At 40.7% G+C, this 72089-nt stretch overlaps 1 protein-coding gene across 1 annotated transcript; it reads right to left on the bottom strand.

Annotated features, from left to right (window-relative positions):
• Positions 1 to 31595: 31595 nt before the first annotated feature.
• ZPLD1 (zona pellucida like domain containing 1) lies at positions 31596 to 58133 on the bottom strand. Its single transcript, XM_075727572.1, has 10 exons — positions 58028 to 58133; positions 51403 to 51623; positions 48084 to 48265; positions 47348 to 47420; positions 44072 to 44169; positions 39943 to 40023; positions 38382 to 38553; positions 36874 to 36982; positions 33763 to 33792; positions 31596 to 31771 (listed from the first exon to the last, which is right to left on the bottom strand). The coding sequence occupies exons 1-10, from the start codon at positions 58131 to 58133 to the stop codon at positions 31596 to 31598; spliced, it is 1248 nt and encodes a 415-aa protein (XP_075583687.1).
• Between the last annotated feature and the right edge of the window lie 13956 nt (positions 58134 to 72089).

The raw sequence follows: 72089 nt of genomic DNA, 5'->3' as shown, positions 1-72089 counted from the left end.
ACAAGGCCTGTGGCACAACAGAAGAACTTTACCTCCAAGTATCCCTGGAAAGATTAAGCAAAACAACCTTCGCACATGGACAAGCCCTAAATAAGGAACACCTCTTCAGGAAGATGCCAGGCTACAATATCGGCATGCAACTAAGGAAGGTGGTAATCCTGCTCATCTAACTGTGCAATTAGGATAATGTCACTTTCTATTTCCACTTTATAAAATACTTTGAGATCCTCAGATGAAAGCTCTGTACCAGTGTGAAGCATTTATACCTTCAGCAATGAAGCAGATGGCATGTAGTACGCTTGTTTGTCTGTGAACCTTGTAGTCATCACTGTTATAATTAGTTAAGAGTCATCTCCTGTTCTGCTGCAAGCTCTGCTGTTTGACACCTTTTGGTAGGGGCTGGCATTTCCACAGGAGCATCTGTATCTTGGTGGCATATATTTGCACTGCTTCCATCACTGTCATAGCTGTGTAACTACATTGTAAGAGTATTGTGCCTATATGGTTGAAACACAATGCAACAAAGGTGTACATCAACTAATGAAGTCTGAAGAAGACTTTGAGAGGCCATCCTGTCCATTGCTCTGCACTGAGCAGGATCAAGTACTCATAAGCATTTCCTGACCAGTTAATCTAACCTGTTTTAAAGGCTTTCAGTGACAGAAGCCCACGTCTTCCTCAAGAAGTGTTATTTTGTACTAAATATGAGTTTTTCTAATATCAAATCTCAATTTCCCTTCGTGAAATACATGCCCATTATTTCTGCAGTCTTCTTTCATAAAGAAATTTTTGCATTCAAGGCTCTTACTCTTCGCAGCTATCTTTGTATACTTGAAGATTATTGTATCAGGTACATTTCATTCTTTTTCACTTCACTGAGATATACACAAAGCTCTATATACCTCTCAGCTCCCTCCATCTTTCTGCTGCAAGCCCATGGCTGAATAAAAGGAACTGTAAAATAAAAATTTAAAAAAAAAAAAAATCAGGCACAGGACCTATCTTTCAAAGTAATTGCTGTTCAACAGACCAAGGCTGGAAAACAAGCATAAATGTGTACTAATTATATCAGCCCCAAGTTGTATTTTGGGTTTGTTCACATGAATGGGATTTACTGTGCTTCTGCCTTTGCCAATAGGAACAAAGAACCTTGAACCAGACATGGATATATCTAGCTAAATAAAAGTAAATATATTACTGATACTGACCGTGTGACAACCCACAAATAAGCACAAAGAGAAAATTTGAAACAAATTTGAGTAACTTGTGTAATCATCAAATGCAAGGACAAGGAAGAGGGTCAGCTGCACTTCCGTCACAGCACAATGCATCCATGGAAACGCTTAGGACTCTTTTTGCATCTTAGAGGACCCATACCCTGTAATTAACTTCTAAATTATGGAAATTTTATACATCTAAGTACTTCTTAGTACTTCTTCATGGGTTGCAATAAAGACAGCTTATTAGGACAGAAAAGGAAGGGAAAAGAATAATAATAATAATAATATACAACATAAGTGGTGCACAATGCGTTTGCCCACCACCTGCTGACTGATACCCAGCCAGTTCCTGAGCAGCAATTGCAGCCTCCCAGCCAACTCCCCATGACAATAAGTCATTCACAGGAACATTACCTGTATTTGTAATTCAAATTTTCCATTGGAAATTATTACGTTTCTCCTAGAAGAAAAGAAGCAATACCTAAGACAAAAGAGAAGTGGCAGGACTTTGCTTTGCTCTGTGTTTTACTGGTTAATAATTCCTACAGAGGAAGCTAATTGCTGGGCTGATTCAGGCAATAAGTCTGTTATGCCCAATATCTTGTCTCTGACAGGTACCAGCAACAGGTGCTTCAAACTCTCATAGATAGTCACACAGTAATGTTCCCACGGAGTATGTTTCTTCCAAAACCAAGCACTTAAGATTGGTTAATGTCTTGAAGCAGAAGGGCTCAGGTTTTGGGGTTTTTTTAACTTTATTTTTTTACTTTATCCCAGCTAGTGCAGCGGCATTCACCTGAGTGGAATCCTCTCTAGTCAAATTCAATACCTCAGTAATAGCATCCAGGAGTGAGTTTCACAGGTTAAAAAGAGGAAGTGAAAAAAAAAAAAATTATGTATTTTCATATAAATTTTCATAATTTCCTCCTTCACTTTACCAAGTTACCTTCACCTCTGAAATAACAATAAAGGGTAAAAAGAAAGGTCCAAATTATCCCTTTAAATACTTGCTTACTTTATATACTTTTATTTTTCATTACAAACCATTTGGTCAAGTCCTAAAATTTTCAACAGAATTTGAAAATGTCTCTGTGCCTGAGACAATTTCCTCTGTGTTTCTTTACAATTCTTTGATGTCTTTTCAGCAGTGAAAGGACCAGGAGTGAACATAGTAACAGAAGGAAAGCATTTGTGTCATTACTTTCCGCATTGTTATCTACTGCTTTCCTAAAATATTTTACTTCTTAAATCCAAACCTGTATAAAGAGCTACCCTTGGTATCTTGTGGGTAATTTCCTTAAATGATTTAACTAAGCATCAAGATCTCAGGAAGTTCTCTAATCTATCTTCTAGCCAAGCATGGATCAACTTAACGAAAATCATTCCTTATTTGACTTATTTATTCTTAAAATCTTTAGGAAACAGAATTTAATAAGGTCTATGGATAAACAACTCCAGCACTTAACTGTTGGAAAGTTTGTCTCAATGCTTAGACTAAATTTCCCTTGCTGTAATTTAAACACATCACGATTTGCCCTGTTCATACGTCATTACATATCTGTAGTGCAAACAACTCCTCCTAAAATAGATTGTTTTATGCACCCTTGCCCCAAGTGTTTTGGCCACTGAGTGGTTTCAAATGACCATTAAAAGCACAGTGATCAGTAGAGAGTGATTTTTGCCCACACAGGTGCAGTGTCCACGAGCACAGCACTGGAAGCAATATGATGGCTGCAGAGTTAAATATGCACCATGACATGACCTCCATCCAAGTGCAACTCTGCGCATCAGATCCATTTTCCAAGACAATCTCCTGAGACCCACACCCTCTGGACGCTGTATTTGTGAGGGCCAAACCCAGGATCTTCATTACTATTCAGTGGAAAGCCAAACTCAGTCATTGACCTGAACAGTGAAAGAGATACAAAATTCACGTTACATCTCTGTCCTCATCTGTGACCAAGTACATCCTGCCTGCCTGGATTGTTCTCAACATATACAGCCTATCTAATGCAAAGAGCAGAATTGTTGGGGCAAAAAATAATCTCAGCTTAAGGCAAAAATAATTCATTCAGGATGATGTCAAAAAGACTCATTTCTATTTTAAGTTTTCTACCTCTTCAACTCCTCCTTATTTTTTTAAATGAATGGATCAAAGTGTCAAAAAAGAAGTTGCTTCGGCTTAGGAAAAGATAGCATCTTCTTTCAAGAAACAACATGTTCCTTAGAGACTATCAGAAGAAAGTACTTTGGCTTTCTCAGAACATTTTGTTCAGAAATAAAAAGAATTGACAAAATGGTCATAAAAAACGTAGAAGATCCTTTGCCACCAAACATATTCAGACGCAGCATTTGGCAGAAAACGTGTCATGCGAAAGAAGTCTGCCAAGCTTCCACGTTGTGGCTCAGACTACCTGCTCATGCTAAAGAGGAGTGACACTGCTTTTCAAGACCTAGGTCACCATGCAGTAAGACGAACAGACCATGAAGAAATAAAGTCACTTACCAGCCACAGACACCATTGTTCTGGAGTTTTTTGGTTACTCCATGTAGACATCCTGTGGTCTAGATGATATTTCCATGTTGATCTTTCAACCCTGTGCAGTCAACTTGGCCTTACACCAGCTCTCCATGCTTTAGAGTCATCTTTGTCCCCTGTGTGGAGTAGGTATTTCCCCTAAGAAGTTTTAGACCATTGCCCATAGCAAAGCAAGGGCTGATGGTTAACCAAATGCAACAGTGTTTCAAAGTGTGCTGTGTTATTATTATTTATGTATGTACATATACTTATGGGTTATTGGTAAGTTTATGGGAGCGATCAGCACAGACCAGAACAGGAAAAAACATGAGACTAGGCTGTTCTCTGGGAAACTCTGATAGTCTTTAGGAGAAAGCAATTATATTACACATAATATTGTTAACTTTTCAACATATTCCAAACAGAAGTAAGACACTGTCAAACACCTGATAAGGCCTTAACAATTACAAAGCTCCTTAAATATTGATGTGAAATGAATGGGTCATTTTATTTTTTGGTTTAGCAATCTTTTACCTTTTATTACTTTGAGAGTACTCAAATATGGAAACGGGAGCAGGATGTACTATTATATGGGTAAGCTGCCAGAAAGACTGATATTAAGAATAAATTGAAGTCCAAATCTCATACACAAATTATTATTAACACTAATTTACACATATTACAAAGCAGCTTCTTTGCATGTATGACATTGCCTTTTGCACCCAAACATGACTTTAATTAAGATCTAACTTATTCATGACTATAATTCAGATCTAACTGCTAGTTTAGTCAAATGAGTGTAATTAGTCCCAGAGGGCATATCTAAGAGAACTAGATTTTCCTTTTCTTGTCTACATTTAGGCAAACACAATAGATGCTGGAAGATCAGTCTGAGAAACTAGAAATGTAAAGAGCTTTACAAAGCTGGGGGCGGGGGGGGGTGGAATTCTAAACAAAACCACTGTTAAAAGCGACTTTCATACAGGCTCATTTAATTTAATTTATTCTTGCAGACTACGCAATAGGAGTGAAACAATGGAAATGATTAACCAATGTAAAGCTGATAAACTTTTCATAACAATTTCCTTGGTTTTTTAAGAAATAGAACCGTATAAGTTTGTTTAGCCCATCCTTATATGACTTTAAAAGGGATTAATTAAGGTGGGTATTCATTTTTGTTCCTGTCCTGCAGAGACTACAAAAAACCCAGTCTCCTGTATAAGTTGACACTGGCATAGCCAAGTCAGAAGAAAGTCCTACCAAATACCCTGTATTTAGCAAGTATTCATTATCCTGGTGTCCCCATCCATAGCATACTCTGCCCAGAAGGCAAAATAATGAAGACAAATCAGTCCATATGATTTGTTCTTTCTTTTAGTATATCATCCAACCCCTACAGCTGCTTTGCTTTTCACCCAACTCCTCCCCCCCTCACTTCATAGCACCTTTGCCCCTTATCCACAAGGCACTAACTGCACCCTCCCCTGCCAAACCGCTCCTCATCCAGTCCCTCCGTCCTGAAGAGAATCTAATGGAAACTGGTTTTGCAGCAGGGACCACCTCGTTTCCCAGCTGCTCCATTCTCGAAACAGATCCTAAGGTAGATTGCAAGGAATTGCTCCTCACACCCAGCTTAAATCTTCATGTGCTCTGCCATGACACTGTGCATTGTAACCCACCAATTCAGAAGACCACACTTTTGTTGTTGTACCCTTAAACTGTCCTCTGGATTGGTCACCGGTTATATCTGAACTGCAAGGTGAAGTGAGCTTTGGTTACTCCATGTAGACATCCTGTGGTCTAGATGATATTTCCATGTTGATCTTTCAACCCTGTGTAGTCAACTGGCCTTACACCAGCTCCCCATGCTTTAGAGTCATCTTTATCCCCTCTGTGGAGTAGATAATTCCCTAAGAAGCTTTAGGCCATCATCCAAAGCAAAGCAAGGGCTGATGGTTACTCAAATGCAACAGTGTTTTAAAGTGTGCTGTGTTATTATTTACATATGTACATATACACCATTTATGTACATGCATTTACACATAAGGATGTGAGCTTCCACAGTGAATCCTGGGGACTGGTGCTTTTCTGACTTTCACAGCTGACTTTTAACCTAGCTCTAGCGGGGACTCAACAAGGTGCTTGAGATCTCCATGCTGCGCTTGAGAAAAGTCAAACTCAAGAGACCTGGTGGCAAAGACAATCACCTGCTCCCCCCAACTCACTCTCTGGTCTAGCCAGAGGACTGAGAGCTAAGGCACTGAATATTTTGTTGGTCTTACCAGAGATAAAGCAACTTCTTAGTGCACGCACTACCATGTGCAGTCGACCAACTTTGGTCTTCAGAGTGATGTAGCCCTGGGCATCTCTATGTAGATAACAGCAATTACTTTTCTTTTATATTCAGTGCAGAAGAAGCTTCACATTTCCCAACAATAAATCCACCAACTCAGTTCCCAAAGTTCAATGACAGACAAGCACTGCTTTTTAGAAACATGCATGTGTTCTTAATACTCCTTTGAAGTAAATAGGGCTTGGTACGTGCCTAGTTTCAAGCATATGGTAACTGCCTTCCTAAAGTAAGAATTCTCTTAGTATCTGTAATTGCAACTTGTTTTGAAATTATTCCCAGAGAGAAGAAAAAGAAAAACAAATATAGTCAATTTCACAAGGAAAGAGGAAAGTTGAACTCATGTGAACGAGGGCAGCTAGTGCATGAGGCTCATAATGCCTTTATGGGAGGCATTATTAAATGGCTGTTATATGAACTTGGATGGCTTTTGAACAAAAGTTAGAGAGGTTCTTTTTAAATTGTGTTTCAGGATACATACATAGCAAAAAAAATGAAGACCTTTTAGCCAATGTTTTGGAGTGAACTCAATTAACCAGGTGATAAAAATCAGGGTTTGATTCTGCTCTCAGCATGCTTTTCCACCTATGTGCTTCCATCTTTTTCACTAATTTTCACCTTTGTATGCAAAAAGACAATCAAACTCTCAAGAGACTAATCATTTCTTTAATTGTTTGCCATTTGTCAAAAGGTCTCTGTTAAGAATAAGCGTGACAGGCATGCAGTCAGTCATGAACACAAGACAGTTATTTTGATCTCAATCCCAACCCAGAGAAGAGCATTCAGATTTTAACAGGGAGATGTAAGGCTTGCTTAATTTCCAGAGGCATTTCTGAATTTTTACTTCCCACACAACCCTACCAAGAAAAGACAATGGCACTTTAGGAGGAGGTAACTGGATTGTGCTTACTAAATTGCTTTTGACTCAGTAAGGTTTTAAGGTGATGTACTGCCTCAAATGACAGACGTGGGTTTTTTCTAAGAAATATACTGAACAAAGCATATATGAGGTTCTTCACAGTAATTGACCCTACACAGAGCTAAAGAAAAGCTAAATCTGAAATAGGACTGAGAGGCTGAGAGATCAAAAATGCCATTTACATTTTCACTTGCAACAAGTTCGAGACAAAGCTGTACTCTACACATCCTTTATCAAGGGTTGTACGACGGGCGTAATGCTTAGCAGACACTTATGTACATAGAAATAGCAGTATACTGCTTGATATGCAAACTTGAACAGCTTGTACGTGCTGCATAATGAAAGACAATGGAGACTAAAAAAATCTGGGAAGAAATAAAAACCTATTAGATTATCTATTTCATCCACTTACCACTATAAGATTTCCCTCTATAATAATTTCATATCATTTATTCCAGTCTAGTTTAAAAATGCCTGGGGGGAAGAAGCTTCCCCTGGGATATTATTCACAGCTTGATAGATCTCAGTATGAGGAAGCATTTCCTAATACACACACTCATGTTTCCCTTTAAAATTTCATCCCATTACTCCTGGGCACCCACCCTAAATCAATATTTCTTTTCCTTCCGTTATTTGTCACCTTCAAGTTTCAGCAACCCACTCCTCCTGCTCCCATTTAACAAGCCCTTAAGACGCAGCAGTTTTAATCTCTTCTAGTAGCGTAAATCGACTCCTCTTAATACCTCCGTTACTTCTGCCTTTCCCCCCAAATTGTTCGTAACCCTTAGCCGAGTGTAGGGTCCCTTCTGCAGGGCGAGGAGGGGGTCTGGGGAGCCCCAGCTCTGCATTCCCCTGCTGCAGCCCTGCTTCCCAGCCAGGGCCATCTCCGGCTGGGGTCAGGGCTCTTCACCTTGCAAATGTATTCCCCTTCTTTGCATAATGTGCAAACGCAAGGGTATAAATGCATATGTAAATCCGTCACTGCAGATTTATTTTTAAAATGGATATATAGGCCACGTGGCGATTCAGGCAGTTAAAGAACAGTACAATGAGGAATTAAAGCCACTTTTTCTTCCTATGCGTTTTGCTTAAAGGCTGGCAGGTGGCAGTGCATCCTTAGGAATGAGCTATGAAACCGTGGCCACTGCAATTGCTATGTATCGTTTGTTGGAGGTGGGGGGTGTCCCTTTTTCTTTCCTCCTTCTTCTTTCTTTTCACGTTTCTTCCTTTTGATATGTTTTTCTTTCCTTACGTTTTCCTACCTAATCTCAAAGAATTTTTTCCACATTCCTTCAGTCATTTATGGAAAACAATTTAAAAAAACATGTTTCAGCTCCTGGCTGCATGCATTCAGGTATAATGATATTTTTGGTTTATTCTTAAAGATGGTCTCTCCTCATAGCCATTTGAAAAAGTTAACCTGCAAGGTTAGTAACACCAAAATGAATCAAGCTATTTTGGCCAAAAGCTGAAAGGAGAAGGAAATCTGAATTAACAATCTTGCTGATGCAAAGGAGATCGGCCAGCTAGCTCAGTCTGCCATGGAAATATGCATTGTTGGTCTTTGATAAAAGAGTAGAAACTTATCTGGTTTCTGCAGGAAGCCCGGTTGAGCTGAATACACTGCGGGAGAGGAGAAAAACAATGCTGATACTATTTGTGTGTTTTCTCACCTCAGGCAGGGAGGGCAGTCTCTTTCTCAAGTAAAGTAGACATCTTCTTATGGAGGATGGCGGGGCAACCCGGCAGCATCTCCTGAAGCAGAGGACATTCCTGTGCACTGCAGGCTCCGAGGAACCTTTCCAGCTTTGTTCCTGGGCCCCAGCGCTGCGTGGTGGGGTAAGGAAGAGCTTGTCAGACTGCCAGCTGAAAGGCCCATTACGGGTAGGGCTGTAGAGCCAGGGCACTCTTGCTGCTGATGGAGGAAGCCAGTGGGATCGTGCCTGAATGGGAAGGTGCCAGAAGCAAGCGAGACACAAACAGGACAAGAAATGGCACACGACCACATGGCAAGAGCAGAGGGATGTCCAGATGGAGAGGTGAGACGAGAAGAGGAGCCCGCAGCCCTGGGGAAGAACCCACCCCCTCCTCCACTGGATGCTGAGCCCGTGGACAGACAAGCCGGCACAGCACACGACTGCTTGAGGCAGCAGCGTGGTGGGAAGGGAGAAGGCAGGACAGCACTGCTCCTCTGCTGCAGGCAGTCTCTCCCCATCTCTCACCCATACAGCCTTGTGCTGAATGAGTCCCATGGGTGACTCTTGCCCCTGACACCACAGGAGCAAAACACCTGGTTTTTCAGGCATGCCGCTGCCTCTGGCCTAGCCCTGACCATCCGCCTTTCCAGACACAGCTTTTTCCTCCTCATACTCAGGGCAGGAGGGGAGGCTGGCTTCAGGAGCAGAGAGAACCCACATTGACTCCCAGTCAGAGTCAACCCTCCCAAAGCTGCTGAGATCCCACCAGCCCTGTGGACCTCTTCTCCCCTTGCTCCCAGCAAACTCCAACAAAGCAAACTGTTGTCGCACTGTCAGTCTGTGACCAAATCCTCCCAGCCTTCTAGGGAGCTCCCCTGCTCCCCACCCTGCCCCACAGCCTTCCCCAGCTCTCCTCTCACCCCAGAGCCCACAGGCAGCACCGCCTGCCGCACTGCTCCCAGCCCACCGCTGCCAAGCTGAGCTCTGCCCACCCTGCCAAAATGCCTTCAGCCTCCTCTGGCTGCAAAAATGACTCGGGTCATTTATTTCTTTTTAGGATTATTAGCTCATTGCTGTTTCCTCTTGGTTATGGCTGTGAAAGACCCTTAGCCTTCAACTTCTCCATCTTTGCACTGTGATCCAGGCTCACATTTCAGTGTTTTAAGTTAAGTTATAAACCATTATCTTATTCCCTGGTTCTTCATTATGGTCCCAATCCAAAAATCAATGAAGGCTTTCCTCTGGCTGCAGTGCCTTCTGGATCAGACTCACAGCCCCAGCACAGCAGCATCTGGCACATTGCTCGGTGGTTTGAGCGAGCTGTTGTCCAAAGCGAGTTAGGAAGAAAATTGCCGATAACGTTTGAGGGCAGGGGCAGAGCATTATGGAAGAGATCAGCAGTGGGAATTTAAAAAGCGCCAAGAAGTAGAAAGCAACAGCTCCCTGAAGTGGTTCAGACATCCCTTGCAAGGAGATTTAAATGTGGATAGCATGGCTAAAAATATGTCCAGCTTGGTTGAATAAGAACACAGGCAACAGATCAGGTAAGAACAGAGGGAGAACTGGAGTGAAATTTAGGACTAACCGCCAAGAAAACAAATCCCCAGACAGACCATTGCTTAGCTTCTGGAATACACTCCAACAGAAATGAATGCCAAGCTATCAATTGGTATATTTAAATGCAGATTTGGCGAAGCACCAATAAATACCCTATTGGGAACAATTCTACAGTGACAAGGCTATAGATGCTCTTACAAAGACTTTTTTCGGCACTAGACTTTGTGATTTTTAGGATACTAAATAGAAAAATGACAATCCTTCCCTCCTATGAGATAAAAACCAAAGGAACCATGCCAAATTACTGTACCATATATGCAAATATCTGAATGCAAATTATGTTGTTATCCTTGTCTATACTCCCAAGGAGCCATAGCATCTTTTAAGCTCTTTCTTCTTCACATACAGTGGATGTAGCCATCCGTGACAAATTTGTGTTTTCTTTTCTGAGAAATAATATACTGTATTCCTCAGTGACAGAAGCGAATGGCGCTGCCATTTACAAAATTTAAATGTTTACACCCAGAGGGCAATTAAGTCAGTTTTATATGATAATGTTATAAATGAAATGCTAATAAGTACTGTAAATGGCCATGTAATCACATCCCGTCATTTGCCAATTATTAGGGGGGGGCGGGGGGAAGAGCCGAAAGCCAGCTGTAGAGCTAAAGATGATGTACTACTTTAAATGAGCAAATGCAGGTACTGTGTAATGCGCAGCCCTGACAGTGGCATTTTATAGCAGGAATTCAATTTTCTAAGCAATGTCTGATTTCACCTTCTATTATCATGTCAGTAGTGATAATAATTTGCTCTGACACAGGCATTTTCTTACAAGGATCACCAAGGGATTTATAAAGCTGAAAGCTAGGGTTTCAAAGGAACTGGAGGGCATACTTGCCTCAGCAGCTGCACAGTGCTCAGGGGTGGCTTTGCCTGGGCTCCAAGGCTGTGGTACAACGCTGGGCTCTGGAAACTGTTTAGATGCTTTGTTGTACAACTGTGTCTGAGTGAGAAGTCCTTAAGCAGAAGTTATTTGCTATGCCCCTGTGCCTAACTGGTTTCTGGACCGTCCCTCTTTCTACCACCTCAAGGGGCAACTTTAGCCAGCTCTCAATAGCTGTAGCGACTTACCTTCAGCAAGGGCTCAGACTCTTAAGTTTCAGGGGACTTCAGTAAAGTTTTTCTGAATGTCGTAGATTTAGGTTGTGAACTGCTTTGCAGATGAAACCTTCTGAAACAAACTGGACTCTGGCCACAGAAGACCCACCTCATGAAAAAAAGTATGAACCGCACACTGAACTGTGGGGAACTACTGTTGACCCCATTACACACATAGGTAAACAAAAAGCAAAGCTCATATCTGACGACTTCTCCAAATCAAGCCTTCTCCCAAAGAGTCAGGCAGGGCCCTGAATCACTTTGGCTAGCATCGGTCAGTTGCCACAAAAGCTGCTCATCAATCTGGTGACCAAAGTTCAGAATTTCACTTGGTCTGGGACACTTTCCCAGACAATGTTCGGGGGGCACTGGGGAGGGAAGTTGTTGGGTTACTGAGATGAGAAAAATGTAATCAAGATTCACCAAGCTAACAATTAAATGGCTATATCTCACCATATCACCATTACAGCATGAGGTCTTAAGCAGAACAGAAGGCACTTTGTCTCAGTCCTAGGGTCCACCTGTGTGAAGGCACTGTTTGCCAAAGCCAGCACAGTTTGTGCAAAGCAGCCAGCAGAGAGGGGAGGAAAATCCTTCCACACTGGTGCAGGATGGTGTGGTTCCACAATAGCAGCAGACACCCATTTTGCACCAAAAATGCAGATTCAGGTGCCTCAGTGCCAACCTGTCTTTTTTGCTAGTACAGCTAAGTAATTGTCTTTGCTCATAATGGGAACTGGGTCAGGCACTTTAAGGCTGTAATACCTTCTTCAAGCCATGAAAAGCCACATCAGATATCAGAATGCATAAAATTTGAAAATAATACCTCTGACATTCATTCTTTCAGCCTTTGAGCCCTTAGGGATCACATTTTCAAAATCCTCTCCACCACTGAAAAAGATCAGGAAATTTCTAAACAAAGCCCAAGAATCTCACCTAGTCATACAACTCCAGAAAATGAGACTTTTTTTTACCGTAACAAGAATCAACGGACATATAGCAACACAGCGCTGGCAAAACTGTCCATAGGTAAAGACTAGAGTGAACAGGGAGCCTCATGGTCAGAGCTGCACCAGAATACAGCAAGTGAAATAGGAATTACAACACTGTCCCAAGAACTGCACCAATTTTATATACTCACACTATTTCACAAGTTAAAGGCCTTCAGATACTCAAGACAGTTTTGTATCTGAGAACCTAGGACAGGATAACAAAACTGACAATACTATCATGTTATATTTCTCAGGCTGAACTAAACTATAGTACCTCTGACGGGGCTTTGCTAAGTCAGACCCTAAATTTTCTACATCCTCTTCCTTTATGGGTATTGATCATGAGCACTGGCCAGAAGACTGCAATAAACATGCATAATAAACAAATATAGCTACTGTACAGGAGAAAATTACTTGACATTGATGGTAATTACCAGGCAATTTCCATGCTTGTATTTGGTTTGAATCAAGACCATGAAACTTTTTTTTGTTCCTATTGTGATAGATGAAGCATGACAGACAAAGCAAGTCAAGAGCTTCACCTTTGACTCGGTGTAAAAAGAGACAAAAGTTCTACAATTCACTGTGCAAAGTATGTTGTTATGTCTTCTACAACTCGGCAACTTTGGGGGAAAAAGTAGCAAAGATTTGAAAAAAACACAGAAGTTACAAATCACGTCAGAGGAGTTCACCTGCCCACTAACACCCAGTGAGTGAGGCATCGGTACACACTGGTGACGAAGACTCACCTATTTTAGCAGTGATGTAATCAGATTTGCAGCACTTGAAGTCTGGATGAGAACAAAAATGGTCAGCAGTCCTGTGGCAACCCAACCTAAACTCTGAGGTTGGTTTTGACCTTCACTGCCCCCATGAGTGGGGCAAAGCGTAGGGGGAAAATGTTTAAAATTCACCTTTGCATTTTTCACACACTCACACAGGCACCCTGGGCACAGCTGAAGGCTATGCTCAGTGTCTCGATTACACTGACAGGCAGTGGTTTGAGTGCACATTTGATCTTTGGGTTTTGCCTCCCAATGAATAAAGGGAAATACTTCTCTTCAGTGGACTCCGTACATGCCCTTGCTTACCAGTACTACATGAACCAAATACATGAAAACTACCAGTAGGACTACATGCAAAGCATTAGGGTTTTCCTTTTTCCTTTCAGTCCTGCTCAGCTTTGTCACCTTCTCTCATCACCATATAGAGTAACACGACCATCCAAATGAAAAAACAGGAAGCTCAGACAAATATTTGAAAGACCAGAACCACATTTACCACCTGACTGTACATGACCAAGCCTGCCAACATGACCAACCAATACGCTCAATATGCTCTCCACTGGCACATTTTGTTTACCTTCATGGCCTAAACTCTGACTATATTTGCAATGAAGAGCACACTCCACCATGTGCAGCGAAGACTTCTTTAGCAGAGCCCTCTTGGCTGGAAAGGATAGGGGTTTTGGAAGGTACCATCTTGGTGCTTTCCCTCAAAGCAACTACCAGAAAACAGCAAGTGTGCTGAGGAAAGGAGCAGCAGGCCACATCCATATCCCCCACCTTAGCTCGGAAAAACGTGCTGACAGCCAGGAGTTCATGGCTGCAGTTTCTGCTGGAGGACTGCCTGTAGCGGACACGGTAGGGTAAGACACAGGACAAGGAGCTGCGGTGTTTGATCTACTGCGTGTAAAGCACTCTGAAGGTGAAAGCCGTGAACAAGAAATGGGAAATAGCAGTGGCAAAGCTTCCCCCGCACAACATTTGCTCACTTCACACTCAGCAACAGCTTTTTAAATCCTTCCTCCCACTGGAAAGGCAGCTCCATACAGAGGAATTAAAAAAAAAAAAATATTCACTAGCATTTCTTGTATGGTGTTTAATACCCACGTTACTCTGTCAGTACGTGTACTTGTTTTCTACTTGAAAGCTTTCCAATTTCATCCTGCATGAAACACTAGTAAAGTTACAGAAGGAAGCAAATCCCAATGAGTTTACCTGAGCTGTGCATATTAAGAAAAAAAAAAAAAAAACCACCACATTAAACAGGGAAGCCAAAAAAGCAGCAGGGATATCAAACAACAGATTTTCTTAAGCAACAGAAAACAAACGGGAGGAAATTTCAAACAGGTGAAAGGGCTGGTACGTATGGATTTGAACAGCTAAGAAGAGTGGTTTAGTGCGTCTCATACAGACAGGAAAACTGAAAAATTACTTTTATAAAAATTACGTAGGAGGCATTCACATCTGAGCAAGATTCAAAAAATAAATATGACTTATTCACAAGATGAGAGAGTTCCCCTTTCATCAGTTTCCCCTGCCTTTCACAGTCTCTCACTAGTAGGCATCCAAACCCAACTCAGGGCCCAAAGATGAGCAAGCTGTCCAGGGTTAATGCATTGTCAGGAAGGATCCTGAACACTGAATTCAGTGAAATGTCTCAAACAAACAGTGCAGAGGTGATACAAGAATCTGGCTCAGCATTCAATGTTTTTTTCCGCAATGTTAGCTGCAAGTAAAAAAGTTGTAACGCTCAGTTTTACTTACAAAAGGAAATAAATATGGCTCAGTACACTCAAGGAACAGAACTGTTACGGAGATAAATGCTATTTCTACATATTGCCATTACTTTCCAAAATGCACATTTTTAATGGAACAATGCAGAATAGCAAGATATGCATAATATGCATAAAATGCATAACAGATTCATATTTTCAGTGGTTGAAGAACCATTCAAAATTACCTTCATTTCTCCTGAACACAGTTCTAGAATAGCTACAAAATATTTCATGCACTCAGAATACATCTACATTCTTGTAATGCAGTCTGCTCTAGGTATAAGTGTCAGAAGGAGTTATAAGGTGAGCAATTATAACTGAGCTCCACATAGCCAGTAGCCAAAGTACAAAAAATATGCAAGACCGCAGGGTTTTAGAGTGAGGAGAGAAATACATTGTTTTTATTAAAATGCATTAGGATCTCATTTGTCTAATTCCCAGTTTAATGATGCAGCCTCGTGGCAGAAGAATAGCTTTTCCATTAGTTAACTTGATTCTGTTGAGGGTGGATTTTTTTCCTAAACAGAAAACCTTTAACAACAAATTGATTTTTTTTCTCTATTCAAATGAGTAAGCACAAACAGAAAGATCTTTTTTGTTGGAGTATTTTTATTGGGGAGAGGGATTTTTGTTCTGTGTTTGGGAAAGGTTTTGTGAAATGGATCATCACTGATCTAAGTTACTTCTAATTGTAGCAGCCTATTTCCATGAAATTATTCCTGAGTGAAATGTAGTTTTATTTCAATGGAAAAATAACTGTTGGAATGCCTCATTTATTCCTATTGATTTGAAAAGCAGCCAGAAGATCACTGTCTTGAACCTTTTGCAAATTTGTTACATGGCAGTAAGTTATCGACATAAACAGCCTCAATATTAAACCAGTAAAAAGTTAACTCTAGGAAGATTTATTGAGCATTATTTGACCAAAAAAGAAAATCATGAAGTTGGGAAAGTCAAGATTTTATAGACTTAGCTTTTCCTTTTCTAATTTCCCCATAAACTATTTAATACATTTTTTCTCTGTATTGTGTGTTTAATCAGAGCAAACACTAGAAACACAATTTTCATCTCAAAATTAAGACATGATTTAAAGTTACCAGTAAGATATATAGATTCATCTTTACTCCAGGTTTGAAGAAGCAGGAAAGTCGTAACAATTAAGAGAGAAGGAAAAGGAAGAAAACTAGGGAGTGGGGAGAGGGGTGTGAGGATGCAAGGAAACACAGGGAGGAGCAGGGAAGGCAGGGCAGGAGGAGCGATGCCAGCACCAGCAGCTAAGGAACTTTTCCAAACCAGAGGCAGAAGATGGAGGTAAACAAATGATCTCAGCAAAAACAGCATGTCAAGCCCCAGACGCACGCCACCACCACCACCTCTACACCCCGTTCCTAATGAGAGTTAACTTGCTGTGACATTACAGCATTTCTCATGTTTTGACATACAAGTCAGGACCCGCTTTCTGCACCATTTAACTCATTTCAAACACTGTTTTGCAAACTCACTCATTGGGAAATATTTATATTTTCACATGTTTAGTTAGCTACAAAGGGGCAGAGATGAGATTAAAATTCCCACAAAGCAAATGTTTTTGAAAGTACAGCTATTCAGAAACACAACCCATTGTGGGGTTCTTATCAAGCTATTACAAGAAGTAGGTCACTGCAGCTCTGACTATTCAAATGTCACTCCTTCCTTCCAAGAATCAATCACTGCTAGGTGTTGGCTAATAAAAGGCAACTTTCCAGCAAAGGAAAAAAAGAGAGAGAAGCAATTTCCTAAAACATCAATGGCTTCTCACAAAAGCAGTACTGACTTTGCAGTATCTCCTGATACATAATTTTTAAAAGCGGAAGGAGTGTAACTGAGAAGATACCTTTCTTCAAATAACACTTCTGAGTTTCTCATACATCATTTAACATTTACACAGTGTCCTGGTTTCAGCTGGGATAGAGTTATTTTCTTCCTAGTAGCTGGTATAGTGCTGTGTTTTGGATTTAGGATGAGAATAACATTGATAACACACTGATCGTTTAGTTGTTGCTAAGTAGTGCTTACACTAGTCAAGGACTTTTCAGCTTCTCATGCCTTGCCAGCAAGAAGCTAGGAGGGGTCACAGCCAGGACAGCTGACCCAAACTGGCCAAAGGGCTATTCCATATCATGTGACATCATGCTCAGTATATAAACTGGGGGGAGTTGGCTGGGGGGCAGCAATTGCTGCTTGGGGATGGGATGGGCATCAGTCAGCAGGTGGTGAGCAATTGCATTGTGCATCACTTATTTTGTATATTCTTTTATCATTAGTAGTAGTAGCAGCAGTATTGTTTTCCCTTCCTTTTCTGTCCTTTATCTCAACCCACAAATTTTACTTTTTTTTTCCCCCCAGTTCTCTCCCCCATCCTACTGGGTACGGGGCGGACTGAGTGAACAGCTGTGTGGTGTTTAGCTGCCTGCTGGGTTAAACCACAACAGGAAGGTTTGTTGGCTTGAGTCAGCTATCCCTCAGATGTTTTTCTTTTTTCTGTACAATACCCTCACTTTTATTCCTAAGCATGGATCAAGTCCATGCTGTCACACTGAGGCTTTTTGTTCTCCAACCCTTTACCTCCCACCATCTTACAAATAAAACAATATTCCGGTCTCCTCTCACGTGGTTGCTCCCTGCTTTGCAGAGGACATCTGATAATATTAACAGGTCTCCACACAGTACTGTTTCCCCCCTGCCATTCTCACAGAAGACATCAAGAATATGAGAAAAACGTGAAATGCAATAAGCTCACATATCTGTCATCCACTGCCTTTCTAGGTAGAGCAGACTAACATAAGAAAGCAAACCAAACCAGAGGTTATTACCCAAAGTCCCCAAAGCTCTCTGCTTATAGTCTATGGAGGTGAAGGTTTAGCAGTTACTTGCTCTGTGTAGTCCAGTGATGACTCTGGTGAGCTTCTTTGCCACAACTATACCTGGTAACACAGTAGAAATTTCTGTGAGTTGACTCTCTGTCAGAGCACATGGAGTAACACTTTATCAGCTGAAAATTCATTGCCATTCTGCTTTAAGTGCAGATGACACCAAACTGGGTGGGACTGTCGATCTGCTGGAGGGTAGGAAGACCCTGCAGAGGGACCTGGACAGGCTGGACCGATGGGCTGAGGCCAACTGTATGAGGTTTAACAAGGCCAAGTGCTGGGTCCTGCACTTGGGTCACAACAACCCGATGCAATGCTACAGGCTTGGGGAGGAGTGGCTGGAAAGCAGCCTGGCCAAAAAGGACCTGGGTGTGTTGGTCAACAGCCCATTGAACATGAGCCAGCAGTGTGCCCAGGTGGCCAAGAAGGCCAACAGCATCCTGGCTTGTATCAGGAATAGTGTGGCCAGCAGGAGCAGGGAGGTGATTGTCCCCCGTACTCGGCGCTGGTGAGGCTGCACCTGGAATACTGTGTCCAGTTTTGGGCCCCTCAGTACAAGAAAGAAGACATTGAGGTGCTGGAGCGTGTCCAGAGAAGGGCAACAAAGCTGGTGAAGGGTCTGGAGCACAGGCCTTATGAGGAACAGCTGAGGGAACTGGGGTTGTTTAGCCTGGAGGAGGCTGAGGGCAGCCCTTATTGCTCTCTACAGCTACCTGAAAGGAGGTTGTAGTGAGGTGGGTGTTGGTCTCTTCACCAAAGTAGTTAGTGATAGGATGAGAAGAAATGGGCTCAAGCTGTGCCAGGGGAGGTTTAGGTAGGATATTAGGAAAAATTTCTTCACGGAAAGATTGGTCAAGCATTAGAAGAGGCTGCCCAGAGAGGTGGTGGAGTCACCATCCCTGGAAGCATTCAAAAAATGGGTAGATGTGGCACTTTGGGACATGGTTTAGTCTAGTCTACCCTTGATTGGTTTAGTGTGGACTTGGTAGTGTAGGTTAATGGTTGGACTGGATGATCTTAAAGGTCTTTTCCAACCTAAACCATTCTATGATTCTAAGTATCTCCTTGCTCCTGGAGGTGCTCTGCAATACACTACAGACTTGCAGGTTAAAGAGGCCAAAGCCATTCTAATTGGCCCTGTAATGAATAAATAAGAGAGGGGAGAACAAAAGGAGTGCAGGAATGCTCTTCATGGTTTTTCATGTCATCATTCTCTGTTCCAAGGTAATTAATGAGTGCTTTCCATGTCCTCTGACTTTACTATATGTAGCCCTTCCTATACTGCCTGTCTTCATGACCTTGCAGGGATGAATATGTATAGGGCATCAGTACCCTTCACTGAGCTGAAGCTCAGTACTCCCAGTATCTGCTCATGCTGCCCTTCAGCCACTGAACCAAAATCATATGAACAAAGAGCTGGTAAGCAGTTCAGGCACTTCAGCACAGACTTAGAGTACACTAGTGTAAGCAAGACATCTGCCACAGGACCTACAGGAGACACTCATCTCCATGGAGTGGAAGCCAGAGACCAGGCAGAACATTCTAATGTGCCAAAAATGTCACTAGGGGTCTATGTTTCAGCACCTGAAGGTCGCCATCAGTGACCACTCCTTTAATCTGAGTACAAGGGGATTAGTGGTCTGACAGTTTTGAGATGTCATCTTCCCCAGCTTCCTCTAAAGTTAAGGGAGCTTGGGTGTTCAGTAAATAAGTTGAAAAATCAGGCCAGAGCAAAGCAAAACTCTTAATCTCATATGTAAACAGTTAACTGAACTTTCTAATGGATACAAAGGTGCCTTCTGAGAATGAAAGAACTTTCTTTGCTTCTTTTGATAATTTCACAGGTCATGAGCCACAAGAACATAAAGCAGAGAAAACCAGCAGAAACAAGAGATAGGTACAGGAATTCAATCAGAAACAGAACAGTCAAAAAACTACTGGAGCTACTAGACTTCCAGCAGTTTGGGTTTTAACCTATGGCACAGCAGCAACTCTGAAACAACACTAACCTAATGGTGATGCTACACCCCTCTTGCCCTCAGGCAGGATACCTGAAAAACCATGGCCAGGCCTGAGCTCTGTGAGAGGGATGCAAGGCAGCACCTGGACCCACCTGCTTCACTGTGGAACAAGCACAAGAGCAGCAACATCCAAGTCTGCAACTGAGGGGACAAAACGAGCCCAGGCAGACCGCAGCCCGTCCTGCACACAAGCATGTCAACAAGTCGTGACTCGTTACTAATAAAGATGGAAAGCATGTATCTGGAAGATGATGGATAGCAGATGGTTAAAATCCAAATGAAATATCTAATTAACCATAAATCTGTATTCATTGAGTGAGATCTGTCAAGGAACCCATGCTTGCCTTGGCTGATAGGGGTATTATGAAGGCTGAAATTACAGCCTTTAAATGCATCCCTTCAGATGACAGTGCAGGAGAATGTTTGGGCCTCACTGCCTTGTAACACCCTCAGTACCACACAAGCATTCACTGCGATGATTTATTTATTTATTACCCATAGCCACCCGCAAGCAGAGGGGAGCCAAACCCCGAGGATCCCAGACTAGGTCATCACTGAAGCAAAAGTGATTTTTTTCTTTTCTTGTCATTTGTTGGTATTTGACTGTTGCTCTCAACAGCTCCAACTCCAGCAGTGGCTTTCCCGCCTTTCCTCCAAGACAGGGGGATCCCCACCTTAAAGCAGTTTACTCCAGGGCTAATTTTGGAAGGACAGGCCTGAGCATGAAGACTTTCTAGGTACAGACACACAGGGATTTTTAGTGAAAAAGGTGCTGTTCACTTCAAAACTTCAAACTGCTTCCTCAGTTCGTTTGCCTCTTTTCTACAGAAAATAAAAGTATTTAATATAAATGGAAACACATCTATTTGCACTTGCTGCTGGCTTTTTAGCTGCTTGGTCAGTACCCCTGAAAAAGCAACTTATTCCTCCTTGCAACCACCAAGAAGTTTATTATGCAGGCAACAAAGGGCATCTGCTTGGCCTTTGTCCATGGAAAGAGCAAATAATGGTGCCATATTATAAGAAAAAAGAATCTCATCAGACTGCAGTACAATGTACAGCATTATAAAAGCAAAACATTATATTACTGTGCAGCAGTCATTTTCTCGGAACTCATCTGGGTGATGTGTAATGCCCTTGTTCAATACTCTAATGATTGACAGACATGATGTAAAATACCAAGATGGACAATATGAGTTGCAGGGCTCTGATTCCTCCCACCATTCGTGGGATGAGCCAGTCCCCATAGGAAAGAGGTATTGAGCCATCATTGGAAACCGCAGGACAGCGGCTTCACATCTTTTAAGAGAAGGCAAGAGATAAGGTCAAGAATTTTAGGTCATCACTTTATGTACAGATATATGAATTCCTGATACTCCATACATTTTTATTTTTTAATGTTGATCTTTAATATCACTATATGTATTCTCCCTGCTGCTAGATACAAAGTGTGACAACTGCAAAAGAAGTATTTTTCCCAATGCTACTCCAAGCAACTGTCTCATACAGCCAGTGCTATCAGCAGTGTTAATATGAGCAGTTTCTGGGCTTGCACCGACATCACTGACACCACGACATTAAGTATACTAACCTGAATGATTCCCATTATGTGATGCCTCAGTAAATTTGCTAACATTACCATAAAGTAACAGCAGCAGCTTGTAAGTCCCTCATGCTGGCTTGTATTGATTTGGAAACATGCTGGTTCAGAAACAAAATAGCACAACTTAAAATCTGATTGTAGCTGTGTATCAATCATAATATTTACTAGCTTACTGGTGTTACACTTTATTCCCTAGTCAGTAAAATAAACAAACTTCAGAGTGTTGTTGCCCAGGGCTATAAGCCACCTAGCTGATGTGTCCATACAGGGAAGGTGCTGCAATACATCCTTAAGACAACTCCAGTCTGGATTTGGGAAAATTATCTGGGCTTGACACATTTCCAGCTTTCGCCTGCAAAACCTCTTTTCATTCTTGCTTGTTGATCTTAACTCTGACTCCTTCTTGCTTTTCTGCCATTATCCGATTCACAGTGTTAAACATTTACTCCCTGTGGGATATGCCATGAGGATGATGCTCTACAGGATACACCAGTGGTGTTCCAGCACAGCAGGAGACAGGCACTCTGCACTCTGCAAAGTAGGCAGCCATCCTCCCAATACTCCAGGAAGAAGTTATGCACTAAGCTGGGTGTGGATTTACATTTTAGCTATCTTTTTGTAGCTACCCCGTGTCAGGTGTCTTACCCAACCCTGGAAGCAGGTGAAGGTGGGCAGTTACCACAGTGTAGCTTGCAAACTGCAACTTTGTACCCCAGCTTTTCTCACAGTCACTTACTCAAGGTAGATGCTACCATATCGGTAAATAATCCTTCTGCTGAGGATTGCACAGGCTTGTCTCGAGTGGGACTCAGCAAGGAACCAGATGCCGGACCCTGTTGTTGAGGAGATGCGCAAGTCCCAACTAACACTCATCTTCCCAACCTTCCTGTTTGCATATTAACTGCACCTGAACACCACCACCACATCTGAACAGCTTCTCCCACCCTCTGCCACCTCAAAATGAGTGGACACATGACGTTGAGAGGGGTGCTTTATCTCAACGGAATCTCTCTCCATCTCCCTGATTTTAAAGCAGCATAACTCTTCAAATGACTGAAGTAGTAAAATGGGAACAACCAACCTATGTTCTAAGGTCTCCTTACAACCTTCACAGTCTACATGTTCCCTATACATTAGTACCCCACATTTATATTTCACTGGAAGAAACCCTGACCAGCCAAGTCACTGAATTACAATAAAATGCGGACAAAGCATGCTCTAAAGTCTAGGAAGACAGAAGAGATGTTTCAGCCAAGCTAGAAGGATACACAGATATTTTTCGAAGGAAAACCTACCCAAACACTACTTTGCTAATCCTTTCATTGCTACATCTTAGCAAATACATAGTCAAGGATATCTTGCAAAAATCAGAGAAAAAAACATCAGATTGTTTATTATTTTCCTCTGTAGATACCTTTCCTACTGTTCCTAGCAGCTTTAAAAATAGCAGAGAAACAGAAGCACTATAACTATAATAGGCACCAGTGAGTTATAGCAGAAGTTAGAGGGTGAAGGACTCTGGTCTAGCAATGCTGAGGAAGGTATTGAAAGGTGAATATTAGAGAAGGAGAGAGGTTTCAGAGAGCTTCTGAGGTAGGAAACTAAAATTTCAAAGGAAAGGGAACCTTTAACAGAATGAAACGAGTGAGGAAAAGGAAGCACACAGCCTACACCACAAAATTTATGCCTCTATAAAATACACCCATTTCAATATTTCTTTCAGCAATTCAAATGGGAACCATTCATGAGGCAACTCTATGAGAAACTGGACTGTTTTTACCACATTGAATCAACAGATACGGATACCATTATCTATTCTGTTGTATATTCACTGCCTGGTAATCATTACAGAGGTATTTCTCACAGGGGGAAGCTGTTTCCAGGCAGCACAAACAGCAGCCAAGCTCAGCTTCTTTGTCTGCAGGCAAGCAAAGACAAGTGATCTCCATACCCAGCTTAAAAGAGGTTATTGGCAGCCCCAACACACCTATAAGCAGAATTAACCCAGTCAATCATAGAAACAGAAACAAGAAGCAGGGTATAAGTCTCTCTCCAGATTTCTCCCGCCACAAAACTCATAAAACAATGAGAATAGCAAACAGCCTCTGCAGCATCAGAGCTGTACAAATCATATGAACAAACAGCTGAGGAAGTACATAAAAGGGATGCCCTCTGAGAATGCAAGTATCTTTATTTTATTAGCTGTAGAGGACCCTGACGATGGATTCACATCCATGCAAATCAGAGTGTATCAGTGACATTTCTGCACAACTCCAGTCAAAAACAGAATAGACCAAAAAAAGCTACTGAAGCACATACATTTCAGTTTATTTTCAATTATGAGGTAAATGCAAAAATATTAGCATAAGGTTTTGCTGTTGCTTAACATTTTTTGCTTCCTCGTAATGCTAGTATTTCTTCTCCCCAGTATCACGACAGCAGCAGAGCATGCTCAATATATTGAGCATCAAGATTTATTTGCTTAAGACTTACATGGAGGAACAGTAAGTTTGACATTTACCAAAAGAAGAACTCATTTTCAAGACTGTTAGTCAATGTATACTTTCATTACTGTAACCAGAGGTCCCATGTACCCTATCTCAGCTAAATAGAATTTGAGAAGGCAACAGCCACCTAAAGGAAGTTTGGCTTAACCCCACCCCCACCCCAGGAGGGAGGGCACTGGCACTCAGAACCAGAATCACAGTGGGGCTAGCGCCGACACAGCTCCCACAGGGTCACAGCTTAGGGTTAAGCCAGGCTGGCTGGACAGAAGCAGAAGAGTTGCACTCAAGGCAGGTTGAGGTCAGGAGCAAGAGAAGACTGGCGTCCACCCACCCAAGGAGCAGCAAGAATTATGGTCATGGGACAGCACAGAGGTTACAGTGCCAAGGGGTCCTAAAGAAGCAGGCAAGGTCAGAGTAAGGTCAGACACACAGTGGTGGAAAGCTGTACCAGGAATGATGCCAAGGTTTAAGGCTTTGGCTTGAGTAGACGGGATGTGGGGAGAAGGTTAAGAATTAGGGTACAGAGCATGACCTCAATTCAATCTGTCGGTTCAGCCCAATATTTGTGGGCACATAGTGGTGGTGGTGGTGATTGGAAAAAGCAAGCATGGATTTACCAAGGGTAAAATGATGCTTGACCAACCTGATGATAAAATGACTGCATCTATGATCAAGTGCACAGCATGCATCAGTCACCCCAACTTCAGCAAGGCTTCCCCATGGTCTCCACAGCATTTGTCTACCCCAGTTAGAACATTATGGTCTGGATGGGTGAAGAGCTAGGTGGTAAAATTTTGTTGGATGATTGAGTTCAGAGAGTAGTGGCTAATGGGTCATTGTCTACCTGGATACCAGTAACAAATGGAGTACTGCAGGAGTTTACTTGGGACCTGTCCTATTTAACGCCTTTATCAATGACCTGAAGAAGCTGACAGAGTGCACTCTTGTCAAGTATGCAGATGACAGTAAATTAGCGGGATCAGTTGATACACTCAAGAGCAGGGCTGCCATCCAGAGGAACCAGGGCAGGCTGGAGGAATGGGCTGAGAGGAATCTCATTAAATTCTGGCTGGGGAGCAGCTCTGCTGAAAAGGACTTGGGTATCTTGGTGGACTGCAGTGGGCCCTGGCAGCAAGGCAGGTCAACAGTGTCCTGGGCTGTATGAACAGGAGCATGGCCCGTAGACTAAGGGAAGTAATTGTCCGCCACTACTCACTACGTTTTGCACTGCATCTACATACTGTGTCCTTTTTTGGCTCCCCCAATGGAAAGAAGACATCAATAAACTGGAAGAAGTCTAGCAGAGGGCCACAAAGATTGTCAGGGGCTGGAACACTTGCCCTGTGGGGAAAGTCTGAGGGAATGGAGCTTGTTCAGCCTGGAGAGAACCTGATATGCTTAAAGAACTTGCAGATCTGAGAAATGCTAAGAAAAGAAAAAGCACCATCATGAGCTGATGGCAATTCCTACTCTAAAGGATTAAAGTTAGACTAGTGACTGAAACAGGACCATACTCAAACCATGTCTAAGTTTAACTAATTTAAGAGCCAAGGCACAAGCCACACCCACAGATTTGGCCTGACAGACCAGAAACACCTTTATTAAGTGCAATTAATTTAACAAAGGCTCCCAGTGAGAGGTTCTTATCTGAGCAGTGTACCAGTGCAGTCTTCTGCAAGCACTGATAAAAGATTTTCCCAGCTGACTGTGCTGAGAATGTCAAAGTGTCATCAAAGCAAAAAGCCCATTCCTGCTGCAGAAGTGATCTGTACAAGAGGAAAGCATGCAACCGCTTAAGTTTTCGCTCTGTCCACTTGTGATTTTGTTGCAGGCTCAGTATCAAAGCAGATTTCCCTAGGATGACACAGTCCTTCCTAGTTTATACTACGGAGCCTACTTTACGCACTAACTGCCCCAGAGTGTACCAGGCCAAGAATAGACATGTGGTTGCCCCATAGATTCCATAAACCATTATCAATTCCTGCCACATAACACATTCACTAGCCTTTGAAGCCCAGGTGACCGCAGACAGGGAATAAAGCTGTGTCTCTTCCTTGCAGCCTGACATCCTGACAGCTCATTCTGCAGGGACTGCCACTCTCGTGCCCCAGGCCATAGCCTCTCCCCTCGCTGCTCTGCCTTCATTTGAGGAAGCAAACATGATTATCCAGAGGGGGTTACTCAGTGATTTCCCACTAACTCATACACATCTGTTAGTGTATTTAACCAGCGTCCCCACCAGACCAAGTCTGTGTGGAGTTCATGTGTAGTAGAACAAGCTACTCGGCAATATCAGTGTGCAGCAATATAAATAAACAGCAAAAGCATTGCCAAGGCTATGCTCTTGCTTTGCCAAGTTACACAGCATGTGCAGAGTGCTACCAGAGTAGGACCCACAGCCTAGGAGGCACCAAGAAACGACGATGAGGCTGACTGGAAGCAGTTGTCCTGGCTACCCATTTCATGGCTCCAGCTGTACTAGTTACAGTGCTGTGATGACAATGTGCAACCCACTGGTCTGTGTTTGGGGCGGGGGAGAATCCCTGCAGGTACTACTCCATCACATGGCATTGACCCAGCTGTACAGCCCCTGACATCCAGAAGCAGGGTTTGACTCTGCCAGTGAGACACTAACTGTGAGTACATGGCGAGTACTTACCTCCTGACAAGTAAGGGGGCTCCCGCTTGTCAATGCACTTGTCACAGGCTCCAGAATCAATGCAAGCCCGTGCAGAATACATATCTGGTTAATGTGCGCTCTCATATGCACCAAATGAATCATCCAGCCCAGATCCCACACTGAACTTTTGCCCTTACATTCATTTGCAATTAACATTTGCATTTACAGGATCATTATTCTTATGCACTACAATCCAGAGCAGAAAAAATAAATCAGGAATATCTGCTATACAAAGTAACCTGTGATCACACTGATAAATCATGTTCATTAATTCCCATTCATAAGGTAAAAAAAAAAAAAATAAAATCTGTGTTTTAAAAAAGTTTAAAAAAAAAACCTGACAAGAACTATGCCTGTCCCTCAAAACAGCTGCTGAGCTGACAGATGTTACCACCTGCTAAGAATAACAAAATTGACTGAATAGAGACAGACCTAAGCTTGAATCAAGAGACAAGGGATTAAAGCGTTGAGGGGAAAACGGTGACAAGAGCAGACATTGCCTCACCCCCTCTGAACAGTACCTGTAATGGACGTCACTCAGCCTCTCCATCGTGACAGGAAATTCAGTGTGCTGCTGGCAGGAACACTGGGCCTCTCCCACTTCATTCTCCAGTCCAGGGAAACTGGTTGAAAACATGCTGAAGCAAACCTTTTTTTCTTTTATTTTGTTTATGCAATACAAGCAAGTTTGATAAAGGCACCTCAGAGACCTAGAGTCTAAACACAAGCAAGCTAGTTCAGCATGTAAACAGAGAATGCAATGCCTGCTCAGGCTAGGATACTGTACATCTGTAACAACCACCATCTTATCAGTCCAAAGCACTGAAAGTTAAGTTTCCCCTTTTAGCAGGGGATTGCGAGTGAACTTGCAAAACATTTGAGCTGTTGCTAAACAGTATTTCTTGGTTACAAGGAGCGGTGTGGGTCCTGCTTTAGCACAAAGTACTTTTCACGCTACACCATGAAGTCCAAAAGACTATAGATGTAATACCAGCATTTGAAATCTGGCTGGAGAGCAACCCTCCTTGTTTTGCCAACAGTAATTAGTTTACCTTCTTCACAAGATAAGTCACTTGAACAACTTTTCTGCCTTACATTTTCAATTTCGTTATCTCAAGGATGTGCTTCCTAACTGTACAAACATTCTTTTAAAGACTGGGAAAGGGTTAATAACTAGTGAATAACAGAAAAGTTATAAAAACTTTTCAAAACAGATGCGGCAAAGAGCCAAGATACAACCCTGAAACTGCTATATCACCTGCCGAATGAAGTGGGAAATGTAATTTACTTCCAAGTTCCCTTGCCAAGGCCTGTTTCTCCAATATCAGCTGTATTTATCCCAAGCACTGGTGTGCATAGCTCCAGTTGGATGCACCATTTATTTCTTCCAAAGACAGGAACCCAGGAAGTGTTTTCACCTCTTTATAGATTTATTAAATTCTGCTGGATTTAGACCTAAATTTAAAGTCTCACTCAGTTTCTTTTCTGTCTGCCCCCCAGTTTGGGTCACAGACCTGAGAACATTTCAGTACGCTGTACTTACCTGCAGAAACCTGACCTCTGTGCAAAAAGAGCATTTAAACACATGTAATGGGCACCCCTAATAGAAGTGACTTTATTAGCAGAGCCACTATTCTTTTAGTAATTCAGTTTCACTTAACACCTGTGAGACCCCCATTATGTACCTGGCTAGAGTTCCTTCATCCAAAGTACAAAGTGTCGTCTTAATTCACTGCTCCATTTAAAACTCAGTATCTCAAGTGCCAGAAGTCCCTGCCCACTGTATGTAACTTATGCTTTCAACCCATTCCCCCTTCCCTCTCACCTAACATCCTGCCTTTCAAAAAGCAGGGTGTAACCTTCATGCACATTCACTACCTAACCTGTTTCTTGAAACTTGTGAGGTCGCAAGTTATGGCCCCCATGTGTTCCTAAATACCTGTATACTTCTTTCAAACAAACTAGGATGGGGATGTTTTTACAAATATAGTCAGTCCTCTCTTTGCTGGAAAAATTTGTGCAACCTCGCTCAAGTTTTCACCTCCCCTAAAAACCATTTGTAAAGCATTCCCATGTCAGATGTGCAAATGACTAAGCCTGGTTTTGACATCATTTTCCACCCCTGGCTCTCCATGTTGCTTTACCAAGGAGAAACAGGTATTTTATCTCATTTAATGAACGATGGAGACAAATACATTCAATCCATAGCAAGCTCAGTAATGACTCCTACAGATGACTGTGGAAACTGTTCACTAACTTAACTGGTGTGGGATCACCCTTTGGTACCTAATAATTTTCACATGAGGAAAAGTTACACACAGAACATCATCTTATCTGGTTCTTCACAAAAAACCAAACCACTCCAGAAATTTTAACTAACATAAGAAAAACATTTGCATATTACATTATTGGGTAACAACTCCATTTTTGTAATAGGCTACCCAAGCCCCAAAAAGTTTGGTCAACAAGTCTTTGTTAATTACTGTAAATTTGCTTTTCTCTATATAAAAGCGACAAACTGTCTTTCCAGAAATACAGAGAAATTGAAATAGGACAAGTATGATATCATTATATCAGCAGCTTTTGTTTTTCTTTTTCTTTTTTTTTTTTCCCCCAGCACAATTCACTACTTTTTTCCCCTGTGGTCTTAAACAAATTATGTGAGATATTTGGGTGAGAAAGGGTCTCCCTCGGTCTAGCAGACAAAGGCACAACAGTTTCTAAAGGCTGGCAAGTTAAGCTGGGCACATTCCCATTAGAAATAGTCTTTTTAAAAGTACTAAAGACAGCAATTAACTGTTGGAACAACTTACTACGATGGTAATGGCTATCTCCATCACTAAAAACTTTCAGCTAAAGCTGCTGGTTATGAAGTAGTAATTACATTAATGGAATTTCTGTGGTTGTCTTTATGAGTAAATTAAAATACATTATCGGAATTTATCTATCCCCAGACTGGGATATAAATCTCCAGAGTTTATCGCCCTCCTTTAAAAGCCAGTAAAGCTACGCTTACATTAATTTATCTTATGTATTGAAAGCTCTTACCAAACTGACTTACAAAAGCATGTCCAGTTTTCATCTGCATCTAGAATGAGGTCACTGAAAGCACGTACAAAATGGTAACAATTTGACAGGGGGATGAAGACAGTTCAGACAAAGCATCCATGCTGAAATGTTTCAAAAAATTTTATTAAACAATCATGTTTTACATGTCATCAGACCTAACCCCTGAAGTGCAAAAATGTTTCTGAGGTATTAAGACTGGAGGAAAACATGCACAACATTGGTTGTTAGGGATACCACACTACAGCACAGTGGACTTTGTGAACAACAGGCCTTTATACAGCATTTGCAGGATCAGAGAAACCGAGAACAAGTCTGTATTTGTCTTTAGTCTTGAGAGCCAAAGAGCCCTGATCATTAGCCAGTTGTGTCACATCAATGAAAACAAAGACATGGTTAACACAGGATGATGATAAATATCAGTGAGGTGTTTCTAGGCCAACACGTACAGTACATGAAAAGTGGAATGTAACTGCTGTATGCGTGACCAAAATCCCAACTGTCTATCCAGTCCAGCTTAATATATGTTGTGTCTACAGTGGCCTCTCTAGTACCAGCATTTTTGTCTATTCTACACAGCTATGCCACTGCCCTGTGCTCCTGTTTGAGGGCACCTGGTCACTCACACTCACTTCAGATAAGTCTGATGTTTATCAGATTAATTAGAGTCAACAGTACGGTACTGCTTGTGGCCTGTTATCCTTCTAGTTGCCCTTTTCCCCTCATCCACGCAGTGGAGAAGTCTCATCCACGAGGAAAATATGCTAAAGAAGTAAGTGTTGATTTACAACTCTTCATGTAGAAAGGAAAGCCTGATCTGCAAAACTCATGGGGCAAAACTGGCCCTTACAAATTAGGATATTAATGAGACATTTACTCAACTGCCAAATTGTGCTCCAAAAATAATTTTGTATGAGGAAAGTTTGGGCATTTTTATTAGCTTGCCTTTCCAAGGAGTCAGGGGGAAAGGAATACTTTTCCCCTCGTAGCAGTTCCCAGAGCTAGAATTTGACTGAAGGCTGCAGATGTGGCAATTCTGTGCAGAATTAACTTTCTGCTTAGATTTAAAGTTAGATTAAAAGTTTAGTTAGATTAAAGTTAGGCTTAAAGTTCTCAGATTCTCACTCTGATTTTGCTGGAAAAGGGTTTTGTCCACCTCAAGAACTGCAGCATCATTCCCTGGGACCAACTGCCACTTGCCCTAAACCATTTGACTCAATAAAGGTTTTGAGTCAAATTATGTCCTTCACATGCTATCACCATAATTCAATGGAAGATAGATCTGAGAAAACATTTCCAAGTGAATAATAAGCAAAACTCATTTATTCTAAGTCTCTCTGGGGTTATTTTTAGCCAAGATAGATGAAAACAAGTTCCTCCTGAGACACAATTGTTTTTTCAAATTTGTGAAAAATACCATGACAAAACAGAAGTGATCCTTATTTTACTAGGTGTTTATGAACTTATGAATGTTTCTGAATGTATCAGGTTTTGTGTAAGAATGGCATACTTGGAAAGGTTGTCACCTTCAGCATCTTCAGCTTTGAGACCTTACTGGGAAGCTGGAGGTATGACCTCTATTGTCAGCACACCCATGGGCATAATGTTATACAGTCTGATCACAAACACAATTGAGATTCTCATAATTTTCTAGGATTGTTACCAATACCAGTACTACTTACCTACACAACATCTAGCAAATCTACAAATATAAAATAGCTGGAATAGAAGCTGGATACAGCTGGAGTGTTGCCTTAATACTATTTTTTAATGGAATAATATTTCATGGACAAGAAAGGGAACCCCAAAGAAAAAGTGCAAGTAAATCACCACTTTCAGTTGAAAACTGGGTTTCGGATGCCACTCAAGACTGAACTGTTGGGCCACTTTCTGTGCAGAAGAGTTAGGGAACATACAAAAAAGAAAACACTTGTGATTCCTAGGATGACAACACCTGAAATCAGTGCGCTGGTGACTGAGTTCAGCTGGAAAGGAGGTCCATTTGGATGAGCTGCAAGGAGAACAAAAATACACAGGTAAGATATGGTTAGAATCTCTCAGCAGTGCCAAACACTTCTGTCTTTCCATTACAACACCCTATGTACAGAATAATTACAATGAAGGGACTAAAACTGTACTTCAGAATGAGCACCTGTCTACTTGGATAAAGCTTATCTAAGTATACTTTGAAAACAGTTACTAGTTCTTTCAATACCCATCGTGCTGGGGGGATAAAGATAAGGATACTTCTAAGGCATAATCCCTCATACGCTGGTGACCAACCTTGACCTGTGCTATTTAAGGCAAGACTATCACTGTCCAAGAACCATCAAGGCAGAGGTATAAGGATTTGTGGCCTAACCAAGTTAATGAAAGGATTTCTTCCCTGATATCATTACCCACATCTCAGTTTGAAGGGTATATAAATCCTTACCAGGCATATCTGGCACCAGATATCTGAGCTACTCTAAGCTTGTCTGTACGCCTTCACAGAAGGCTTCTTAACATGTTTATCAATTCTCAGAGAGAGGAGGTAACATATGTACTTACTATTTAGTGTAGCTCAGCAGGCCTGTTCATGGATCAATTCCTGGATACTGGAACACACATATCCAGCCTGTACCATCTTTTCCAGTGGGGGGGTGGGGGGGTTGGGGGGGGTGGCGGGGAACAAAAAAAGAACCGTGCTACCCAAACCCACCAGCGTGTGTTTGCCTAAGAGCTGTGCTTGCCATTACCAGTAGTGCTGGAGAGTGAGGTGAAATGACAACAGAGCTCCTATGTGGGAAACCAGACTGCTCCTCCCAGAAGCAGCCACCTGCCCTCAACATCATCTATACCTCCCTCCTCACCAAAGCTGCAAAGAAGTCAGCTCTGTTGATCAGGTTGCCCTGCCCTTCTCAACACTGTTCTGCCTTCTGATCTTGTCTTCTCTCCAGTACAGCAGTAATCCACCTTGCTCTACCTCTATGCTCTTCACTGGGACAGCAACAGGCACAGGAATGCTGTTGCTCTGGGATGGAAAGAGAGGGCTGCTGCTTTCATTGGATGGGGAGGAAAGGTAGAAGCCATTAACACAGAAAGCTGCGTGCAGCAAATGAAGAATTTGCTTTTTATTATTATTATTTTAATGATGCTCGTGGGTAGGAACATAGTAGGGAGCAATTCATTACAGGGAGAACTTTGTTTCCATGCCAGAAAAGAAAAGTAGCTGCTTTTATGTGGACCAAGTTGAGAAAAGAAGGGAACAAACAGTATTAGAGTTCAGAGGACAGAACAGGTTGCTTGTGCCGCTCAGTCCCATTATGAACAAGTAAGAGGTAGAATGGTCCAATGAACCACCTGATTACCCTGACCAACCTTTCTTAGCCATTAGCTACTCCTTGTTACCAGCAGAAAACAGTAACAGACAGGCTGAAACAAGTCCTCCAAGTGCCCAAAGGAGAAGCACCCTAAAACTTAGAGACCTGATCTCCCCTGCAGCCTATTTTCTTCATTGCCCTAGAAGAACACAAGTTCTATCCAAACTTCTCTATAGGCTCTTTGTGTGGTTAAATGCCAGGAGAATAGGAGCTCAAGCAGAGCTCTTCTGACTTTGAGCACTGAACTGAGCTGGACTGCACCATAATAACCATTTTGCTGCTCTGCTCCTGTGTGGCACAAGCAAATTTTACTGCTTAAATCTGATTTTGCACCTGGCAGTTGCAATGTTCCTTCACCCTCATATATATCATAGCAGCATAATTTCATTTCAGTTCCATCACAGGAATTAGAAGTTGCTATGTTGGTGGGGCTGGGTACACAAGTCAAACTGAGCATTCCAGATTAACCAATTGCTTTCTTTACAGCATATCAGTATTGACTCATTTAAGTGACAAAAAAAGCCAAAAAGAAAAAACATTCCAGCTCAGTGCATAGAGCTCAATCAAAATGGTTCATCTCCTCAGTTCTGTTTCACTCATAAACCCCCTTTTATGTTTCTTGGAATTCTGATTAACTTACCAAGCTGTGAATTGTTGGTTGGCATCTCATCTGTATAAAACAAAAATGGGATGCATTATATTTTACAAATACCTCTGCCTACCTCCTCCCCTCCTTGCAACACAAAAGCCAATAGTCCTAGCTTTACTTTCAAAACATATCAGCTATACTTGCAACATTGCCTAGGAGCTTTTAACATCTTTGGTAGAATAAGGACAACAACATTAATTACACAACATTGCTCCCTTTTTAATGCAAGCACACCAATATGAAATTACTTAGTATTCTGTGGAAAAAAACCCAAAACAAAACAAAAAAAAACCCCACAAAAAACCCACCCCACACCTTAATGCAGGAACCTCTTAATTGAAAGTGTGGCCAGTTTTATTCTGTCCCTCAATAAAAATACAACCATAAGCATGGTATTATACGCAAGACCCTTCACTGTTAATCACATTACAAGAAGATCTATATAGGAAAAAAAACTGACCTGAGTTTTTCAAGGAAAAATACATCAGTGACCATAAATGATTGCAAAAATGCCCTTTCTCCATGCTCACTTTTCTCTTGACAGTTACACAGTGGCATTATATTCAGGCAAACATTTGTATTTTGTCTTCAGTTTTTACTTACTTACCATTGTCCATCTCAGAACTACATTTCTTGTCACTGTTTTTGCTTTTTTGTGCAACTTGTAAGCACAGCTCACGTATACATTTGTTCTGAGCAGCTGTCTTCTAAGTTTAAGTGAGACATCCATCAAAAGCTATACAATTTCACCTGCACAAGTAGGTACCTGCTTTGTTTCTACACACAGAGACTAAAACATTTTCTTCTGTGTATGTCTCCTGTAATGACTTATTTTAGATTAACAAACAAGAATAAAGTTTCTCTGAAAAGAACAAAATGTTAGAAATAAGAGTTCAGAAATACACAGAAGGACCATTACTCATTTGCAGTAGCATTATTCAGTTCCTATCAAGGTAACTGCATAAATAGCTCTGTTACCAGAACAACTGGTGACTAGAGTGATGGGGCGACCTGGCTAACTCAGGGTGCCTCTGCAGACACCAATGTGCACAGGAACGGCCCCGGGACAGATGCAGAACCAAGCTAAATGAGGGAAGTGAGGGGCTGCACAACCATACAACTGCAGACCTAATACTGGGGTAGGAACTATGGTGAGTCAGGTACAGCAGGTACGATGGGCTCTGTACAAATGCATCTGTACAAAAGCTGGACCACACCTGGCCTTGAAAATAGTACAAGCACCTCCATGCAGCATCGCACCAGAGTAAGCCAGCACCGCACCCTGGCACTCCTCATCCAAAACCAGATAATTCTGTTCAAGTTCTCTCATGACCTTCTCCCGTTTCTTTCCTTTAGTATTCATGAACCTCACATTTTTAATGCACTTACTTATTTTCACAATGGCAAGGGACAGTGGGAGGAAATACTAATTCCCTCTTTCTGCTCCAGAAGGAAAAGTGAAGTGCAAGTCAGACTAAGTGACTTGCCCAATGCTACTCAGGAAATTTGTGACAGTTCAGAACTGAATGCCATTTTTTTCAGAGTACTTCCCATCAAACCATCCTTCTGTCAGCAGGAGTGGGATGCTCCAAAAGCATTCTATGGAGATACAGAAATATGTCTAATCTAAAAAGTTCTAGCCACATATCTCAATTAGAAGACACCCTAAAAAAATATTTTCCTTTTCCAAGCTTATTCATGTTTTCATTTTTAAAAAACCTCAACAGTTGTCAAGAAATTATAAAATCATTTATCCTTCCTTTGAGGTCATTAAACACCCGTGGACAGGTATTTGTTTGCTTGTGGTTATGCAGTATTTAAAAGGTAATTGATGAGTATCTTTTTTAATTGTAAAAATAGCATTCACAGCATTGGAATCATAAGCTATATTGCCTAATACGGGTTGCTCATATAACAAGCTTTATCTAGTTTCCATTCCTTGCCTAAGGCAGCATTTCTCTAGCATACATGTTTGTCTGGGCAAATCTGTCATTCATTTCCCATAAGTACTCATACATGCAACTTTGAAGTTAGTACTTTTCACTTTTTCTTGACTAATCAGATAGCAGCAACTCAATTGGGACTATGTATAATGCAGAACAAAAATACTCATTTTCATTGCAGAAATGTTGCTTATAACAGAGGGTATTTGTTCGAAAAATGGTCTCTTGCTAGATGGTTCCCTGTTCTGGAGGATCAGTTGTTCTCTTTGTATATGTGGACAGAACAACCACTTTGCACATAAAGAAGGATTTTATTCCCAAATGTTTCAATTATTTTTCCTAGATAGGATTCAGTCCTGCTTTCAGCTTCCTATATCTAAGGCTGCTGAAATAATTTGCTTAACTGCAACTACTTATAAATATCTGCAAACAGAATTTCTTAAACATTTTTCAAATATTTCATTTTTATTATTTTGTCAACAGCAGTCACATAAATTCGTTTCAGAGACTGCAGGTTGCATTTAGACTTGGGGTTTGGGTTTTTTGGTTGGTTGGTTGGGTTTTTTTTTTAAAAAAAAAAAAAAAGAACTTTGGTAATAAAAATGGAAATAATGGAATTTCACCCTGGATTTAAAGGAGTAGATTTGGGCCCACTCTGTTTGTCCTATTTCTTTCTTGTAGCTGAAGGCTAAGCATAGCATGTATTAATTTTATGCAATGCTTAGCTAAAAACCTACAGGTGAAGCTAGAAGAAATGGTGAATAGCAAGTGACAGTGAATAGTCATTAGCTGTCCAAATTAAATTGCAAAACTGAACACAGTACCTTAAATTCCATTATCTTCAGTGAAATCTGACAAAAAAAAAAAAAAAAAAAAAAAGGAAGCCAACCCACTGAGTTTGGGCTTTTATAATGGCCTTATATGTATAACAGTATTCCACATTGATTTTATTGGGGTAGGAAGGAAGCATGTGAGAGCCAAACAGAAATATTAGCTCAAAATTTCTACCAAAGACTCCAACAGTAGGGAAAAACATACCCAGCAAACTCATGGAGAATCCACCCTTTCCCTAAGTCACTGCAAATTTATATTAAACTGCAAAACATTTCCCCAGGTTTCTGAGATTCCTGCAGTCCATAGAAAAATTGCTCATTCCTACCACTCCTCGTAATGATGGGGCCAGCAGAAATCACAGCATTGCCAGAGGTGCTCTGAGGGCTCCAAGTTGTCCTCCCACCAGCGTCTCTTCTTTCTCTGTTACTGCAAATCTGAGTGGTTAATCAAAACAATCACAGTTTCAGAGTGGAATGGAATTATGGCCCTTCTGTGCTTCCTGCTTTAATGTAAACTCTTTTATAAGCGACACTACAACTTTGATTCTATTTCTTAGTATGCATTAAATTACTTTGCAATAAAAACAGCTGCAATATTCCCTAGAAGTGTATCTTATAAATGCCCAGCTTCCCGTTGTATTTTGCCTCAGTTCATTTACAGAACTACATTGCTGTTGTGTACAAGATCCATCTTATAGTATATTAAATTTTCAGTAGTTAATTTCCCAAAGCTTTGTTTACAGACAGTTTTCCCCAACAAACGTGTTTTGCTTGACTAGGGACAGACAACATGCTACAATCCCTATTCTAGCAAGCTTCTCAAGTTAAAGTTCACATTTTTTCGATGGAGTTTTATATAGCAATGACCCACATTAAAACAATCCCTGGCACTCTGTCATCTGGAATCTACCTTTAACATCTCTAACTTGTCATCTACCTCAATCTTGAGTACTCAAGTATGCTTCAACCAAGAGCATTTCTTTAATTTCAACTTCTTGTGAAAGAACTTCAAAAACCTCAGAACATAAATTCAATACAAACAATGAATTATTTAAAAGTGTAACATAAAAATATAAATAATGTACAAAATGTCAGAAGTATACTGAACTGATAGCATTTTAAAATTCTAAATGGTAAGTCATTCAATAGGAAACGATACTGCATCCTAAAGTCATCAACACAGAATATTCTGTGTTTATATGTTTATTTAAATGTTTCAATTTCCAAAATACATTTGTTGCTCCTGACACTCCTAAAATTAAATAATTTTTGAATTGACACAACTTCATGAACTTCAGCAAAACAGCAGTTTCCAAACTATAAGGGAGGTGGCAATAAACTATACAGGATGTAGTAATTTTTTTTCCACTATCAGAAACTCTTTCATATTTTCCTTATCAGTATAACGGTGCTTACTATAGCTTTAAGTTTTCCATATATTCTATTCTAAGATATTTCTATTCATCCACTGTGACTGTGGATACCTTGTTTCTTAGATGCTATACTAAGAACATCAGCTCTGAAGCTGTCTCAGTTATTACTTTTAATAATGAATTAAGGACCAAAAGGCAAAGAGGTCATTTCTCACATGTCCAACAACCTGTGTTTTGCATACCTAGTATTATTCTATCTCCAGATTACAATATTCATTGCCCTATCCTTCATCAGTTGTTTGACATTCCTTCAGACACAAAAAACATTCTTACTTCAGACTCTACAAGTCACCTTCATTCTGTGCCATCCAAACTTCCATAGCATTTGTATGCAGAATAACTCCAGTGTGCCTATTTTATATCCAGACAATTAACAGCAACTTCCGTCCACTGAAACTTACTGGCACAAGAAAGGGGCAGTCATCTGCTCTGCACAGCTTTGTCACACAGTGAAGGAAGACCGTAGACATCTTCTGGTTCTTGTGCTTCACAAAGCGAAACACCTCAAAGGAAAACCGGCCCATTTGGCTCTTGCCATTTTCAATTATAGTTGTCTGCGGGTCCTTGTCACAGCTAGTTTTTGTAGAGAACATTAAAACTAGGATGAGCAGCTGTATGATTAGCATTTTGAAGCTCTTAGCTGAAAATAAGATAACTTAAGCAGCAAGTTCAGTGCTTTAGTTCCTTGGAAAAGAACACTGTGCCCTAATATCCAACATGAGCAGCCACAATCTGCCTGTTAGGCTGTGCTGAAATGCATTCCTATAAAAACATTGTGTTTTGTTTTGCAACATCACAGCTATAACCAAGGTACCATTTAATTCCGGTGCCTGAAGAAACTTGAGACCTGAAGCAAAAAGTAATCAGGTATGTTAACTGGTATAGACAGGTAACTCCAAATGAAGACAGTATCTCTCCAGCAACTGTCACTGATAAGATTTTACCTGAGATACTGCCAAGATGTTTATCAAAGTTTCAATTCAAATAAATTTTACTAGTGGGGGTAGAAGCAGGAACATCTATTTATCATTAATCATTTGCTTAACTGCTTTCCTGAACTGGAGTCTATGTTTTATATCACTGTCATTCACCACAAGGGTACCTTTGGTAAAATAAAGGACAGTTAGCCATTCAGTTTGGGTGTTTATGGTATCTCTAGTACAACCATTTTAGACATATGCTTCTCTACCTTCATGTCCTGGTTTTGGCTGGGATAGAGTTAATTTTCTTCCTAGTAGCAGGCATAGTACTGTGGTTTGCATTTTAATATGAGAAGAATGTTGATAACACACTGATGTTTTAGTTGTTGCTAAGTACTGCTTATGCTAGTCAAGGACTTTGCAGCTTCCCATGCTCTGCCAGGTGCACAAGAAACTGGGAGGGGGCACAGCCAGAATAGTTGATCCAAACTGACCAAAGGGCTATTCCATACCATATGATGTCATGCTCAGTATAGAAACTGGGGGGGGCTGGCCGGGGAGCAGCGATCGCTGCTCGGGAACTGTCTGGGTATCGGTCGGCAGCTGGTGAGCAATTGCATTGTGCATCACTTGCTTTGTATATTATTATTATTATATTGTTATTATTATCATTACTATTTTACTTTATTTCAATTATCAAACTGTTCTTATCTCAACCCAGGAGTGTTTCTCACTCTTACTCCTCTGATTCTCTCCCCCATCCCACCAGGGCAGTGGGAGTGAGAGAGCGGCTGCGTGGTGCTTAGGTGCTGGCTGGGGCTAAACCACGACACTTCAAAATTCTTACAACTTTGCATTTGCTTCTATGTTTACGTTCACAAACAAGATAAGTCCCAACATGTTATCTGTAAGCCCAGTCCTCAGTCCCCCCCGATACTATTGCTTAGACTTTCCAGGCAGTTTAGAACACCACTATTGGAGAGATTTATAACTGTTTTTTAAAGGAAGGACCTGCAAAACACTGGGTTTGCACAGGACCTACCTGAAAAAAAGATCATATCGAAGATCATCGCTAGGATTACCGGATGGCGTGGTGTAACAGTAGTCCATCAAAACATTCCACCTGCACAGGGAGCAAAGTGATAGATAAGGAGAATTGGCAATGTAAGAGTAGGGGTGGAAAGTGAGTGAGATAAGATTAAAAGACAGCACAGGCAAGCATACAAACTGATAATGCAGACTGTTACACTGAAGCTGAGTTATGGTATTTAACAGGTCACATACAAGTCATCCTGCATTCCCAATATATAACCTGTTTCCTCCCACAACTTGCAAAACTAAACAGCACAGCATAGCAGCAGAATTGTATAAATCAAATTACTTGGTTTCATGCAAGTCAACCACTATACCAACACATTGTACACATCCTCTCAGAAGTCATGGCCACATAGGACTAGAAATCAAAGCCATCCCACTTTTAAAAGCTGTGCTGTTACAAAAAATCTAACAGAGGGTGGAGGCTAGCAGTGGACTATCACAGCCTGAACGAAGTCATGCTGCCACTGAGTGCTGCCATGCCAGACATGTTAGAACTCCAGTACAAACTGAAGTCAAAGGTGGCCAAGTGGTATGCCACAACTGATATTGTTAATGCATTTTTCTAAATCCCTTTGGCAGCAGAGAGCAGGCCATAGTTTGCTTTCACTTGGAGGGGCGTCCAGTACACCTGGAATCAACTGTCCTGGGGTGGAAACACAGCCCTACCATTTGTAATGGATTGATACAGACTGCACTGGAACAAGGTGAGGCTCCCGAACACCCGCAGTATACTGATGACATCATTGTGTGAGGCAATGCAGCAGAGGAAGTGTTTGAGAAGGGGAGAAAAGTAATCCAGATTCCTTTGAAAGATGGTTTTTCTATAAAACAAAGTTAATGTCAAAGGACCTGCACAGGAAATCCAGTTTTTAGGAATAAAATGGCAAGATGGGCATCATTGTATCCCAATGCACATGATCAATAAAATAACAGCCATATCTCCACCAATTAGCAAAAAAGAAACAGAAGCTTTCCTAGGTGTCATGGGTTTTTGGAGAATGCCTATTCCAGGTTATAGTCTGATCGTAAGCCTTCCCTATCAAGTGACCCAGAAGAAAAATGACACTGAATGAGGCCCTGACCAGCAGCAAGCCTTTCAACAAATTAAATGGGAGGTAGGGTGTTGGAGCTGGGGATATAGAGGACCTGAATCCCGTTACACTCCAACTGAAACAGAAATATTAGCAGCGTATGAAGGAATTTGAGCCACTTCAGAAGTAGTTGGTACTGAAGCACAGCTCCTTTTGGCACCTTGATTGCTTGTGCTGGGCTGGATGTTCAAAGGGAGGCTCCCCTCTACACATAATGCAACTGATGCTACATGGAATAAGTGGGTCACACTGATAACACAACGGGCTCAGATGGAAACCCCAGTTGCCCAGGAATTCTGGAAGTGGATCATGGACTGGCCAGAGGGCCAAAACTTTGGAGTGGCACCAGAGGAGGTGACTCATGCTGAAGAGGCCCCTCTGTATAATAAATTACCAGAAAGTGAAAAGCAATATGCCCTGTTTACAGATGGATCCTGTCATATTGTGGGAAAACATCGAAGGTGGAAAGCTGCTGTGTGGAGTCCTACATGACAAATTGCAGAAACCGCTGAATGCTAAGGTGAATCAAGTCAGTTTGCAGAGGTGAAAACCATCCAGCTAGCTTTAGATATTGCTGAGTGAGAAAAACGGCCAGTGCTCCGTCTCTATACTGACTCATGGATGGGGGCAAATGCCCTATGGGGGTGGTTGCAGCAATGGAAGCAGAGCAACTGGCAGCACAGAGGTAAACCCATCTGGGCTGCTGAATTATGGCAAGATACTGCTGCCCACGTAGAGAACCTGGTTGTAAAAGTTCGTCACGTAGATGCTCACATATCCAACAGCTGTGCCACTGAAGAACATCGAAACCTTGAGCAGGTAGACCAGGTAAACCAGGTTGCTATAATACTCTGTTCTGGTAAGACCCCATGGAATACTGCGTCCAACTCTGGACCTCTCAGCACAGGAAAGACATGGACCTGTTGGAACAGGTCCAGAGAAAGGCCACAAAAATGATCAGAGGGCTGGAGCATCTCTCCTATGAAGAAAGGCTGAGAGAGTTGGGGTTGTTCAGCCTGGACAAGAGAAGGCTCCAGGGAGGCCTTACTGTGGCCTTTCAGTACTTAAAGGGGGCCTATAAGAAAGATGAGGACAAACTCTTTAGCAGGACCTGTTGCAATAAGACAAGGGGTAATGGTTTTAAAGTAAAAGAGGGTAGATTTAGACAAGATATAAGGAAGACATTTTTTACAACAAGGGTGATGAAACACTGGAACAGGTTGCCCAGAGAGGTGGTAGATGCTCCATCCCTGGAAACATTCAAGATCAGGTTGGATGGGGCTCTGAGCAACCTGATCTAGTTGAAGATGTCCCTGCTCACTGCAGGGGAGTGGGACTAGATGACCTTTAAAGGTCCCTTCCAACCCAAACTATTCTATGATTCTATGAATTGAAGTGGCTCAGATGGATCTGGACTGAGAACGTAGGGGTGAGCTATTTATAGCTCGATGGGCCAATTACACATCAGGTCATTTAGGAAGGGATCCAACATAGAAATGGGTGAAAATAATGTGTTATTTGAGTTGCCTGTTATGGGAATTACTACAGCAGGAACGCCTTGTTGCTAGCCAGGCTAGGACCAAGGGGAGGAGTTCATTGCAACGTTAAACCCTATAATCTGGTCCCCAAAGGGACCAGGGGTGGATATTGTAATGGAAAGACTTTTAAACTGTTGTAACCCATGACTTTAGTTGCGTGTCATAGGAATTACTATAGCAGGAACCACCTGAACCAATGGACAACGAGCCTTACAAGAAGTAGTGCAAGTGCAGCAGTGACCTGACCTGAGCTGGCTTTGGTGCCCAATAACTTGACACAACACATGACCTCTCCTGTCCTGAGTGATTATCATAACAGATGGAGCTTGAAGTCATGGACTAAATTAACTCAGTGGACATTTTGTGGACTTTTATGGACATTTTACAGACATTTCACAGGGTTGGTCCATAGACTAAGGGAATGATATCTGCATATAGTATCAAAGGATGGGAAGGGTGGTGGTGGTTAATGAGAATGTATTAGATAGCATGAGACCTGAGGATGATGTAAGTGGTACGGAATAAGGGGTGGAGAATGTGCTGATTTTGGCTGGGATAGAGTTAGTTTTCTTCACAGTAGCTAGTACAGGGCCATGTTTTGGATTTGTGCTGTAAAAAGTGTTGATAATACAGGAAAAGTGTTGATAGTAGAGGGATGTTTTAGTTACTGCTGAGGAGTGCTTACAGAGTCAAGGCCTTTTCTGCTTCTCACCCCACCCCACCAGCAAGTAGGCTGGGGGTGCACAAGAATTTGGGAGGGGACACAGCTGGGACAGCTGACCCCAGCTCACCAAAGGGCTATTCCATACCACACAACGTCATGCTCAGTATATAAACTGGGGGGGGGGGAAAGCTGGCAGGGGAGCCACTGCTCAGGGACTGGCTAGGCATCAGTCAGCTGGTGGTGAGCAATTGTTTTCAGTTGCATCACTTGTCTTTCTTGGGTTTTATTTCTCTCTCTGTTATTTTCCTTTTCATTAAAATTTATTATTATAATTGTTATTTTATTTCAATTATTAAACTATTCTTATCTCAACCCATTAGTTTTCTCACTTTTACCCTTCCAAGTCTCTTCCCCCCATCCCACTGCAGGGCAGAGGGAGTAAGCAAGTGGCTATGTGGTGCTTAGTTGCCAGCTGGGGTTAAACCACAACAAAAGCCCTGGCATTTCTCACTTGATCTTACAGAGGCCCTTTCTTAAATAACAGCAATATAAGATCTAAAGTATAATTCAGGAAAACTTTCATAATGAGGACAGCAGCAAGACATGCATTCACCATCAAGGACCTGATACCCTCCAGCTGAAGGCCATGATTATCAAACACCAACCATTATTTTAACATGCAAAAGGCTATGAGGAAAGACAGTTGCTTCTAATCAGAAAAATCTGCAACACCAAGAGCTGAATAGCAAGCAAGACAAGAAAGAACATCCTTTATGGTACCTGCCATCAAGGTTGGTTGCTCTTACAGCTGCATATATTTTGGTTTTCAAAGGTAAACCTGTACTTGGAACAAGGAGCTGCTGGCTGTAGGTTGAATCCTGAAAAACAAACATTGCCTCAGTGTACCAGAAATCCCTCTGTAACAACCCATCTGCATCCACAGACCGAACTCCCATCTAATTTTTCTAACCTTTCTATGTAGGACAGTGATTTACTTTGTCCTCTGTAAAGGAAGAAGCAAAAAGCAGTGCCAGAGCATCGCCTACAAGTTTGCCTGTAAACATCAACACTTGACTGGCCTATGCAACTATTTTGGGGAATCTATTTATGATTTTATGAAGCAGTTGGATCAGTGATTAAAGAAAAGGTATCATTCATTGACACCTCAGTAAGTCTCCCAGCACCTACAGGCAAACGTAGCAGCTACTGTAGTTTTCTAAAGGAGGAGCTTAACTGGGTTGTCACAGTGTACTCTTTCCCAGGAAAGGTTGTTAAGGTTATTTGATTTAGTGGAGATAGCAATGCCATCAGGTTTTATATATCTTAAGCCACAGTCTGGGAGAACAGACACATTCTATTATGCAAAATGTAGCTTCTGTGGAAGTTGGCTTGTGGAAGACTGCAAGTAACATTTTCATTTAAATTTTAATATTCAAAAAAAGCTGTTTCAGGAAGCTGTAAAAGTTGGGAATTCCCCATATACTATTACATAGATATAACTGTTTTATTGGTTTCTTGTTCAAAGGCTGAACCATTAATGTTACTTTAGCAGCAATGCCATGAAACAGATCTGAGTGACAGACATTAATTCAGCATATCAAAATGCACCTACTGGTAATGTCACCTATGTCAAATAGGCTGTTAACCAGAAAGCACAGGGACTCAGCATGTTGAGACCTCTTGTGAGAGGTCAAAACACTCAATACATAAGAAAAATTTCGTTAAACAGAATTTTGACCAGGTTCAGTGTGGCAGGTAAGACCAATAGCAGCAGCTGACAGCAACAAGAAGGATTAAGCACATAAATCAAATATTTTTTCGGAAGGGAACAATGACAAAATTCACAGCACGCCCAATATTCAATCTCTGCAGCATTGGAGGCCTTGGGACGTACACATGTACACACAGACCAGCTCTCTGGCATACACAGAGCAAGTCTTTGAAGATCCATTCAAGTGAGATCAGGTAGGTTTGCCTTCGTGTATAATTAATTATACATTTCTCTAATATATAGCTCTGTCACATTTTGCAAACTGATTAAAAAGTCTACAGCCAGTCCCTCACTATTACATTCCATAGTTGTTCTTTTTTTCTTAAAGAGCAAGGTTTTATTCATTTAGACAGACATTTACAAGAGGGCCTAAAAGCACATAGCCACTTAGGCTCTGTGAATGCCCATTAAATGTTTTGCTATTAAACTCTTTCTGAGTCTATCATAATGCCTCCTCTCGTCTTTCCTAACGATAACACACAGTAACACCACAAAGTAAATGTAAACATCACCTTGTGAAGAAAGATGGAGGTGAGCTGAGAAGATGAAGTGTCAATGTTAGGAAATAACACTACAGCTGAAGTTTGAAAGTATGGCTGCTCACAGTCAAGAGCCACATCTGTACGCAACCCCTCACCAATACCAAGGGTGGATGGGAGCCTCGAGGCCCCTCCCAAGCCAGGACTCTCTAACAGGGACCACAGGATGTGGTCGAACAGCCCACAGATCAGAGCTCACAAAACCGTGGGTGTCCCAAGAGGCACACCCAGCCAGGCAGACTGCAGGCAACACACAAGTTGTCTGTGTACACACCCAGCCCTAGGATGTGAACAAGAAGGGCATATCCGTCACTTGAATCTGCCAACCTTAGCAGTATTATTCATGCTAGTGCTACTCACTAGAGTAATATGACTGAAATCAGAAGGATAAGACACCACTGTTCATGGTCGACTTGTGAATTCCCCAGGATAGGGAGGATGAAAGCCCAGCTTGGCATGCAGAAAAAATGTGCTCAGTACAATCATCAATAGCATGTATACCTGACTGTGTGCAGAAGGGGGCCCTGAAAGGCAGCAGACATGTGGTGGTCCATGCTTGCCCTGACTGAGAACTTTGGCTCACCATGACTTTTTGGTCACAGGTTTATTTAAAAATGAGAGAAGCATAATCTTCATTTTAACAGATTATAAATTGTTATTTGGAGCTCTGCTCTATCAAACAAACATGATTATTTTTAAGCATGCCTTCGGAAAATGTCCTGTTACAATATTTATAGCTCATTTTGTTCAAAGCATAAAGCATTGACTTTTAAATCAGTTGCATGAATTATAACTTAGTGTCATGATAGCATGAATAATAATGAAAAAAATCAGATTCATAATTTACAAAAATGTTGCTTGATAGATTGAAAAATTGATATTTAAATCAGGTATTTAAAATGTATGAATAAAGATTTTAATCAACACGAAAATACCATTTCAGAGATTAATGTTAAGTAGAGGTCCATGCATTTTTCACATTTTACTGTCACCATCCGTATTTACATAGTAAAAGCTTATACAATAATGCATATTCAAGTTGAATTATCTAAAACATATGGAAGAAGTGTGAGTTGAAAGCTGTTACAATTAACCCTTAAAATCTTGAAAATCCACACCAAGAGGCAACAAGTACAGTGGGCTATAAATTTGGAACAATTCCCACAACCCTCACTACAATTACAGATGATCAAAACACTCTGATGAGGCTTGAACATAAAAATACTCCAGCAAAAGTGCTACAGTTTATTGCTAAGGGAACAGGCCTAGAATATTTTTTACAGAATTCTACAGAGTACTCTCTGTACCAGCAGAATGTACCTATACACATATACACACACATATATAGAAATACGCATACACACACACACATATACATAATAGATGCAAGCACAAGTATGCACTCTGGAGTATGATTATTATTACAACTGATTATTCACATAGCATACAACCTGAAAGCCAGAGCTGTAAATTGAGGAACTGTATAAATACAGGACAAAAAGACTGTGTGTGCCCTCAAAGAGCAGCCCTATAAATACAAGACAAGTAGTACACACAAATGAAAGGGACAAGGGAACTCAGAGATGAAAGATGCCCGGATGAAAGGCCTGGTTCTTCATGGGTGGAGTGGAAAGGGAATAGCAAATAATGAAGAGGAGTTTATACTTTGCTCTGCTAATCCAGTTTGAATCCATATAGTGCAGAGATGGATTTAGTTCAGGTCATACTGCTGTGTTTCATACTTACATTGTAAAGCAATAAATTCAAAGTGCTGATAAATGTACCATTGTTCTCTCTCACAGAAATAGCAGCTGATGACCTACAACAGAACCAGAAACCAAAAACCTTCATGAAGAAAGATATCTTATTTTTCTATTTACATACTTCAGTGGTTTTTATTGTTAAAAAACCTCAGAGTCATGTCACAAGGAGTTAATTTATGCATTTGGGTTATACACTTCAGAAATAGGAATTTATAGTGGAAACACTGACAGAACCTTAACTATGCAGAAAGTAATGGATACTGTTGAAAACATGAATCAGAAAAATAATTCACAGAGAGGCAAAATGACAAAAAGGAACCCACTTTTCATGATGCACAAGGTTTACTCATTGAAATATTTTCTCCTGCATTCTATATTCACATGCTTACAAACTATTTCATGAAGAATTTCCATTATTTGCTACTACCATTTTGTCATCAGAACATCTGAATTTTAAGGGAATTTTTGCATTATCTAAGGCTCTCTCTTCATAAACTATGTTATCTTATACAATGATGCTACAAAATTTTCTTTTCTTTTGCATCACCTTTTCTTTCAGTGCTTTTTCCTTTCCCTTTACTCTTGCACAGCTAAAAATCGCTATGTTGACAATACTGCTAACGGCATGCATATATTTAAGTGTGAATGCATATACACACATACATATGGGTTTATATAAACATGGGAATGAAACACATAGAAATGAAAAGTACACTTACGAAGCAAGCTGGGTATTGTTAACCAAGTACTCCAGTGGATAGCTACAGCTAAATTTGTACAGAAGCCCAGGCAAATAGCTGATAATCGTTGGTGGGTCTGGCGTATCAATATAGCCTGAAACATTACCTATCTGTACCACTGAGGTATTTCCATAAGCATTGATACCTCGAGCTGAGGATACCTATTGAGGGAGACAGAAAACAACTATTATCAGAAAGTTAACTGTGGAATGAAAGATACCCAAGGACACTGATAACTTAGCCCATAATTTACCCAGAGATATCTTCAGGAAATCCTTTAAAAATTAACTTAGTTTAATAACATGTTCCCTGTGTTCTCTTTCTCACCTCCCCGAAATCATGCATATACAGTTCACAAGCGATATCCTTGTTTTTAAAACACAGAATGGAGCAGCATTTGAAAAAAAACTGATGAATCCTGGAAGCAGGTTTTTTTCATAGGTACTTTTTTCCTAAGCATTCCCAGTAAATTCACCTGACTTACTGGGAAAAGCTGAAGGAACTTTTCTATCACAGTCAAAAAAATATTAGCTTAAAATGAGCTTCCATATGTAATAATAAAGTCAACACACAAGCACTTTCACTCACAGAAACAACACTGTCACTCTTGAGCTTTGTTTTTGACATATCAAAAACAATGTACTTCATAAGCAGATAGAAGCCAAATAGCTGAACTTTCAGTCTGTGTTTTTGTCTACATTATACATCTCAATCTAAATTATAAACTATGTGCAAAGAAACACTGTCAGAAATGCAAGAGCTGAAAAGTAATACAACCTTAATGCCAACGCAACCTCAATTTAGTCCCTAGACACATGCTATCCTATGTTGCTCAGGCTCACAGTGTGCAGAGCCAGCAAGAACATGCATGCAGCTCGCTCTCCAGAAAACGGAAGGACACACTTTCCTCCTGGCAGCAGCCCAGCCCCACTCCATCTGTAGCTACTGATCTGAATAAGGGGGTGGTTTGAAAACAGCAGATAAAGTGTCACAAATTACTTTCTCAGTAGGCACATACACAGTAAGGCCAGTTAACACGGCACTGGACTTACACTGTAGCATTTCTTTTATATAACTGTGTTAGCAAAACAGATGCTTTCAATAGCTTTAGAACACAGAGTTTCTTAAAAAGATATTTCGCTATGGAAGAATCATCCCGAGGCGTGCATGAGTTGTAACAGTTTGCACTAAGTAGCACAGCACACACAGCACGTATTTTGATTTCTTCGGCTACAGAAAAACTGGCTAGAAGACAGACGCAGCCATACGCTTTGCCAATAGTATAACTAATCATTTGCTAAATGGCAGGAAAATGATGAAAATCAAATTTCCTAGGATCTATTCCTAGGAGGCTAGAGCACCAAGGTAGTATAAGGTAGTATAGCCAGCTATAGCTCTGTTTATCTTCCTCACCATCCCACCTCCAAAAAAATAAAAGTTTTGTCTGCCATATTAGAGACAGACCTAGGTTTCACCTGAACTGTTGTCTTTCCTTTACTTTTATTGAAAATGAGTTTGAAGGTCTTTGCTGTGAAACACAGCCAAGAAATGCATGGGATTGTAGTACAGTGTGGGGAACACGATAAGAAAGGCTCCCTGCTCCTTTATCCTCTTTGTTTGTGGCCCAGCATGCATAAACTGGGAGAGGATGAGAGGAATTTTTACTTATATTTTTAGCAGCTGCTACTTTGTCTTTGTATCCTGTACAGCCTTGTGAGGGGGCTTCATGGGGAGATGCAATTATTTGGACTTACCAGACTGTTGGGTTGGGTTTTTTTTTTTTTTGGGGGGGTGGGGGGGGTGGGTTGGTGGTTTGTTTTAAAACATCAAGCTCTTACAATTATAATCAAATAGCAAGTTCAGGAAGTTTACAATTTGACCGACTCCACAGGAACAGGAAAAAGTTGCTTCCTGGCAAATTCTTCTACTGCAAGTCATGGAGGTGCTACAGCTTTTCATGGAAAATGGGAAAAGAGAATCTTGAACTTGTTGAACTCTTTTTTGTTGAAATTTTAAAACAAAACTCAGCCAGAGGCAAATAGGTCACAGAGCACATCAAACATTTCAGCCTAGTTTTGCAAAATCATTAGCAACAGAAAACAGGGGGTTTGTCATAAAAACTGGCAGGTATCATCAAATGCAAGTATGAATTCCAGATAGAATATAACCTTTAAAAATGATACATTTTTAGACTTGTTTTTGTAAGTTATTCATAGATACTTGATACACATCATCACTGCTTGTACAGTGTGATATACACACAAACTGTACAACTCTCCACTCCCTTGGTTTAGAAGGTTTGAGACCTGACTTCTCCCCCTTCAGACTGACATAGTTTCATTGAAGAAAATGAAATTAAACTGGTACAAAACAGACTTCAAAGTCAGCTCCTGGATCAGATTCTGCTTCCAAAATCTCACCCACAGCTAAGGATTAGATTTAGTCATTAGTTGTACAAAGATGTGCATTATCCACGCATGAAAGAGCAACATAAAATGTAGACACTGAAGTCACACCACCAGGCAAAACACCATAGCAGAGTGGCTCTGCACTAAGAGATCAAAGCTAAACATACAAATCTGAACTTCAGCCCCACAATCTTGGCTTTTTTGTCATGAATTGAGTGCATAGGTTAGATAGCCTTTGTGTGTGTGCGTGTGTGTGTGTGTGTGAAACATTCAAAATTTGCTTGAAAAATTCAGTTTGTTGCCAGACAGTTCCATATTGAGCTGAGATCTTCCAAGGAGGTGCAAGACCTCCAGGCACTGCTAGGAGAGGTGTTTACTGTGGGTTGGGCCCTGTGACCAGACTATCTCCCCTGAGACATTCAGTCACTGCCTTATCGCAGAACATATAAGATCAGTCAATCAGTCAGCAAGCCCCTCTCAGAAGTAGGTACCCAGGCTATAACTCTCATTTATCTAACAGAGTCTTAAAAATATTTTACTTTCATTTTCCAAGTGAAAAGTTTGAAAAGTTCCAGCAAAATTTAAGGCATGTTCAGCAAAAGTTTTAAAAATGGCTTGGAAAAATCTCATTTTTCCACTGAAAAGAATTATTAAAATGAAAAATGTACTTTCAAATCAGAGGATAAATGTGTGTCCCACTATATTTTCTCATTAGTAATCAAGACTATAAATTACTGACTTTCTCTGGTTTTCTTTGATGTATACAATATATTGCTAGGTGGGCAAGACAATGTAAACATTATCTGTAAAAGATACAATGCTGTCAAGGCCATTCACTTGATCCCATGCATAAACAGCCACGCTACAATTTCACTTTGACCTTGTCTTACCACTAAAGTGTTTCCACAGGATTCCAAAGTACTTAGATTGATGATGAAAATGACCACTGCTGGAAAGGTGTTGTTATTGATGAAACCCCTGCAGTGGGCATCCCCATGTTTCCCATTCAGGGCCAGATCTGTCTCAGAATAACCAGAGAAAAGAACTGTGCAAAAATTTATCTTCATAGTAATTGTCTGTACTCCACAGAAAACATTGATATCTCGTTCAGCTGCAAGAAAAATACAGGGAAAGACATTGTAAGAAGATGTATTTCAACTAATCTCCATATAATTATTGTAGTAGTTAGTCTAGTGTTATAACTTTTGATCAAATCAATTTTTAGACCCCAGTCACAGCAAACTATTGGAATACAAAGGTCAGAATTGCATTATTTTGAAGAACAGATTTGACTCTACAACTTCACTAAAGAGAAAACAAGAATTAATATGGTAACATAGTATAGCACACAACAAATCCATTATTCCAAAATTCCCTAGCAAATCATTCAGTAGCACATTCATAAACGAAAGCACTGCAACAGAGTGAAAAACAGCAAGTGGTTAAATATTCAGAGTCTGATTAAACAGCCCCCTTCTGGAACAGAAATTTCCAGCAATTTTCAGAAACTCAGGAGGCCGAGCTCTGCTTTCCAGCCCTGGCATGGAAGTCAGGTGTGTTTGAGGTTGTCTGGAGTCCACTTTGTATGCATATTGGGTTTGCATGGCAAAGTTTTGGTAGCAGGAGGGCTACAGGGGTGGCTTCTGTGAGAAGCTGCTAGAAGTTTCCCCTGTGTCCAGTAGAGCAATGACAGCCAGCTTCAAGACGGACATGCCACTGGCCAAGGTCGAGCCCATCAGTGATGGGGGTAGTGCCCTTGGGATAACGTATTGAAGAAGGGGGCCGGGGGGGAGGGAACCTGTGCAATTGCAGCCAGAGAGAGGAGTGAGAATATGTGAGAGGAACGACTCTGCAGACACCAAGGTCAGTGAAGAAGGAGGGGGAGGAGGTGCTCCAGGCACCGGAGCAGAGATTCCCCTGCAGCCCCTGGTGCAGCCCCTGGTGAGGCAGCTGTGCCCCTGCACCCATGGAGGCCCACGGGGGAGCAGATACCCACCTGCAGCCCGGGGAGGGCCCCACGCCGGAGCAGGGGGATGTGCCCAAAGCAGACTGTGACCCCATGGGAAGCCTGCGCTGGAGCAGGCTCCTGGCAGGACCTGTGGCCCCGTGGGGAGAGAGGAGCCCACGCTGGAGCAGGTTTGCTGGCAGCACTTGTGACCCCGTGGGGGACCCACGCTGGAGCAGTCTGCTCCTGAGGGACTGCATCCCGTGGGAGGGACCCACGCTGGAGCAGTTCATGAAGAACTGCAGCCCGTGGGAAGGACCCACGTTGGAGAAGTTCATGGAGGACTGTCTCCCGTGGGAGGGACCGCACGCTGGAGCAGGGGAAGTGTGAGGAGTCCTCCCCTGAGGAGGAAGGAGCAGCGGAGACAACCCCCATCCCCCTGCGCTGCTCGGGGGGAGGAGGAGAGAAAATGGGGAGTGAAGTTGAGCCTGGGACGAGGGGTGGGGTGGGGAGAAGGTGTTTTAAGATTTAGTTTTATTTCTCATTACCCTACTCAGTTTTGACTGGTAATAAATTAAACTGATTTTTCCCCAAGTTGAGTCTGTTTTGCCCATGACGGTAATTGCTGAGTGATCTCTCCCTGTCCTTATCTCGACCCATGAGCTTTTCATTATATCTTCTGTCCCCTGTCCAGTTGAGAAGGGGAGTGATCAAGCAGCTTTGGTGGGCACTTGGCATCCAGCCAGGGTCAACCCTCCACAGCATGAGACCACAGTCTCAGGCTGTGCAGACTTTGAAGTACAATCAACAGCATATCAGAGCAATTTATTCCAATATCATAATATAGACATCTTTAAAGTTGGTTTGGTTTTAGGGGGGGTTGGGTTTGTTTTTTTTTTTTTTTTAAGAACCATCAACTTTAGCTTTAATGAAAAATCAGTTGGCTCTTGAAAGACAATGATCGATACTACAAAGCATCTTGCAATCTTTCATTCTGTACATTATGACAATACAAAAGACCTAGAAAACAGCAATTGTTACAACTGATCAATTTTTGAACAAGAGCAAAAGATCTTCTTGGATGAATTTGACCTTTTATTTGAAAGTTCTGAAGATTCTTAGGTACTTGACTGTAAAAGCATCAGGTTAGGATATAGGCACAAGCAACAGTTTGTTTTGCTTTAGAGCTATAGCACAGCTTTTCTATAAGCTCTTCTCTGTCTGTAGGTGATTGGGGGGGCTATTTTGGGGGTTTTTTCCCCTAGTGCTTTACAAAAAGACATACTGCATCCATGTTAAACACAGACATTACTCCTTTATATAGCAACTCATTTATTACATCTGCTTAAAGATTAAGTGCTATTAAAAATTGCAGAACAACTTCAGTCAATACTATACCATTAAGCCTGCTGAAATGAATTGTTTCACTGCGTTGTCACAACATAGAGGAAATGAAATCTCCACTACAATGAACTAGCTCTTCCCCCATGGTACAGGAGCACAAGCAGTTTAATTTAGACAGCTTTAATGGTGGCTTTAAAGCCAGAACAATCAAGTGCAGGAAATAACAGGCTAAACTCAGTCCTGAACTAACGTGGTGATAAACGTTACTCACTGGGTGTAAATCTAGGCAGAAAGGTATTGGAGGCAAGACAGGAGTTGAAGTGATTTGGCATGAAATTCTCCTGGTTTGTACATGTACCTAATTCCACTAACATAACGTACAAAGATTGAGAAGAAGCATGCCTTGGTATTCACTACATGAGGACTGTTACGATCCATTTAATGGGTATATGAAGGTAGAGGGAACAGTACAAAAAGGCAAATGGCAAAGCACGCCTTTGCACTTATTTGGACCAATGCACAGTCAGATTGTAACAAATTGCAGGATGTAATGTAAAGTAGCTCAGTTAATTTTATAACTCACTTCAAGCCTTTTAAAAAGCAGGATATTACTTTCCCTATTAAGGTACCATTACCACTTGCAAAATTCTCATTTGACACTAAGGGAAATGAGACCATACAGTACAAAAACAACCTTTGCTATACAGGAGGGTAAACTACCTGCCCACTACTTTACAAGGAAGTATTGTTGCCAAATTAGTCCATTCTGGAATTAAAAACAACATTATTTGTTCAGAAATTAATCTGAAACCAGGTGCAAACAGATCTAATGCCCCTTTAGATGCTAAACATCTAGCTCATCTCTTGTGAATTTAGAAAGGTAAATATTATTCCTATATATGTATAAGTATAAACAAAAAATATTTGCCTTCCTGCAGTAAAAGCTTTTGATTTTCTGAGTAAGAGAGGAGCAATGGTTTGAAGGTTAGGTCACCTAGCTGATAGGGCCTGAAACATAATGACCTCTTTGACACAGAGTTTCCATCTAGGAAAAGCACTTGGCCTCTTTCTTACTCAAATCACACAAACTACCTCTAGTCGGCAGTACTCACAGGGGTGTTGCACGCAAAACAGAGGAAAGCTCAAGAGGTACATAGATACTACAGTAACAGAGACCATCTTGAACCAAGGACGGACCCATGGCAACATGAGCCAAATGCTGACAGCTCCACTGCCCGCTTCTGCTCTGGTACCTTTCCACACATTACCAAGACTTGACCCAGAGGCAGACAGCAAAAAACCTGTAGAGGACAAGTTTGCTGCAGAACAATGTTGACAAAAGTCATTCCACCAGAAGAGGCACACAAAGACATAGTTCAAAACCAGCTTCTCTGCATGAGTCTCCTCTTTGATCAAATCACTGCTTTGATAGTGAATTAAAATGCAGAGTGTATGTGAAAAAAGCTGCAATATTTTCTTAACTTCTACTAAGTTCTCAGTATGTACCTACAGCTAGAGCCCCCTGAATCAAAACTGTGCATTTCCCATCTGAAGACAGCCAGACTGCTGTGGCTCCATCCCCCAAAAGCCTTCTCAAAGCTATGCTTTACTGCAATGCAGAACTAAAGCTTTTTTTCTCCAGGCAACTCTCTGAAGGACAGCAGGATCTGACCTTATTACATACTCTCTAGAACACATCTTGCTTTTGGTATAAAACGTCACAGAATTTTCAATCTACCACATACGGGGTTTTTTTCTTCATCCCTGCTGACTATTGCATACCTGCACTCTAAAACAAACCCGCAAACTACAGAAACAAATGTCCTGCCTGATTATTTATCATCCTATTTATGCAGCCCCATCCCTATGCAAGAGTCACCCAAGCAATGAAAGACAAAAGCACAAACAAATGAAAAATGGATGAGCTCCAAGGTTCCTTTAGGAAGGCTTAATTTCTCATCTTTGCTGAAGACAACTTCTGTTCTTCACAGCATTTAAAGAAAAAGAGCAGACAACTTCAAAACCCAATGGCTTCTCTGGTATCTGCACACCACAGACCTCAGCAAGTCCATTCTTGCCCCATGTTTGGAATTTCAGCTGACAACAGTGAAGACTTCTTGTGTGGAACAAATAAGGAACAGGAGGAAAGTCCTATCCATAACCAGGCTCTGTGAGCAGTATCTCAGCCTGGAGTACGCTTGTTTTGAAATGTTCCCTCTTTTGACCCCTCTCTCACCACTCCCCTTACATTTGAATTCTGGAGGCAGTCAGGCCAGCACCCTCAAAGCCACAGCCTGAGCTGAGCACCTGGGAAGCAAGCGTAGCGAGGACAAGCCCCTTTCTCCATGCAGAGGCTCTCTCGCCCATCTTCTGGTGTTCTTTAACCCAGAAAACAGAGCTCCAGCAGCCTCACTCAGCTCCACTAGCCCCAGCCCATTACATAGCAGTCCCTTCTGCATACTGAAAATAATACCTGTCAAATTCTGGGACAAAAGGGGTTTCTGGTTTTTACCTCTATCTCAAATACACAACTAACAAGCAGAATTTATTTTTCTTTCCTAGGTCTCAAAATCAGCACTAAGACTGTTGATTAAATTCCAGCCTTTAAATCTTTACTGCCTGAGATCACAAGAAAAGACAGAGCAGCACTTGACTCTCAGCTCCTATGGGCAGTGCAGGGTGATTAGCATTTACTTAAAAAAAATAATCTGTTTACTTGTAACCTAAACAGATTTTCTCCCAAGTCTCTGAGATTTGGCAGACATGGAATCCGATATGACCCTTTTTTATGATGCAGAACTGCAACTGGCCCCTAAATACCCACAATAAGAGCTGGATTAAATTCACAGGTATCACATTGCAAATATAAAACTTTGGCACAGGTCTGGTGCAAAAAGTGACCAGAGGAATATCTAAAAAGCACAGAAAGAGGAATCTAAACTTCCCTCTAGCTGTTGCAATCCTCTCAAGAAGCCCGAAACAGAAAAACAATTACATGAAAAAATACAAAAGGTAGATCTGAGGCAAATGGGCACAATTCACCCACACTTTTGAGGCAAGCCTGTGAAACTTTTCCCTAAGAAGGGAAATATAGAAGTAGTTTGTGAAGTACTCAGTTAAACAGTGATTTTTGTCAGGGATGGAGACAACATATTTGATCATCTTTGCATGTGTTATTTCTCTACTCTTCATATTCACATCAATTAAGTGAACAAGGATCAAACCCACTGTTGGTCTTTATGTGAACAAAGCACCTAGCAGTGTGGTGGTAGCACAGGAAACAATAAACAGACTGTAGGCTTTCTGCTGACTTAAGTTTAATAAAAGAGCTGATCCTTCCTGAAAAAAAATCAAAACTATTATTATTCAGAAAGCGACAACACTGAAAGGTATTACAGCATAATACTATACTGAGAGTTCATCACTATACTGTTCAATTCAATTGCTACCTCAGAAACACAAGATATGAGCAAGCCCGTATTCACAGCCTTTTTTATTATTATTCTGTCCAAGAAACAACTGAGGCAGGAAGAATAAGCAATGTAAGAGAGACTAAAAGCATTCTTTAGTGCAGTAAACCCCGATACACGTGTCACTAAGACTGAAATTTCATTTCTATTTCTTGTTGTATTAACAGCTCCGGACATCTGATGTCCCCAAAATTACTTAATTCCCAATTTCTCACAGGCATGAGTGTCTATCTTACATAGATACATCCCACTGCTTCACCTGTCCCTAACCAAGCACTTAATGCTGAAGTGAGGCACTGAATTTTGCCATCGACTTCATTTTACTCAAAAATAGATATATATTTCTTTTTTTAACTAAAAGGACATAATTATATTCTCTCATCCAGATAAAACATGAAAGAAAACCCAGTTAGAAATTTCAGACTCTTAAATCTATAGAGAACATTTCCAACAACATGACCTCTGGTGAATTTCTTGGACAGGACAGAGCTCTGGCAAAAGCAGGTCAAACCCCACTGATGCAAGGGGAGTTGTATTCATTACTACTAGGCTGAATTTGAACCATTGTGCAATTAAAAAGAAAGTAAAGTGCAACATTAGAGGAGTTTCATTGTCACCGAGATAGTTAACACTCACTTAATGTGGAGTCCTACCCCCAGGCTTCAGACAGATTTAAAGCTCTGTATTTAAAAATAAGCACTGCTTTGAACCAAGACAATAAAGAAGCCATTAGAAAAAAGTCTATTAAACACTTACCAGGAAACCTGCTATGGAGGTTAGCATCACAGTTGTATCCATTGAACTGAGCAGCCACTGAAAGCACTTTAATCGTCAGCAGGAGCAGTAACCATACCTGTTCCATTGCAAAACCTAGCAAAACATTAGGTGGTTATTACACACATCTGTTCATTGCGTTAAAGATGCTTACTGCAGACATTTAACCACTCGGGAGGTGATGGTCTCCAGCAAAGGAATTGGGGATAAAGCTCACAAGCTTATGGGAAAGAGGCCACAGGCAGCAGGGCTCATTTCTCTACTTCTGAGTAATGTGCAATTTCTATTAACTTCTACAGCTTTTAATCATAACTTGTGGCAAAAAGGTACTCAAGGATGATATAAAAGAAAAAAAAAATCCCTAAAATATATCGATAGATTAGGATTGCTTAAATATTTAAACTCCAACAGCTTTTTTGACATTTCAGTCTAAAAATTCTTTGAGAAAGACATCTTAGAACAATAGTTTTATTTTAGCCAAGTCCTGAAAACCATACAGATAAATGGCTTGCTGAGCAATTCTCAGGCTCAAGGTCCTAGAATAAAAATCAGTTTGTATCTGTCTGCCAAAAATCTGTTCTTTGAAGCATGCATGCAATTGCATTGAACTCATGTACAGAGTTGGCACAGATGCTTGCATCTACTTGAATTGTATCTGGCAACCAGACCAGGAGATCAGAACACATGAATATCTAGTGTCTTGAGTAATTATTCCTCTTGGGAGAAAAACTCCAAGGTGTAATACCTGTGATATTTGGCACAACCCAAAAAATATCTGATTCATGCTTTTGTCAAAAATATCCCAAAATATTGAGGTTTTTGTCCATGAATCCAAGTGCTACTGAATTTTTTTCATTTATTTATAAGATTTTTTTTTTTAATCATAGAAAATATCTCTTCTGATGGGGACCTCAAATGTAGCAATGCTCTCCATTTGCCTAGACAGGAACTGAGCAATTCTAAGATTTAGGAGGCTTGCTTTCTCTAAGACTATAGATACAGAGATGCTGATCATCACCTTTCTCAGGTGGATATCAGACATTTGTAAAGTCCATAGATGCAGCACACCTAAATGCAGCCATATCTGGCATAGCAAGTGGCTGTCATGCATTGTTGAGAAGAGCTAGCACAGCACACTGAGACAATATTTGAGACAAACCCTCACTCTTAACTGGATCTTTCATGGCTACACAGCAGTCTTAGCTAAAGTCTGCTCAAATTAAGAGCTTCCACTAGTTTTCAAACCAGGCTCACGGAGTACACAAACCCAGAATTTAAAGCTTTGTGTTGAAAGACAGACCCATAGGGGACACTCCCAAGTGCTCCTTGTTAGCAAACAAACCAACTGCAACAAAGCACTGAGCCGAACTCTACTAAAAAGTCAAATGGATGTCCAAATGTCCGGCCATTCACTCCTGTGTAATTCTGCTTGGAATTACATGGAATAAAAATGAAGAATTGGAAACGCCAGCTTCCTGCTAAGCATGCATGTTTTGTAAGTCAGGTATAACTTTTGCAATCACATCCAAAAGCAGTTTTGCTAGCAAGTTCTGCACAACTTCCTCAAAGTGTGACCTATAGCAACAATGCAACCTCCTTTTAGTTTCAGGTGGATACAACACTCTAAATGAAAGCACTCTTTGACCCTCTACTCCTTTTCCATCAGATTCCTGTGGACATTGACAGCACTTGTAGCTAATGCTGATGAAGAATTGTGAAAACGTAAGAAAGAAAATTCCTAACTGGTTTGCTATGAAACCTCTGTATTTTCATAATGTCCTCACCCTCTCCATTATTCTCAGATGGAGAAGTAAGGTGGTAGTTTTTTTGTTTACTATGCAAATTCACATTTTATTTTGAAAGAAACATTTTTTTCCTTTGGAAAATTGGCATTTTTCCAGCATACTGGAGCCTTACCTCTGCTTGTACAACATTACATCGATAAAGTGGCTATTACTGTTCTGTTGTATATGAGCTGGTTTCTGATGTCCATTACAATAGCATAAATCAAGGGCAATTTACCAAGATCTAAATCTGACTTCAATTTTCTAACTGCCACAGTATTTTTTGCTACCAAAAAAACTGTTTGAAAAAGAATTCAATGAAAGATTACACTGACAAAGCTGTAGCTATTATTTTAGATGAAAAGCAGAACTTACAATAAATTCTAAAATTTTAATTATTAAACTTAACTTCTGCTGCTGTGTTTCAGAGGAAGGAGAGATGATTGCTAAGGAACAAAGCTGAATTAAGACATTAAGTATTTATGGCATTAGTTCTCTAGCTGTATTCAGAACAAGTCAGACTTTAAGCACAACCAATAACGTCCTACTTGCTTTCTGGCTATTGACTCATCTGCATAAGGATCAACATGCAGATCCACATCACCAGTTGAGCAGACCACTGATGATTTCAGCTAAACAAGTTAGGAACACACATTATTTTTCATTTCCCAAGAGAATTGCAGGGCTAGAAAGCACCCTGAGAAGCCAACCTCACCTATCTGCCCACTCCAGCAAGAATCAAGGCAACCATTCCTGCTTTTCCAGCCTGTTCTTAAAGGCCTCTGGCAATTTATTTCTCAACAGAAGTTTCTAAAACTTCAGTCCCCCAAATGTATAAGGCATCCTAACCTAAGCCTAGGCCTAAAAGGCATGTACCATACTGATACTGCTGAACATTTCATCCAATTAAAGAGGAAAGCATAAAAGCTTTATCAAAATAGTAACAGGAACATCATAATCTTATTTCCTGTACATGAATATGAAATGAAAATTCTATGTACAAAAAAAGGAAGGTAATATGCAAGCAGCAGGAATAGGGTTTTTTATAACCCAGGATTCACCAAATTCACATGGAAGATATTTGCCTTTTTTCTTCAACTTAGTATGCAATTCTTTAAGCCTTTTTCAAGGAATATGGCTCTTGGTGCTTTCCAGAAAAAGTGCTTCTTTGGTCTAGTAGCAAAGATATTTGGCTGTTAAGACGACTTTCATGATTCCAAAGATGTTAACACATATTGCAAGGGAAATGTGATCCTTTATCTATGAAACTCTTAACTGACAAACCCATACCAGGTTTCACTGATGTACCCAGACTTCTCTTCTATGTTATTCAGACCTAACCTCTGGTTTTCTCTGCTGAGCATCTTCAAGGATCTTTAAATGTTTACATGATTTACCACTTTTTGTTTATGGCATTCACAGTGTAGTACTTAGTCTCACTGAAATACCCGAATCGCCTCAAAAAATCCTGTCATAGTCACTTAATTTTACTTCCAAATGTTTCTGCCTCCACCCATCCAGCTAAGGATCTCTTCCAAACAAGGTCTGGTATTTTCTGTTTAGCAAGGGAACCATTTTTCCCCTTGACTTGGTACTGCAGGAGGGGGGTGGAGGTAAAAATCCATGTGCAGGACTGCCATTAACACAAAAAGAAGTTCACATGACAACTCTCTCAAACATTACTAGAGCAAAAGAGCTTTAAAGGCCAGGTATAGACAAAGAGACAGACAGGAATTTAAAGACCTATGAAACATGGTTAATTAAATCATTTCAGAGGCCATGATTCACATAGATTTCTAAAACAATCAATTCAAAGGAAAAACAGCCCAACATATCCAGGTTTCAATATGATAAAATTAGAGTAAACTTCCAGAATGCTGAAATAGTCAGGATATGAATCTCTGCTGAACCAGAGTTGTCTATGTATTCAGCACTGAGTCACAACTGCAGGCCTTACTGTTCTGTGCTGCATATCATTGAAGAGCACAAAGAGGTAAGAGTTGCAACACGCAGTCCTCAATTTAATTGTTACCATTTTACAAAGCCCTTATCCCTGCTTTCATAAACTTCACCATGTCAGGAAAACAGCAGAAAATTTCAAAGTAAAGATGTTTATGATTTAAACAAAAGCCATTTTGCATTCAATTTAGGAATTTAGTTTCATGGAGAAGCAGTGGTTTGACCTATCTAGATTCCCTGTTCTTTTCTTTCATCACCCAACATTGATTTCTCTTCTTCACCCATCCTCTAAAAAGATCTTAAAAAATTTTCCATTGTGAACAGCATTCACTGATTCAGCCCTACATTTTTATTGAAATTCATTTGTGAGCCAGTTCTGACTTCTGAGTATATTATTTATTTCAAATATTCATTCTGTATTTTATAAGAGCATCCTATAATCTACTGCTTGTTCTCTATTTTTCATTCACACGGTGTGGCAGTTCTGCAAAATAATATGGTGATCTTTATGCCTTTTGACTGGGTAAGTCTTTCAAAAAAACAGTTAATAGTAATAATGAAAAATTCTGAAAGAAAATTATAGATGTGATAAGCACATAATAAAGCTGGTGGAACATTTATAAGTGTTTTCATGCATATCTAGTAACTGCCTAAATGCTCTCTAGCATTGTACATTAGGTGTCTATAAGTAATGGAATATAAACATCACTAGTTTTACTCATAAAAATATTTTAAAATTATCATTATATAGTTCAATGAGTACTTCTCAGTCATCTCATGACAAAACACTTCCTTAGCTTTTTGGTTTACATTTGTCATACTGCCACACTTTCTTCTGCATCCGCACTCAAACTGTGAACAGTTGTGAAGTGCATTAACTGTACCACTGTCAGGTGTTCCAAAACCACTTTGCTTCTTGACATGTATTAGATCGTTTGCCATCATTTAAAAGTAAGCCAGTGAACAAAAACAGAAGAATACCTCTCTACCTCAACTTCCTCAGTAGAACTTTCTCTTTTAACATGTACACCCTGTTGTAACAAATTATCCAGATCACGTTTCACTATTCCCTTCCACTTTATCTCCTTGGCTCTTCTGATGCAGATAAAATAGGACTTGGATCTTTACAGTATCTGTTTGGAAGACAAGCCTACCAAATGGTGATAATTCCCTTTTTTTTTTTTCAAAAGGAGTGTTACAGAAAAAAAGGCACCTGAGATGGAAGAACACATTTCGACTATAAAACGTCCCTCTGATTGTGGATAATCTTTGGTGCCGAGACTTTGAAACACAGCATTTCTTTTCTTACAGATTTATCTGATTTGAGACTCCATACTGCCATCCCATTTCTGACACCAAGCAAAGCCTGCAAAGCTGAAAAAAATATATATATGCAGACATGCACACACACATATATACATGACAAATATACAGAGGCACATGTGTATCTTGAAGGTCAGCAGTTTCCTAAACAGAAGACTAAAGCTGATGACAGAGCTAAACCCATGAACAGACTGTATGTTTCCAAAATTACAGTATTTTGCGTGTTCAGAAAAGGGCAACAAGGCTGGTGAAGGGTCTGGAGCACAGGCCTTATGAGGAGCGGCTGAGGGAACTGGGGTTGTTTAGCCTGGAGAAGAGGAGGCTGAGGGGAGACCTTATCGCTCTCTACAGCTACCTGAAAGGAGGTTGTAGTGAGGTGGGTGTTGGTCTCTTCTCCCAGGTAGTTAGCAATAGGGCAAGAGGAAATGGGCTTAAGCTGTGCCAGGGGAGGTTTAGGCTGGAAATTAGGAAAAATTTCTTTACAGAAAGGGTGGTCAAGCATTGGAAGAGGCTGCCCAGAGAGGTAGTGGAGTCACCATTCCTGGAAGTGTTCAAAAAACAGGTAGACATGGCACTCTGGGACATGGTTTAGTCTAGTGTACCCTTGATTGGCTTAGTGTGGACTTGGTAGTGTAGGTTAATGGTTGGACTGGATGATCTTAAAGGTCTTTTCCAACCTAAACCATTCTATGATTCTATTTGATGGCACACAGCACAGAAATACAACAAATGTAATAATTTAACATATATGAGGAAATAATAAAACTAAGAATGCCAGAGATCAGTGCACCCTAGAACATACAAAAATAGCTGTGGGGTTTTTTCTCCCCCCACAAAAACAGGAAAATAGTTTAAATAGGTAAACTAATCTCTCTCTCAACTATTTAGAACACAAAGAGCAGTTGCAGACTACGCAAGAAAGATCACGCATTAAATGCACACACATAGTTAGGCATAGAGTTGCCTTCAGCATCAATTATTTGGTCCTGGAATGACCAGTGTCTCCATACTACATCAGCTTTGTACTTAAATGTTGGTTCAAAGCTTGGAGCCCCTCCTTCATCAAACTTCCACCAGAACCAAACAGGAGCTTTACCTGATGAAGACTAAATCATGGCTAGTCTCAAATGCCAAGATGTTTTGTGAATCAAGCAGGTGCCTACAGTGTCTGAGAAAAATGAGACTGGGGAACAAATTTTTGGACAGTTTTTTAAAAACAATATACAAAGCTTTTGCTTTGGTTCTAAAGTTTAAAAAAAATCTGGATTATTTTCCAGTCCTTTTACAATAATCTCTTTCACAGGATAAAAAAAAAGCCAGAGAGACTGGGAAAGAGACATTCATTTTCCACAAAAGGAAACCACACCAAAATCACTAGACTTTAACCTGAAAGACTTCCAATTTTGACCAGCATGCTACATGGGCAACTGAAATCCAAGACCATAAAATATTTATATGGAAGCAATCCATAGCTTGCTTATGAATTGAAATGAAATAACCATTCTAAGCCCTGCTGAACACCAAGAGGCTGAAAACCTAGATCTGGTTCCCAAAGACACATCTTGGTCTTTTTGTGTGTGTGTGAATTTTATTACTGGCAGTGAGAATTAAATCTGTATGTTTGGTAAATAATAGAAGCCTTACAGCCATGCAGTGCTCTTCAATCAGCAAAAGGTGTACTTAAAGAGATATGCATAGGTCCATCTGGAGTTTCATCTCATTGCCTTGGATAGGCAAAACTCCAGCTGAGACTGGTTTTTTGCCTGCCTAAAGACTAGGAAAATTTAATCGGTGTACCATACTGCCAATAAACTGTAAAAAAATAAATCTACGTTTTAACATTTTAAAATATTCATAATAATCTTTTAAACATTGTAATGTATGTGCCTGTCTTCATTGTTACAACAAATCCTTGGATGCACTGGGATTTTTTTAATCTGGTCTGAAAAGAAACTAAGGTAACTGCATATTTACAAGGTAAAAAGAGAAACAGTGATCAAATTAAGAATATGGCTATATAAAATATTTCCAAGAGGTTTATACAAAGTAGCATAATACCTTCTTCCAAGGAGACAGACTATTAGGGAAATACAGTTATCAAAGCATAAAAAACTGAACAACTACTTGTTGAACAAGCCAGAGATCTTGACTTACTAGATCTATTTAAACTTACTCACTTAAGACTGTTGAAGTCATGGAGTAAACCTGCTATTCTGTGCTAAATATCAGAGTTATTCTAGCTTTTCCTATATCCACTAGTGAAATACTAATATTCTTCAAATGCACTACCTTCCCCCAGCCCCGTTCATATTATTTTTACTGTAGTTATGCTTAGTGATGGAACAGTTGGATTTTACTTTAAATATTCCCAGCATACTTGCCTTGCTGCCCCGCAAAGATGACTTCATTAGAATATTTAGAACTTTCTTCCTGCATTTCACAGAAAATATAGGCAAAACTCTTCAGACATTTATTTTAACAACCTATGGAAATGCTAGTGTTTACCAAATCGTGCCCATCATATCATGCAATGAAAGTACCTAAATATGATTCTGATAGATAATCTAAAAATTTTAAGTTTATGTTTGAAATGATGTTTCTGACTCCACGGTTCACAGATACCTCAATAAAATGTGAAAAGACAAATCAGCTTAAAGTTCCAGATAGCAAAATGCACAAAAATCACATCTCCTTAGCCTCACAGGAAAGACAGATTTGTATTCTGTTCTTCCAACCTGCGTGAAATAACCACTGTTTCCCACAGGACATCCACGCAGATATGAAGTGCAGAATGTTGTAATTGAGAGTAGATTTGAGAGGAAAACAGGTCTGAAGGAAGTGATTTATGGTCAAAGCTTTGGAGCTGAATTAAAGAATTTTGGACAAATTTCCTCTCACTTTCACACTCTTCATATTGTCTACTGCATCATAAAAACTTTGACATCAGCAAGAGACCTGAGGAAAAAGAAAGGAAATTCAGTATAAGATTTGGAAACTGTTGCAGTGATCTGAAAAGATCATTTTAGACCAAACTTGGAGGTTCTCAACAAAGCAAGACCTCCATTCATTAAAATCATTACTCATTCAATCATTAAAAAATCATTAAATCATTCAATCATTAAAACAGAATTTGAAGTTTTGCGCTTAGCTCTGCATTTCTTTAATCTTGAGTATTAGAAGTTAGATTCTTCAGTTCAACTTCGGTGGATTCAACATGAAATGCGAAGAATATAAATCTACTGAAAACAGATAGATTTCCTATTAAACTCACTGCATATCTGACTTGCATCATAAGACTAATATAAAAATAATTTTGCATTTCCACTTCTCACTTCAGCTACAAAATATTATAAACAAGGAAAAAAAAAATCTGTAGTTAACAGGTAAAACTGCCCGATTACAAAACAAGGACCATCAGGTAACCACCAGTCATGCCGCACCCACCTACAGACTGCCTATTACATGTAGAAGTATCTGTAATGAACACTACTACAGTGTTTTTAAGACATTGGCTAATTAACCCAATACTGAGGAAAAAAATGGCCGATTTTGCTCTCTTGCACCTGTTTTACATTGTGTTCCTCTTTCACTTTTGGTGGAAACATTGCAATTTGAAAATCACCAAGAGACTAAAGCAAGTCCATGATCATCTTGGACTGAAACACAAAAGCAACAGTTACGTCGAGTCCCCTGTACAGGGAGTGTACAAAGAGCGTCCCTAAATCCTGGAACGAAGAGGTTGTTCCTAGGCTGAAATACATTCTCAACACAGGCACATTCAGTCTGCAGATTTCCTTCTCAGACCACTGATCATTATGGGGGTTCCATCAACTAGCAAATTTACAGAGACTATCAAATCATTTGATATAGGCCACTGCAGAGTCATCACATGCTAATGGCCTTCAGTTGCCTCTAACCATGGTCTGGATTCAAACACACTGATCAAGTGATGAGATGCTCTTAATCCTATTGCCTACCCCCAGAGCCCTGCAGTCACATGGGCAGATAAAGATCTAAATGAGTATCATTCTACTTAATTACTCTTTTTACGCTTTTGAAGAGAGCAATATAAATATAAATCTTCAGTAAATAATGCTTGATGTCACTAGCAAGTAGATTATACTGCAGCCATCTGTTTGCAGCTTGAAAAGTTACCAGTAAAATAAGACTTCCCTGACAAAAAGCAGCAACAGTTTATGCCGTCATGATGACTTCAATTTCCTTACTTTCAGGAACAGAAATTAAACAGTAAAGTTGTAGAATACTGCTGCAGTATGGTATAGCCTTATCTAATGCTTAGAAGTTAAACAAATTTGCAGTAAATAATGCTGCTAATACTGTGGTCTAAGAAAGTATGTAATACCACAGATTTCATAAACCCTGTGAAATCAGAGACCACTTACACTGTTCCCAGATTTATATTTAAAAAGAAAAAGAATAATTATTTCTATTGTGAAATAGAAAAGATTCAGTTATGGATATTTCTTTTATCATGTTTCAAGTCCCTCTCATTGCCATTTTGGACTTAAAACAAGGTCTGAAGTCATTTTCAAGCCAACCTCTAAAACAAGCCTAAGGGGTACTGGTCAAGACCTTGCTGAAAGAAAACAAAACATCATGCATTGATAAAAATATTTTTTGATCAAGAGCAGGTAAGAAGGGCCAACACTCCTATCTTCTGCTGCTTTCAGACCATGATAAAGTTTCCTCTCACAGTACACAAAGCAATTACAGTAACTATGTCAATTTGGACTGTATCAGTTCATCGGCTTAACCAAAGACTTGATTTCAAATCTCCACTGTCTTCATTCAAGAATATATTGTCATTATTATTACTTTAAAAATAAACAAAGGTGGTGCAATTATCATGTCCAGTCACCTTTGTGACTGGAGACAATGTAATTTCCAATCGGTGAACCCACGTCATTCGATTGCAGTGGAGCCAGATAAGAAGCCTCGCTTATCAAAATTTTCCTCCATCAATGCAATCGCTGTGGGAACAGGCTGACTGACACAAGTTGGATAACATTGTCTCCTTTGAGCAATTGATTGTTTCCCTCCTGAAAGCAGCATGAGTGGGTTTGACATACATCGATAGCCTCAGCACTACAACAGGTTTGTAACCTTCCTCCCCTCACATTAATAGTGTGAGTCTGGCCTAGGTACCTTTAGGTAAAAGCTAAGTTGAAAAAGAAAAAATTACCTCTTTTCACAGCTGGATACTAATTTGCCTTCCTGTTTTCATTAGCCATTCCCTGCATACTTCTTTCCTGACAAAATCCCACTGAGATTTCCCAGTGAGGTTAAATTTGTCTGACAGGTGATAAAATGAGAATTTTCTTTAGAAAGTAACAAATAATTTGACATTTACCAATATTTTAGTAAGTTCTAGTTGGCTGATATGGTGGGCACTTACCCAAATCCCCTGTAGCTGTTGAGTCAGCTGTACTCCATCTATCCGGTGCTCCTGCATGTGATCAAGTGTTCAACTCCTCTGTCTTGCAGAACTTTTTCAGAAAATACTCTGAGCCTGTGGATGGGGGAAAAGAGACACTCATTATGAAAATTCTTTGTAAAATAGGTCTGGGTTTTAGATGGGAAAATTTGACAGGCCTCAGAATACTTTACAAGTCTGTTCATCATCAGACTGAAACCTGAGCAGGATCTTTATGGTGGCTTTTTTCAATCTTCTGCCTCTTTTTTTCTTGCAGCCTTTTGATCTGCTTCTCTCCACTTGTATGAAGATCTCCAGAGGACCATGTGGGGCAAACAATCAACCCGGAAAAATTATTCTGTCATCAGCTTGTTGAGGGAAAACCTTGTCTGCCTAAAAAGAGGGGTGGGAGGAAGGAGAGAGATGGAAGCACTGAGATAGGATCAGTAACTAAGCTGCAAGGTTATCAATGTCCCATTGTGTGTTGTGAGAAGTGTCTATTTTTTTCAATTCTGGGCTAAATTCACAGTACTAAACAAAACAAAAGCAAAAAAAGCAACATTTCACACTGTGATGAAAATGTGATATAGGGGTGTCATCATGAATACAGGTGTCAACAGAATGATAATTATCAACAGGACATCAATGCACACAAAGCCAAGTGCACACAAAGGCAAAGATCAAGCTGCTAGAAACCAAACCTGCTTCATAGTATCTACTCCCCTATCTCTGGGATTTGGCAGGGGGAGGGGAGTGGGGCTGGGGGTGTTTAACTCCCTTTTGTTGCATTAGTTTTTTTCTTCCTCCTGTCTCCTTTTGCCCCCTCCCTTCAGTTTCTATTGCAACCATCTATGCCTGGAAGCTTTCATTACACCTTTGGCCAGGGAAAACAGTAGTTTACAGGCTTTGGCACCATAGAGAAAGCTTTGAGGTCCCTGGATTTGTTGGGGCTTAGGGCAGTTTTTAGGACAGAAAAACCTTGCCTCTGCCATGCCACAGCTCCTCTTAAACATCAAAGCGCTGCAGAGCACACTGTGCATATTCCTGGTAACCCGGGCTGGCCCCAAAGAGCAGCCATGGTGGAACCAGCGGCGACACGATGCACTGACACACACACACACACACCCCCCATCATGGTTCTATCATGTCAGGGCACTGACAGAAGCAAGCAGATTTCCCTTTTAACACTGAAGCACTCTGCAGAGGCACGGGCCTTGCTGAAGGAGCAACTAGAGGAACCCCAGAGGGCTCACGGGTCTGCATGTCCCCTGCCTGCTCTCAGTTTCTCCGGAGGCAGCGGGATGCTCCCCTGCCCTTTCTGAGCGACTCCCTGCCAGTCACCTCCACACGAGGGAGGTCAGCAGCCTCGTCGCCCAGCGGCACTGCGCGCAGCTCCAGCGGAGCCAAGGAAGTTTCGTTCCACCTTCCCCCCAGCCCTGAAAGGCGGTAGCCTTTTGCACACACAAACCTTGTGCTCTGCCCCAGGGAATGGCAGGCCCCACCTGGCCACTCCAGACCCAGCAAAGAGAGCCCAGCGCTGACCCTTTACTCAGGCAGCCAGAGCTTTTGCTGTTCCCAGCAGGAGCTTTGGTCTAGAAAAGATTCGGTCTATAAGAGTTATACCTTGAAGTCATCAGACACCAAAGGGCTCTCTACCTCTGCAAATGTCTAGCTCTTTATTCAGGCCCATACCGTGTAATATCAATGCTGCTTTGGCTGGGTAAGGACTCAGAAACTGAATCCAACCTTACAATATGAATGATTTCATACAGTCAGGAGTAGGGCAGCCTTGAACTAATAAAAAGATAAACCAAGAGATATGCAGCAATGACACGTTCCACTCTTTTACTTCATATTGAGTGTTGAAACAGGTTCGATACCTCATCACACAAATCCACAATGAAATATCTCACTGTAATATCAGTCTCACAAACAAGAGTGTTCAAAGCATGGTCTCCCCTTGAGTAGGTTTCCAAAATGGAAATCTCTATTTTATTTTATTATTTTTTAAAGACACTTATATTATCAAAAGTCATCCCTTGCCTTTTGGTCTTCAGATGAGATTACTAAAAAACATCAAATCATCCTAAGACACTCTGTGCAATTTCTCTCCGTTTCCACTGACAGCAAGTACAGCTTCTGCAACGTTTGGGTTCCTTCTCTCCACAGGGATATACACGCAATGTAATCCTGGCGCAACATCCCAGCTGTCATCCCATCTTTCTCTTGCTGCAGACTATGCTTTTCAGTAAATAAGAGACAAAGCACCAGGCTGCAGGCCAGGTCCTAATAACCTGAGACTCACCCAATAAGCTGGCCAACTCAGCAGCTACGCACAGAAGAGTGATGGCTGTGCCCCCTCAATCTATTAAAACTCCATAGGCAAGGGGGGAAAACAGCCCAAACATGTTCTATCAGTAATTAACTGCTCTTATTTATAGAATACAACCAATCAACAAATCTCTGTACTTACTAGAAACAGGCACTTCACTGCTACCACTCTGTACTTATAAGTGACCTGAAGGATATGCCACATATACCCATAAAATCCAAGGTTCTGTTTCAAATTCTCTATAAATAATAGAGAATTCAGTAATTCCACTGCTATATAATGTGTTATTTATTTACTCTTTACATTTAAAATAATAAGAAATCCCTGAATTCATTAACAGGGAAAAATAAAACAAACCTGAGTATTTCACCATTAATCCTTGAAGGAATGTGCCCCCAACTATTTGATTCTCTAGTCTTACACAGTTTATTCGTAAAGAAATTATTTTCACTCTGTATAATATTCAATAGTTTTGCAAATGATTTCAAACAGTTTTTCTGGCCAGAACAAACATAAGACCACAGTGCTATGAATATATCACAGAAAGAGCTTTCCAACTGTACCTCATTATGACTAAAAGACATCTTGCTCATTTCCAAATTCAAAATCAGTCTCCATCCCAAAATCCCTCTGCCTGTCTCACTATTTTGTGTATTACTTGAGATCAGACAAGCTGATTCTTCTAATTTTAGAGGAGTTTCGGACACTGGTTACAAGCTTTAGCAATTAGCATCTAAGGAGATTTCTCTTTTCATATAGAAAGACACAAGGCATAAGCAAAATCATTTCTCCTCTCCAAATTGGAAAGCTCCTAATCACCCACAATTTGCTGCTGATATCTAAATACTTGTGAGGAGACAGAGTAGCTGCAAGAGGACTGAAAAACTCAATAGAAGAGAACAAATTCCAAATAAAAGGGCAAATCCAAAGATTATTAACCAGTCCATACGCAAGCCAAATTCTGCTGCTGATTTGCCCATGATATAACTTCAGAGTTTGCCAGATTCACATTTCTCTTAATTAAAAAAAGACAAGATTATCATTTATTATAAAATGGGGGGGAGGGAGGGAAGAATTTTTCCTTATGTTTTTATCACAATTACCCTCTTGCATAGAGCTCTGGATATATCCTAGACTTGCTTTTACCAAATTTAAGCCAATATCAGAACTTCACCATTAATGTGAAAGTCCACAAAGCTCAGCTAAATTGCT

Source organism: Pelecanus crispus, chromosome 1 (assembly GCF_030463565.1).
Source record: "Pelecanus crispus isolate bPelCri1 chromosome 1, bPelCri1.pri, whole genome shotgun sequence".
NCBI lineage: Eukaryota > Metazoa > Chordata > Aves > Pelecaniformes > Pelecanidae > Pelecanus > Pelecanus crispus.
The sequence above is the reverse complement of the archived record's forward strand: the minus strand, read 5'-3'. Positions and strand labels throughout refer to the sequence as shown.

Bases quoted from the DNA above. Each gene is read 5' to 3' on its own strand.
- ZPLD1 (XM_075727572.1), bottom strand. From the start codon at position 58,133: ATGGAACAGGTATGGTTACTGCTCCTGCTGACGATTAAAGTGCTTTCA. The intron at 48,266-51,402 runs GTAAGACAAGGT...CTCCCTCAATAG, and splicing joins CCTGTGGAAACACTTTAGTG to GTATCCTCAGCTCGAGGTAT. The intron at 40,024-44,071 runs GTACCATAAAGG...CTCCCTGTGCAG, and splicing joins GCAACCAACCTTGATGGCAG to GTGGAATGTTTTGATGGACT.